Genomic DNA, 71,610 nt, shown 5'->3' on the forward strand with positions numbered 1-71,610 from the left:
TCTGGTTAATTTTATCTATCAAATATAGTTCTGTTTGGTGCGTATGTACGTTTGAATCCTTACTTCCACATCCACAATATCCATATGTACTAGTCTGGTTAATTTTATCCATCAAAAAATGTTCTGTTCGTTGCGTATGTACGCTTAAATCCCTTCTTCCACATCTACAATATCCATATATACTTGTCTGGTTAATTTTATCCATTAAATAAAGTTCTTTTCATTGCGTATGTACGCTTAAATCCCTTCTTCCACATCCACAATATCCATATATACTTGTCTGGTTAATTTTATCCATTAAATAAAGTTCTTTTCATTGCGTATGTACATTTGAATCCTTTCTTCCACATCCACAATATCCATGTATACTTGTCTGGTTAATTTTATCCATCAAATATTGCTGGTCTCCACGACTGAGACCTCCAAGTTCTAACCTTCTGGACTTAAAAACCACATCCGCCTCTTTGCTACATAAAATTCTTTGCTAGTACTTAGTCACAGGTGGCCGCTTAGGTACATTTAGGTGGAGAAGGAACTACCTGTACGCAGTTCAGCGAGGCAGACGTGCATGCTAGCTCTTGTCCTGCAGAAGAGAAACCTAAAGAAACTGGCCAAGGCGCCCTCACGTTCTTGCATCCTTAAAGTCGCACGGTGTACGTGTCCTTTATATATATATATATATATATATATATATATATATATATATATATATATATATATATATATATATATATATATATATATATATATATATATATATATATATATATATATATATATATATATATATATATAAATATATATATATATATATATACATACTGTAATACGTGAGGGCCTCGCGGTGACGCAGACACGTTTAACGCCTTCGAAGGCAACAGCAGCACTCAAAAGTTTTCTGGCAAGACGTTATTCTTTTTGAGTTACATGCGCAGCCGCAACTCAAGCTCGTACGATAAATCGATAAATCGATAAATCGTGGATGTTCAAATGAAATATAGTTTGTATTTATCCACTCACGGTGCCTAAACTTAACTTAGTGTGCTGGTTGTTGCTTGAGGTGGTGATGATGATTGTAGGGTTTAACGCGCCGACGCAACGCAAGCGATGGGGCGCGCCGTAGTGGAGGGCTCCGGATTAATTTTGACCACCTGGGTATCTTAAAGTGCGCCGAAATCTCGTACACACGGGCGTTTTTGCTTTTCGCCTCCATCAGGAAAGCGGCCGCCGCGGCCGGGAATCGAACTGGCGACCTCGTGTTCAGCAGCACAACGACTGAGCCACCGCGGCGGGTAGTTGCTTGAGACAGTGACCGACAAGCATCACTTGTGGTTGTTGGTGTAGAACATAGCCTCCTTGTTTATATATATGTACTCGGTTCCGTAGTTCCCCCACCCCACACACGCACAAAACATTCGCCGCCGGGGCAACTAGCAGGTACAAGAATAAACGCGTTTTTAAGAAAATTTTCTAGGCCGCTTCTTTCGGTGTTCGCCATCCGCAACAATCCTGTCTGTCTGTCCGTGTGCGTGTGTGGGGGATAGAGTAGAGAGAAAGAATGAAAAATCCGAAGTGAAGGGAGAGAAAGGTAGGGTGGACTGAAAATAGTTTGAACTCATCTGAGAGTTTACCAGCACACAACCCCGTCCGGGGTAAGGCGGAGAGGGGAGTGAAAGAAAGAGAAGCAAGGCTAAGCTTCCCGGTCAGCAACGGCCCAAGGCTGGCATGCAGTCAAGTGTCAGGTTACAGCCGCAGTGTCAGGGCATCCTGCGCCGGGTAAATAGCTACCATAAACGCTTTCGAGTGCTTACAGCATTGCGTGCCCACGTCATTCGACTATCTTGCTCAGTTATTAAATTAAGAAACCTTCTGAAATTCGTTTTTCTCCCGTGATGGCCGTGGTTAGCCCGCTCCAAATTCTGCGTTGGAAAATAAATTTGTTCAACAACAATATGAAAAAAGCATTCGTTGTTGAGACTCGTACACGCATTTCACGCGCAGGACATATCAAATGAACACAAGTTTGTACGCACATTCAAACACATAACGGTTCTTAAAGTGCACGATCTGGGGAATGCTCATTTCCATCCGTTGGTGAGGAAATAGCTGACTCGTTGAACGAACTGTGGAGTGTCCGATACTGTGACGTCGCCGCCTCGCTACCAGGTCGCAACTCCAACTCGCCGTCCACGTATCAGCCATGTGGAGCTCTAGGAGTTCCACTAAGTCCTAAACTTGTACAATTCGACGATTCTGCGTTGAATGCGTCAACGCCCCTTCCTTCCGGCTCTTGAGGCGGCGTGCTGGACGCAGCAGCGGCGGGTCGCGTAGACCCAACAAGGGCTGAGGTGTCGGCGTTACTGGTCGTCATCCGCATTGACTTCGGCGACCCCGCCAAAACGACCTCTGCCTGTGTGGTGCAGGGAGTCGCCGCGCGGGTGGTGGTGGTGGTCATCGGCTCAAGCTTCCTGTTTGTCGGCGACTCGGCTAGCCCCATCCTTGCCCGTGGAGCGGGAGCCCCAGTGGTGACGTATTCCGAGAGGTCGTCGTACCAGAGCGGTGTCGTCCTCGTCTGGCGGTTGGTAACGCTGCCAGGATTGCCGGGTTCCTCAGAAGCCGTTGAAGGCTCAAAGCGGCCCCTCGGCGACCGGCTGGACGTTCTCGGTCGGCGGTGGCGTCGCGGTTTCCGACGGGTGGCCAGACGACGAGCGCGCGGGAGAGAGGGTGCCTTGCTTATCGTGGCCGATATGGTGGTAGCGTTGACGGTGGTCGCCTTGACGGTAGCCGCCTTGGTCCCCGGCGTATCTCCAACGTTCAGAACGTACGCTGCGAAAAATGTCGGCGTCACTAACGGGCGCGTTGTCAAAAGTACTGGATTTCGCGTGATGGTCCCAGCACTATCCGCCCTTTGTGGATAAGCGTTCATGGGCGCGTGCGTGCAATTACAAGAAAAGAACTTCTCCCCCGGATGAATTCTAATCCTAGCCGCGCGCTTTGGGCGCATTAGTATAGTGTTGTAGCGTTAGATTTTGGCATCTCTCTCTCTCTCTCTCTCTCTCTCTCTCTCTCTCTCTCTCTCTCTCTCTCTCTCTCTCTCTCTCTCTCTCTCTCTCTCTCTCTCTCTGTCACGCACATACACACGCACGCGCGCGCGAAAGTAGGAATGAGGAGCTCGTTGGATGAATATACAGAAAGGAATGAATACAGAAAGGAACATAAAGCACGCTGTATGTTAGGGAAGAAAGAAGAAAAACGCGCGTCCATGGTGGGACCGACCCCACGACCTTCGGTATACGCGTCCAGTGCCTTGCAAACTTGTCTACCTGGGCGGCTCTATTCTTGACCACTTTCGGGGTATTTATGTTTATGTAACCATCTTACGCACCGAGGTGGTAGCCAACTCGGGGTGAAAGGCACCTTTTAAAGACGATAGTCTTTCTTGGGCTACTTAAACCCAGAAAGTTTGGTCTGTCTGTCTGTCTGTCTTTTTTTTTTGTATTTATTGCCTGTCTGACAATTCACAACAGATTACATCTCAACATTGCAAATATGTACACATACAAGAGGTGGAGTTGCCAGCCACTACAGGGCTGACTTTGTCCATTTAAAATGCCCTCATATTGATTAGTTGCTCTATTTGCGGCAAGCCAATCAGGTAGTTCCTGGTGGAACTTAATAACTTCAACAAATCGCCCAAATGCTCTCTTTGAAATACTCCCTTGCACATCGCGCATCAACATCATTGTACAATCTTGCTGTACGAGAGCGCCAATACTATGGAGACCCAGTGCTATGACTAAATCATAAGGCACTCCATCCTCATTGTCTATTGCAAGGAAACGTATACCGTGAGGATCTAGTGGAAAATCTTTGTGTAATGTCCTCTGTAGCACATCCCAAAAATATACTCCCTCCCAACAATGCAAAAATACATGATCTATTGTCTCGGGGGATTTACAACTAAAACAATCTGTCCCCCATGGTACGAATAACCCCCTTTCTTCCATGAATGTTCGTACTAATAATGTTCCTGTATGTAACCTCTGTCTGTGACTCGATTCAGCCACCCGGCCCAAGCAAAACAAGGCCTGCGGAATAGTCTTATATAGTCACAGCTAAATCTACCCGTCTAAGTCCGGTGAAATGTTCATACTTGTCAACATTGTTGAAGAATAACGAGACATTACGCAAATATAAGACAACAAATTAATACAGAAGTGATATTTGCAGTGTTCCTTTATAAAAAATCATACATGCTTGATTTTTGCGAATATAAATACTTCATCAACTGCAGAAAAAAAATTCACTCCGCCGTCACCTGCTGTCGCCCGCGCCACTATAGCTTCTGGCGCCATTTTAAGAAATCAACCGGCAGCAGTTACGAAAGGTTCCACTAGATAGGTTCCACGTTTTGCTTGGAACGCACGTGGAGTAAGGCAACATGGTTCTTTTAACGCTGAAGTAGGGCGCCTCGATTCACGCGCGTCTCCGCCGTACGGCAGCGTTGGCATCTGGATACCCGGCCTGGAGCAGTGCAACGCGGTAATTTTAAAATGATTTAAGCAAACCTTTGTCGTCTTTATCATGGGAGGAGCGCCACGCAAGAGGAACAACATGAGAGGTGAGCGGGAAAGCGAAGGGAGGCATTTACTTGGTAAAGGTCGATAAAGGCTATCGTCATTCGTCGACATTTGCAACGAAAGGAGTAGATACGCGGGCAATTTTTGAACCCACGTGCTGTAACTCGTGTGTCTAGAGCAGTCAAATGGCAAGAAAATTTTTGGGCTTCCTTCGGCACAGATTCTTTCCTTACATTTCAAAATATGGTCATCATCATTCTAAAAAAACAGACAAACGGCTTCCCCTGCGGTTTCCTTAACATGCTTGACTGCTGGATCTTCATAATCATCATCACCAGCCTATCTACACCCGCTGCAGGGCAAAGGCCTCTCCCATTAATCTCCAACTACCCCGGTCCTGTGCTAACTGCGACCAATTTATCCCCGCAAATTTCTTGATCTCATCTGCCCATCTAACTTTCTGCCGCTCCCTGCCACGCTTGCCTTCTCTAGGGATCCACTCTGTTACCCTTAATGACCAACGGTTATCTTGCCTTCGCATTACATGCCCTGCCCACGTCCATTTCTTCTTCTTAATTTCTACGAATATGTCCTAAACACGCGTTTGTTCCCTGACCCACTCCACTCTCTTCTTGTCCCGTAACGTAACACCTATCATCTTCCGTTCCATTGCGCGCTGAGTTGTCCTCAATTTAAGTTGAACCCTCTTAGTGAGCCCCCAAGTTTCGGTCTGCCCCGTAGGTGAGTACCTGTAAGATGCAGCTGTCATGCACTTTCTTCTCCAGGGACAATGGTAGGCTGCCATTCATTATCTGAGAATATCTACCGTATGCACTCCTCCCCATTTTTATCCTTGTAATTATCTCTGCCTCACGGTTGGGATCCGGGGTCACAACTTCGCCTAAGTAGATATATTCGCTTACCACTTCCACTGCCTCGCCACCACTCTCAAACCTGCGTGCTGTCCCGAGGTTTTTGATCACTACGTTAGTTTTCTGCATATTAATTTTCACGCCTACGGTTCTACTATTTGTCCAGTGCGTAAAGCATGCTTTGCAATTCGTCCCCCGAGTTACTAGCAAGGCAACGTCATCAGCAAATCTGAGGTTACTGAGGTATTCTCCATTAACTTCACTCTTCACTCGGTATTAATTCAACGAGCCCATCATAAATATTTTTTTAAAACTACATTCTTACGATGGCCCTCGTTTCCTTCCGCCTGCAGTCGACTGCTCAGCCGTAGACGCTTGTCACAGCCCGGGGGTTAGAAAGAAGGTCCCCTTCAGGCCGACCTGTACGAGCGGTGCTGGCTACCACCAATCGTGAGATACAGTTACATGAACATGTATTTTCTCAGCAGAATTCCTTGTCAGAGTGTCAACCCTGAAGAATGTGAAGCTGGGCATCGGGGTGGTATATTTTGAGGTAATCATGCATATCCTAATTGTTGCGTACGTAATTAGGATAATTCAAAAAAGCAATTTTTGAATGCAAACACACACCAAGCATCTTCACAAACTTTCGTGTAGACCTTTTGTGGCTTCAGGAAAGAACGCTTTGCCCAAGATAAAGCAGGTACAAATCTTCCTCCTCATTTTCTTTTTGTTTATGCAAACAAATCGCATTTAGGTCCAACGAATCCGGGATGTGGGCTTACTGGGAACTGCAGATTGCATCCTTTGACTAATGTGCGTTCATGTGATTCAGTTATGGCTCAGACGGTTGTCATTACTCGCTTTTGATGACAGCACATTGCGCAAAGATCGAATAGAAATAAAAACGTTTCATCGCCATGGGCACACGAAAAAGAGTAGGCTGCGTGTAATCTCACGGTGGCCGTGAAAATTACCTCCGGCAAATTCTCATGGCAGTTTCCATAAAGGCTGGCTGGTCTAAAATTTGTCCCAACGTAACCTAACAACGTAACCTCACCGAACCTAGCGTAACCTAACCGAACGCGTCATAACCTACCCAAATCCAGCCCAACTGCAAGAAACCTAATCTAACCCAGCCCAATTCACCATGACCGAAATATTCTGAAAGCTACAAAAAAAGAACATCGCAATGTCGGACTCGAACCTGAGCCTTCCCGTTTAAAACCAACTACTATACAGGGGCAGCTGCAAACACGGCTTTTTAGGGAGAATCTGCGGGTAGCGTGCTGAGCCAATGAGATGCGATTGCCGTGAGAAATTGCTGACGGCGATTCTCCCGGTTGCCGGGATAATAAACACTACCCTTACGAAAAGTGTAAAGGACTATCCTCCTGTTCGATAGTGGCTAGTGCACGGAATCAGCGTCAATCGAGGAAGCTTATAGTCACCGTAGAAAAGTGAAATGACGAGTCCCGCGATGATCATGATGGTAAGAAAGACGACGAGCAATAGGCCCGGGATGCTGGGTCGTTCCTCGAGGTAGCCCAACACAGGGCTGTCGGATGGCGACAGCCCGCGTGACTGCTCAGGGCGAAGGTCCTGCTTGCGGCTCGCTTTTGTCGACCGCTTGGCCCGCGGACTGGCTCCCGAAAGCCTGCTCTGGCTGCGCATCGCCGTCTCAGAGATGGAGCACGGTCAGCCAAGCTCCAACGGGTGCTCCCCTTCTTCTTTCTTCTCCTTCTCTTCTGGGCTCGGATGCTGCCTTGAGCCCTTCCGCAGGATCCGTGCTTGTTCAAGTTCGGAAAAAGCGGCTCACGAGCGCAAGAACAGCGAGTTGCAATAAATCTCAGTTGTGAGCGTTCAGACATCTTGTCTGGCTTGTCGCTCCCGGCCTCGACCGTAGCGCTGCGACAGCTGTTCCTCATGGCCGGTAGCCATCATAACCATCGTCATCATCATCGCCGTAGCGGGGGCCCGCTTGCGAGAGGGCCGGTGCCCGTGGAAGCGGCAGTGCCGGTGAGGAGGCCTAGGCGGCGCCATGGAGAACGAGGAGACGACCCTGGTCGGCCTACGCGGCAGCCAGCAGGCGGTCGACCTGGGCGATCCGTTCGTCAACAGTGCCCTGATGCACACGGCCAGCGCCTGCCTCATCTTCGTCGTCGTGTTTATATTCGTACTGCCCGGCATCCTGCTCACCACCATGCGACGCGAAAAGCCGTACCAGGTACATGGCGCTACATATAAGTACACGCGCCCACTGCCGCATGTGCCTTGTCGCTTTGCGGCCCTGCAGCTGGCTCTGCCCAGTGCGCTTCGTGATGTGTGGCCCAGGATTCATTCATGGTTTACTGGTCGCAATGAGGAGGATATTCGTTGAAAAGGGCGTGCTGGTTTGAGCAGTTGATGCCGACTAACTAAGAGACTGTCGACTAACCGGCCTCGATGTGAATACGGTGACTAATTCAGTATTCAATTGTTATCCTGTATCTGAGAAGGAATATTTTTTTACTGGCCCAACCTAGAATTCGGCCAAACGCACAAGTAGCAAGGCGAAGTGATGTAACAGCGTATTCCGGGAATGTTACACGTAGACGACATTGTTCCTTTAACTGATAACCAGATAGATATGCAACGTCTTATAAAAATTAGTGGCCAGGAAGCCACAGACCTGGGGTTAAATTTTAGCACTGAAAAATCGTGAATAATATTTTTCAATGACGTACTGTCAATCCATCATGGCGAATAACCCGAAGTCAAGGAATATAAACATTTGGGCGTGTGGAAATCTACTTAAGAACTCACGAGGAGCAACTTGGGGTAAGGGAAAGCGAAACGCAGCTATAGTGAAGCATAGAGCTCTGTTTGGGTATAACAAACGTAGTAACAGGAATTTGGAAAGGAGTAATGGTTCCGGGCCTAGCCTTATTGCGAATGCAGTACTCTGCTTAAAATAAGACGATCTATCATGCCTTGAAGTGAACCAGAGAACGGTAGGCCGTTGGCCTTAGGAGCGCATGGTAAAACAACTAACGAATCAGTGCAGGGAGATAGGGGATAGGCGTCGCTTGAAGTTCGAGAAGTTCAGATTAAAATATGGTTTGAGCGGAGGTTAAAAGCAATGGATCCACGTAGGTGGACAGCTAATGTTTTTAGGTACGCGTGGACACGCAGTGGCTAAGGAAGACTAGAAGGCTAGCGATGAAATCCGGAAAGAGCAGTGTAGACTCCAAGGCAGCCAAGGTAACCAAAAAAGAAGCAAGGCAGATAAAAACAAATACTAAATGGAGAGAAAAAAATTGACGCTAAAACGTCGTTAGATATGTACAGGACCGAGAAAGTGGACATCAGAAAGGAAAAAGTTTACGATAATTCCAAGGGCAGTGCTTTGCTTTGTGAGGCTTGGGCAGGTTGCTTGAGAACTAAGAGCTTTGTGGGGACGTATGCACAAAATGTTGGGATATGCGTGGTCTGCAGCGCAAATGAAACAGCATATCTGCGGCATAGTGTTGGAATGTGAGTGTATCCATCCAAAACTATATGAAAGAAATATTCGGCTTCCCGAAGCCCTAGGATTTAAGGGTAGCACTGAGGCAGTAAACTGCAAGGCTGTCGAGGTGGCAAAAATATTAGGGTACTGATGGAAGAAGAGCATAGAGGGGAATATTGCCTAGGACAGCTACCACCTGTAACAGAAAAAAAAAAAAAAAAGAGTGCCCTTCCACTCTGTGAAGAAGGATGACCTGCAAAGCTGGACGCAGTCCACGGAGTGCACGAAACAAAACACGTTTATCGTAATTGGCGATGGAGCATATTTCCTAGCCAATCAGCTGAATGAATCTCTGAAGGATCCAAGCTTTGTTCTTGCCGATAAACATGGAACTGCACGTGTCCCTGCCGCATCGTAAGCATCTTACTGTTTGTGGAAGGCCGGGTTCAGACTGTTGCCGCAACTGTCGTAATAACTTTAAAGGGACCCTGCAACACTTTTTCCAAAAATTTTTTTGAAATCTTTAATGCTTGCAGAACGTAGTCACCCAATACGCCCAGTACTTAGGTTAGATGGTCGCAAAGTACCTCAGCCGAAAATTACTGGTATACGCTCATCAGATAACTTGGAAACACGCTCAAAAGATTTTTATCTCTTTCCCGGTCTTGACGTTGTTGACGGCCCGAATTACGTCACTGAGGCCATATCTGTTGGCCGGTTTTCCTTCAGTTACAGCAATAGCAACTTAAAAAAAAAAGCCACATAAACAAAGCAGAAACGGAAGGTGTATCTGGTGCGACGAGCAAATTACGCAGTGTCGCTCCGTGCTGGCGATAACTAGCTTTGTCAGTGCTTCCAGACGCGGAGGAAAGAGTTAAAGCGTTTATCGAAAGTATTGCAGGTTCCGTTTAAAGAATGACGGTATTTCACGTCTCAGCCAACGTAACTGCGTGACATGGCATTTTTTACGTCCATAGATCACGATACGGGTTTTGATTGATTGTAGGGTTTATCGCGCCGACGCAACGCAGGCGATGAGGTGCGCCGTAGTGGAGGGCTCCGGATTAATTTTGGCCACCTGTGGATCTTTAACGTGCCCCGAAATCTCGTACACGCGGGCGTTTTTCTTTTCGCCTCCATCAGAAAAGCGGCCGCCGCGGCCGGGAGTCGAACCCGCGACCTCGTGCTCAGCAGCGCAACGCCTTAGCCACTGAGCCACCGCGGCGGGTCGATACGGGTTTTTCGTCGGTAGTCTAAACATAGCCTAACACACAAACCTAATCTGCTCTACCACTAAGGACTCCGGACAGGTACCATTAGGCCGTCCGCGTTTAAACGTCCGCGTTTAAAGGAGCCACGAAGAAAAAATACAACTTCATTTAATTTGAAAGAACTAGTGTTCAGTATCTCACTCAGCTCCATTAAAGCCACAAAAGATGTTTTTTAACGAAAAAAAAAACAAGAAGTATTTAAAAACTTTCAAATTTTGCGCCACAGTGACGTGTTATGAGCAAGAATGACGTCATACGGGCCAACAATGAAACAATTTTCAGTGCGTTAACTGCACGTTAGCATTCAAGTGATGCGGTCAAATGTAACTAGAGGCCCCATTACAGACGCCCAGTCATGTGTCGTCGCGACAGGTCAGTTAGGCGGCCGCCAATCGCACAAACAAGGTTCCGTGACGTCATAGAAAAGTTGCGGGAAATTGGCTAGGGGGTCGCGACTGCTTCACAGGTTTTCTTTCATATCTCAGTTATTTGTTCGAAGATTGCGATGATATTGGTATCATTGTTATCAGGACTAAGCAGTCTTTCTAGTAAACCCAACTTGTACTTTGTCTTCATGGCTCCTTTAAACCTCGCACCAGCACAGCGGGGAAGCCATCCATCAGTTTGGGCATGAAACATATCGCTGCGCGTGCACGCCTCTCGTCCTCCCTCCCACTATTTTGCACTATAAACCTGCGCGCGCATAAACCGGCCACCGGTCATGAGCGCGTGCTTAGAAGTGACAGACGCCGTCGAAAATATCCCCTGAAAGCCCACTGAAGGAGTAATATTGGCCACGCCGGCGTTCCAAGCGGGCAAGTTGCTGTTCATCCGGGAGGGATTCGCCGCTACTCGCCGAGCTGAACTTGAGGTGGTGACTGCGGCGCCAGCAGCTTTCCGTTGTTTTTGCGCTGATTCGCACTTGTGTTCGGGCCAACGCTTCAATTCTTGCTCTTCTTCCAAACGAACGGCATGCATCCGCCCCCTAACGATTTAAAACCTGGAAGCCCTCGAGCTCTATTCTCGCGTACAAACGTGTGGCTGCCCGTTTTCATTCCCCCTCGTATGCATCTTACTGTGTGTTTAAGATGCCTGTGTAACGCATCAACCCGCACCCGAACCACTCGATTAAGGAGGACAGCCGACTAACCGCATGGAGCCCTGTAATTTCGACATCTAAATCTCCCACCAGTACAACCATCATTTCATCGGTAGCGGCATGAAGCCTAGCTGCGCGTGCACGTCCCCCTATTTCTACCCGCAAACCGTGCACGCATAAACCGGCTACGGGTGATGGCGCATACTTAGGCGTGAAAGACACCGGCGAAAATGTCACTCGGAAGGTCTTCCAAGCTGAAGAAGAAATATGGGCTCAATCCGGCATTCGAACTGGGGAAGTTTCCAACTGGGGAAGGAACTACTTGGCGAAGTTACTTTTAGCGGAAACGGCGACGGCGGGTTTCGGTCATTTTAGGGGGCAGCCCTTTGGCAGCCGTTACCTGGGCATCGAGGGAGCGGCGTCTGTTAATGTCCGCGTAACCGAGTGAACGAACGCAGCAGCGACGAAAGAACGAAAACGGAGAGGAGCGTCTAGCGAAGGGTGAAGTGGAGTACGACACGTGCGGCTACGGCGTCATCTCCCTCACTGCCTTTCCCTCACACATGTCTCATGCGTCGCCACCAAGGAGCGCCCTCCCCCTCACACTTTCCCCAGACGCTGTTCTATTTTCCCCTATTCCAAACTACGTTACGTTCGCGCGGGAGGTTCAAACACAATATGCAACAACATGCTCGCTGCTCCCTAGTGCGGGACTAATTCGAACTACGTGACATTTGCGCGGGAGGTTCAAACACGATTTGGAATAGGCTGGCAGGCGGTGACGGTGCAGTGCGAGGTAGCAGCAGAGTAGTGCACGCTTCCGTACGTTCGCTGATCACGCGAACACTTCCTGAGACGCAGCAAAAATTCGCCGTGACCAAGAAGACTGCAGCTCGCGCTGCGCACAAATTTCATATTAGGGAGTGTAGTAATCGTCAGTGCCTTTTTTTACGCCCATCCGTGCTTCTGTTTATTTTTCGCAATCATCTGATAACCGCACTACCAACTTTAGATGCCGACTGCGCAGCTTGCCAAATGGGCATCGGTGGAGGCGAGGGAGAAAAGAGTTGTGAAAGACGTGTCAGTGGTTGTTAGGAGGAGCCCCGGAGAAATCGCTGACACCTGAATAAAAACTGGGGGGGGGGGGGGGGGGGGGGGGTTAACTTTGCAGTAAAACGTATTTTGAGCCTGCCCTAAGAGCAGCGCTAGAATTAAACCAAGAGGACAACATAGATATATTTGATTCTTTGGTAAGATGGCACGTCATCACCCCGTTACAAAGGGGATACAATGAAGCAACGCAGCGAGCCGGCCTAGTTGGAAGCAATCCATGGCAACGAAGGCGCAAAACAAACAAGGACGAAGAAGAAACAAGGACGAGCGCACGCAACAACGGAAGTTTTATTATTTCAACGAAAGACCTATATGCCTACAAAACTGCGCACCATCAGCACAAAAAGACTTTCCTGCAGCGCACACAGCAAACATGTTATCTACAAGATAGCCTTGAGATGTGAACGCGTGATAGGGCAAACTGAAAGTGCCTTTATATAAGATTAAGGGAACATGCGTCGAGCTTGAAAGGAAGCCCTTTCACGCACTTAGCCACGCACTGTGAAGAGTGTGTGGCTGTACACCTTTTTTGAGAAGACTGTTGTGTTGTTTACGCATCACAATCAAACTTCCAGAGAGATTGTGGAAGCGTTTCATATTTCTTAGAACAAAAACAAATGTGTAAGTCACCCTTCCGTGGCTTTGCTGGACAAAGAAATATCACTGCTGTCTTCTTGCATGTAATGTCAGGAGCCGACACGCGTTTGCTGTGTACGCTGTAGGAAAGTCTTTTTGGGATAATGGTGCGCAGTTTTTTTAGGCATATAGGTCTTTCGTTGAAATAATAAAATTTCAGTTGTTAGAGTGCGCTCATCCTTGTCGTTTCTTCTTCGTCCTTGTTTGTTTTGCGCATTCGTTGCCATAAAGGGGATACCATTAACAATGGTCATCATCGGTGAACTGCCGCGCGTTTTCCGTGCTTATCCGTGAGCACAGACCCAGCGAGTTGTGCACCATTCTTCAGATAACGATATTTCCACAGACTATACAGGCATATATATTTTACAAAGCTGCTTATGCATGCGTGTTATGGTGAATGTCGCGATACGTCTGCGGACAAAGTAGTAGAAATTGGCGGTTGGCCTTTCTCCGCGAAATTCGTCGAGTGTGAAAGTGAACCTCCCAAATGAGCAGTCCGGCGAGAATGGGATCGAGCAAGCAAGTCAGCATCCTAACACGCGGCGCGCCTGTTCACCAGTTGCCCTTTCCCTGCGAGTGGGCAGCGCATTGGTCTATCCATTCACGGCGAATCCCCGCTGTGTATACACGTCAGTTTTCTTTTGTTGGCACCAGACACAGATCTGTCTAGCAACGACTTGCTTACTTGTCGCTGGTGTTTACAGTTAATCAGAGATTAACACCATGGCGGACCACCATTTGTGCTTTTGTATCAAATAACAGCCCAATGAAATTGTAAGACACTGGGGTGATATTTTGCCGCAAAACACGCAGTTTTGGATAAGTGAGTGTAATCTCTCGCCTCGGAAGAAGTGTGGTGTAATTTCGCTCATCAGCAGCGGTGGTGGTTGGGTGGTTGTGGTTTGCAGGAAAGGAAAAGGAAAGGAAGTGCTCTGGGGATATTTTTGAGCTCGGCAGGGAGCTCACCTGCATACAACCCAGTGCGGGGGAAGGGAAGTAGAGGGGAGTGAAAGGTTAAAGTGAAGAGAGAGATAGGCACGTGCATTTTATTTTTCAAATATGTCCAAAGTAGTTCGCTGCGCGTAAGGATGCACAAGAAATAGAAGGTGGGCCGTGTGAAGCTAAATGCACTCAAGGCTTAATATGCCGTCCGCGCTGCAGGTGGACATGCGGCCGAAGAGCCGCTTGAGCAAGGAAGCCTACGACGGACCAGACAAGCCACTGATTATGTGCATGGTCAACTCGTCAAGCTACCAGAGACCGCCGCCAATGACGTACACGTACCATCAGGTACTGTGGCGTTTTCTGTCATGTCGATGGGCTGGACATGCCCACAGTGCAAATTCACGACGAAACGCGAATTAAGTAGTATAGGAAAGAATTGGCACTGTTACGGACTATTGGCGGGGAGATGTTTGAGTGGCGCCCCCTGGCTCTGACGTCGGCTTAGGGACTCGCGCCGCTGTCGTCTGCTACACTCCGCTTCTGAGGGGAAGGAGTGCCTGTGCTAGAAATTGCCCTCTTTGATGCTTTAGTGCATTAAAAAGCGTATCTCTAGCAATTCAGTTATTTTTGCCAGCTTCTGACACACCGGAATCATTTCAGGCTGTATCCCCCACAAGTTTGTAACACACGAGGAGAGAGAGACCAACTTTCTTTAAAGCATCGGTTAGAAGATCGTGTGTAAGTCGTCCTTTCTCACTTATTCGCGAGGTTCAACGCTCAGAGCTCCTCTACAAGTATTCGAAATGCGTGGGCTTCCCTACAGTATTCTTGAGATGCTCTTGTGAAGACTCAACAGTGATAGTCTAATGCTGCGCACCGAGCAGCGGGCATCCCGAGCGCGCGCATTGCACAGCACAACAGGAAATAAAGCGGCTGTCTTCTATTTCTTTCGTTGTTGGTGACCTGTATCAGATAAAATTTTTTCTTCTCTGCGCCCAAAGCATTAATTTATCTGCATCGCCACAAACGTCTTATTAGTAGATTTGGGGATGTTTGGGAGGCTCACAAAGATTGTGTGGATATTTTCTTCAAGCTGTGTGACATACATTCCATTTTCACAATTTGGCTTTCGTAATGGCTGCGTGCAAGAAGGTGCATATCCGCAGCGTGCGTTGTTTATTCACACCCAGATACAATAAGGTTTGTGCTTCGCTACCGCGATCGCGCCCCAGACAACATTTTCCAGAATACTCGAAAGCGGCTTTTGTGCTCCAAATTTCCTATCGTAACCTTCGTTATCATAACGAACTGACTATCAACCCGAACAATTATGACATGATTACGGCGTTGAAGGCTTGATATACTCGCTAACGAACGCAATACATATAATAGGTGCATATATTACAAGACTTGAAACCGATTAATAGAGTATTTCCAAGGAACTTTTTATTATTTTCGAACCCTATACCAGTCGTAAAGAAGAAATCGGGGTCTACTCGGGATGGCTTTCTATGACTTGAAGAAAATGTCTCTTGTCTTGGAGTGAAGACCCGGCCCACTAATCAGCTCGATGTTACTGCTAAATAAAATTTTCTCCTCCTCCTCCTCCTCCTCCTCCTCCTCTTCAGTGCAGTTTTCCTATAACGCATATCTTAATATTGGGAAGATATGGCTGTCGGAAATGTACCGCAATATCCCTCCAGGTCTGAACAAACATAGTTTTACTGTATCTTTACCGTGGACGCGACTCGTTTTGCTCAATAAACCTCAATCCTGATTAGAAGCCTGGTCTGGTTTAAAACCACCACGCGCCTATACACACAGCGGGTTGTTCGGAACTCAACCTACAATTTTTGCAGCCCATAGTACATGTCGGCATACTTTCATGCCATTAAAATGTAAAGTGATGTGATACAATACTTTCGAGCGTTCGGCAGATTGCAAAAACTGTTTCACTTTACATTTTATGATTATTGGGAATGGTAATTCCTTCTGTCAAAGCCGACATCCCCGAAGGCCCGGAATTTTTTTTTCATCTTGTATTTTCGCCGTTGCCGGTTACTACCAGCAGGTTGTTCCCTTTGTTCAAAAGATTGCTTAATACAAAAGCTGACGCCTAGCTCCGACTCCTCGCGCTCCGCGCAGGACCGGCATCGCAACGACTGGGGCGACGCCGGCAATGTTTCTTCCATAGCGGCATCCAAAACTATACTTTAACTTAGGCCTTGAGCTAGTGCATGCGATTTTAAGTCTATTATTATGATAAAAAGTTATGTACACGTAAAATCTGGTGCAGACAAGCATCAAATGTCAACCAAGCGCAACGAAACAGCAGGGAGAGAAAGCCCGAGTGAAGCGAACTACAAATGCGAGAATCCCTAAGCCGACGTCACGGAGGCGCGCTTCGCAGCACCGCCGGTGGTCGCGCTCACCGCCAATAGCGCTTAGTTTGGTTTCGTTCTGAGGATATCTCTGTGGTTTACCAAAGAACACGTATACTTTTGCTTCTGAAGTAACCGCAGGTTGGATTTTCATAGGTGTAGAGAATGAATGAATGAATGAATGAATGAATGAATGAATGAATGAATGAATCAGTAGTGAGTGAGCGAGTGAGAGAGTAAGAGAGGGAAAATACGATTTTAATGGGAGAAAAGCAGAGGTTGGGCTGAAGTTTATAACCCCTCTAGCCTTACGGGGGGAGTGGAGTAGGGGGAGGGAGGAGGAGGAGGAATAAACGTGTCTCCAAAGCAGTCAGCCCTGGGAAAGAGTCCTCCTTCCAGGACCTCTCGAGTCCGTACGGCTTCTTGGGCTCGCTGTACCAGCCAAAGCTAGTCGTCAGGGTCCGAGCTGGACAGTGCTCAGGGAGGGAAAGGGCAAGGGAAAATATAGGGGGAGGGGGGGGTTCTTATCACAGCTCCGCGTGATATGGTAGAGGGTGCCCGAAGCCTCGCAGAAGCGGCATTGCGAGAAGTACAGAGCGGGGCCAGAATGTGGGCTCTAGTGGGGTGGGGAATGTGTTTGGATCGATGCCTCGGACACGGCCGCTCGATGGAAACTGCGGCCGTGCCTCGGAGGTGGCGCTCTTGTTCTTTAGTGAGGCTTTTCTCTCGGGCCAACTTTCGGGCACTCTGGTGGGCAGCTTCGTTGCCAAGCACGGTGGAATGGGCTGTAGAACCAAATAATCCTTACGGGATGTCGAGGAGGATGTTGGAGAAGAGTAGTTCTGACAGTCGTGATATGCAACCGCAGGAGAAGGTTCTACATGCTTGTTGGCTGTCTGTGATGATTATTTCTGCAGAGGCTTGTGCAATATGGCTAGGGAGATAGCCGCTTCGCAGCTGGGAGGTCCGGAGAGTTTGCACCAGCCAAGCGATACCAAAAAAATGTGTGTTTATTTCAGAAAATGCTTCCTTGGATGTCTTTCGCATGGACGTAAATACGGTTGGGGTGGGTACTAGTAGCACAAAACTGGTATTGCACAAGCACAGATACGGGTATATTGTATGAAGCATCCAGTATAAGTTCGATCGAGACGACAGTGTTCACGCGCTAGACATATATATATATATATATATATATATATATATATATATATATATATATATATATATATATATATATATATATATATATATATATATATATATATGTAGCGAATCAGAATAGGAAATGAGGGACTCGTAGAAATAACACAGAAATAAGGATTGGCAGTCAAGAAGACCTCGGAAAGCAAAGGGGAGGTTGTGGTAGGTCATTGAAACAGATCAAGAATTTGGAAAGAAAGAAAGAAAGCGAAGAAAAAATGCCCGCCAGGTGGGATCCGAACCCACGACCTCCAGAATACCGGTCTGGTGCGATAACCACTACGCTACCGGCGGGGCGATTTTCTCCCCCGCTTTCTGGGGTATTTATGTCAATGTAATTTTGTTCCTGTGCTTGGGGGTGGTAGCCAGCGCCACTCTGACTTCTCGGGGTGAAGGGGACCTTCTTTTTAATCCCCGCGCCGTGACTCGAGTGTCTACGACATGTCGAGAGTGGTCAACCAGCGTTGAACCCTCTTAAGCTCCCTATGGCACCAAGACTGCCAGAACAGAGGCCCTCGCTATGCATGTAGCGAATCAGAATAGGAAATGAGGGACTCGTAGAAATAACACAGAAATAAGGATTGGCAGTCAAGAAGACCTCGGAAAGCAAAGGGGAGGTTGTGGTAGGTCATTGAAACAGATCAAGAATTTGGAAAGAAAGAAAGAAAGCGAAGAAAAAATGCCCGCCAGGTGGGATCCGAACCCACGACCTCCAGAATACCGGTCTGGTGCGATAACCACTACGCTACCGGCGGGGCGATTTTCTCCCCCGCTTTCTGGGGTATTTATGTCAATGTAATTTTGTTCCTGTGCTTGGGGGTGGTAGCCAGCGCCACTCTGACTTCTCGGGGTGAAGGGGACCTTCTTTTTAATCCCCGCGCCGTGACTCGAGTGTCTACGACATGTCGAGAGTGGTCAACCAGCGTTGAACCCTCTTAAGCTCCCTATGGCACCAAGACTGCCAGAACAGAGGCCCTCGCTATGCATGTAGCGAATCAGAATAGGAAATGAGGGACTCGTAGAAATAACACAGAAATAAGGATTGGCAGTCAAGAAGACCTCGGAAAGCAAAGGGGAGGTTGTGGTAGGTCATTGAAACAGATCAAGAATTTGGAAAGAAAGAAAGAAAGCGAAGAAAAAATGCCCGCCAGGTGGGATCCGAACCCACGACCTCCAGAATACCGGTCTGGTGCGATAACCACTACGCTACCGGCGGGGCGATTTTCTCCCCCGCTTTCTGGGGTATTTATGTCAATGTAATTTTGTTCCTGTGCTTGGGGGTGGTAGCCAGCGCCACTCTGACTTCTCGGGGTGAAGGGGACCTTCTTTTTAATCCCCGCGCCGTGACTCGAGTGTCTACGACATGTCGAGAGTGGTCAACCAGCGTTGAACCCTCTTAAGCTCCCTATGGCACCAAGACTGCCAGAACAGAGGCCCTCGCTATGCATGTAGCGAATCAGAATAGGAAATGAGGGACTCGTAGAAATAACACAGAAATAAGGATTGGCAGTCAAGAAGACCTCGGAAAGCAAAGGGGAGGTTGTGGTAGGTCATTGAAACAGATCAAGAATTTGGAAAGAAAGAAAGAAAGCGAAGAAAAAATGCCCGCCAGGTGGGATCCGAACCCACGACCTCCAGAATACCGGTCTGGTGCGATAACCACTACGCTACCGGCGGGGCGATTTTCTCCCCCGCTTTCTGGGGTATTTATGTCAATGTAATTTTGTTCCTGTGCTTGGGGGTTCAACGCTGGTTGACCACTCAACGCTGGTTGACCACTCAAGAGGGTTCAACGCTGGTTGACCACTCTCGACATGTCGTAGACACTCGAGTCACGGCGCGGGGATTAAAAAGAAGGTCCCCTTCACCCCGAGAAGTCAGAGTGGCGCTGGCTACCACCCCCAAGCACAGGAACAAAATTACATTGACATAAATACCCCAGAAAGCGGGGGAGAAAATCGCCCCGCCGTTAGCGTAGTGGTTATCGCACCAGACCGGTATTCTGGAGGTCGTGGGTTCGGATCCCACCTGGCGGGCATTTTTTCTTCGCTTTCTTTCTTTCTTTCCAAATTCTTGATCTGTTTCAATGACCTACCACAACCTCCCCTTTGCTTTCCGAGGTCTTCTTGACTGCCAATCCTTATTTCTGTGTTATTTCTACGAGTCCCTCATTTCCTATTCTGATTCGCTACATGCATAGCGAGGGCCTCTGTTCTGGCAGTCTTGGTGCCATAGGGAGCTTAAGAGGGTTCAACGCTGGTTGACCACTCTCGACATGTCGTAGACACTCGAGTCACGGCGCGGGGATTAAAAAGAAGGTCCCCTTCACCCCGAGAAGTCAGAGTGGCGCTGGCTACCACCCCCAAGCACAGGAACAAAATTACATTGACATAAATACCCCAGAAAGCGGGGGAGAAAATCGCCCCGCCGGTAGCGTAGTGGTTATCGCACCAGACCGGTATTCTGGAGGTCGTGGGTTCGGATCCCACCTGGCGGGCATTTTTTCTTCGCTTTCTTTCTTTCTTTCCAAATTCTTGATCTGTTTCAATGACCTACCACAACCTCCCCTTTGCTTTCCGAGGTCTTCTTGACTGCCAATCCTTATTTCTGTGTTATTTCTACGAGTCCCTCATTTCCTATTCTGATTCGCTACATGCATAGCGAGGGCCTCTGTTCTGGCAGTCTTGGTGCCATAGGGAGCTTAAGAGGGTTCAACGCTGGTTGACCACTCTCGACATGTCGTAGACACTCGAGTCACGGCGCGGGGATTAAAAAGAAGGTCCCCTTCACCCCGAGAAGTCAGAGTGGCGCTGGCTACCACCCCCAAGCACAGGAACAAAATTACATTGACATAAATACCCCAGAAAGCGGGGGAGAAAATCGCCCCGCCGGTAGCGTAGTGGTTATCGCACCAGACCGGTATTCTGGAGGTCGTGGGTTCGGATCCCACCTGGCGGGCATTTTTTCTTCGCTTTCTTTCTTTCTTTCCAAATTCTTGATCTGTTTCAATGACCTACCACAACCTCCCCTTTGCTTTCCGAGGTCTTCTTGACTGCCAATCCTTATTTCTGTGTTATTTCTACGAGTCCCTCATTTCCTATTCTGATTCGCTACATGCATAGCGAGGGCCTCTGTTCTGGCAGTCTTGGTGCCATAGGGAGCTTAAGAGGGTTCAACGCTGGTTGACCACTCTCGACATGTCGTAGACACTCGAGTCACGGCGCGGGGATTAAAAAGAAGGTCCCCTTCACCCCGAGAAGTCAGAGTGGCGCTGGCTACCACCCCCAAGCACAGGAACAAAATTACATTGACATAAATACCCCAGAAAGCGGGGGAGAAAATCGCCCCGCCGGTAGCGTAGTGGTTATCGCACCAGACCGGTATTCTGGAGGTCGTGGGTTCGGATCCCACCTGGCGGGCATTTTTTCTTCGCTTTCTTTCTTTCTTTCCAAATTCTTGATCTGTTTCAATGACCTACCACAACCTCCCCTTTGCTTTCCGAGGTCTTCTTGACTGCCAATCCTTATTTCTGTGTTATTTCTACGAGTCCCTCATTTCCTATTCTGATTCGCTACATGCATAGCGAGGGCCTCTGTTCTGGCAGTCTTGGTGACATAGGGAGCTTAAGAGGGTTCAACGCTGGTTGACCACTCTCGACATGTCGTAGACACTCGAGTCACGGCGCGGGGATTAAAAAGAAGGTCCCCTTCACCCCGAGAAGTCAGAGTGGCGCTGGCTACCACCCCCAAGCACAGGAACAAAATTACATTGACATAAATACCCCAGAAAGCGGGGGAGAAAATCGCCCCGCCGGTAGCGTAGTGGTTATCGCACCAGACCGGTATTCTGGAGGTCGTGGGTTCGGATCCCACCTGGCGGGCATTTTTTCTTCGCTTTCTTTCTTTCTTTCCAAATTCTTGATCTGTTTCAATGACCTACCACAACCTCCCCTTTGCTTTCCGAGGTCTTCTTGACTGCCAATCCTTATTTCTATATATATATATATATATATATATATATATATATATATATATATAATAGTCATGAAGACAAGACGAAGAGGACGAAGTTGGTGCGTGGCTTTGCTTCCAACTCCTATGGCCAGTCCATACGTTGCGAATGCGTGGCGCACACTGGTCAATCGTTCCATCTGTTTCGCGTGTCGGACACCAGGACATGTCGCCCGCTACTGTCGCCGTCGTGTACTGCCGCCCTCCAACATTCCCCAAGCACGTTTATACGCTAGCCCCCACGGCCCGTCGTATTATCCGCCGCAAGCTCCATATAATCTGCCCACCGAGCCTACTGAAGAGCCGCCGTTCACCAGCCGCCGTTCGTCCTCCCCACGTCGCCGCTCGCTTTCTCCTATATATATGTGTCGCCGCCCGACCAGTGACGGGGAAAAAAACTAGCAGCCGCAGTTCCTGAGGCAAGAGCTGCGTCACCGTCGAACTGCACAAGCCCTCACTATTCGCCAAAAAATGTTAGTGACGTCATTGTGGAAGGTGCCCCTACCGTTGTACTAATCGATACAGGAGCCGCTGTTTCTGTTATCCATGCCGGTCTCTGCCGTTCTCTACAAGTGGTGATGACGCCACTTTCTGGACTTTCAATTTACGAGCCCGCCAATTCGCAACCCATTAAGCCGCTTGCTGCCTGCATTGCACGGGTCGCCATAAAGAACATCTCGTACATAATTGAGTTCATCGTCCTGCCGCCACGGATGAAGGGGATGAGATCGATGAACCACGACCCACGAACAGTGATGCCCGCCAATGCAGCTGAAATGCCGAAGGCCCTTGGAGATGCGCCGGTGTACTTGGCGAGGAGCGGCGTCGTCGTCAGTTCTGTTCACGGCGGGTTACTTGGCTGGTCGCGGCGGCTCATCGGCTGGGGACACGGGGCTTGGGACGTGGATGTGTCCATGAAGCTCCTGGGCTGGGGAAAGCCGACGCAATCCAGGAACCCCCAGGAAAACGCATCAGGAGCAGAGGCGCGCAATGCTTGAGGGTCGGTATGACCCCGCACCTTCACCAAAATGCTACGTGGCGGCGGGACGAATGACAGGAACAATGGTTGAATGCGAAGCGATATATTTACATGATGACGTTTATCACAGCACCAAGAAAAGCCACGCACAACACAAACAACTTCGTGTTCTTCGTATTCTCTTTGCGACTATATATATATATATATATATATATATATATATATTGATATATACATATTGTAGTGCATAAGATTCGCCCATTTAGAGTATGCTATTAGACACTGCGAAAGACGCACTATGCCCCGTGTGGGTATGCTCTGATATGTGGCCATGGGAAATAATGGGTATGCAGTGAATGGGGACTGCGAAGACGACGAGCAGATAGCACCGGTCTCGCTGAGAACGGGCCACGATCTCGGATAGCTCGCTGCACCGTGACCATTGCTCCGGCGGCTGGTCCTCTCGGTGTCTACCTGAATACCGTCACCTGGAACGCTACCATTACCTGCCAATAAACACCTTTTCAATTCACATATATATATATATATATATATATATATAGTAAGGAAATGAGGGGCTCGTTGGGGGAATACAGAAAGATAGGTCGGCAGTCTACAACGCCAAAGGAGGCATAGGGGTGTGGTTGGGCTCTTTTTTTTACTTGGGGTAATGAAGTTAATATATTTTTTAAATATACAGAAGAAAGAAAGAAAGAAAAACACGCGCCCAGAGTGGGGACCGAACCCACGCCTTTCGATTAGATCTCGAATGCCTTACCAATTCGGCTATCTGGGCGACTGTGCTCTCCTTCACTTTCTGGGCTATTTATATTTACTAGAAGTGTATCTGACGCTTGAGGGTGGTAGCCAGCGCCACTCAGACTACACGGGGAGAAGGGGACTTTCTTTTCAACCCCCGGGGCGTGACTAGAACGTCTACAGCCTGTCATGAGCGGGTAACTAGCGGGAAGCCCTCTTATGCTACCTAGGCATCAAGGCTGCCAGAACCGAGACCCTCGCTAGGCTTTCGCAGAATAATATAGTAAGGAAATGAGGGGCTCGTTGGGGGAATACAGAAAGATAGGTCGGCAGTCTACAACGCCAAAGGAGGCATAGGGGTGTGGTTGGGCTCTTTTTTTTACTTGGGGTAATGAAGTTAATATATTTTTTAAATATACAGAAGAAAGAAAGAAAGAAAAACACGCGCCCAGAGTGGGGACCGAACCCACGCCTTTCGATTAGATCGCGAATGCCTTACCAATTCGGCTATCTGGGCGACTGTGCTCTCCTTCACTTTCTGGGCTATTTATATTTACTAGAAGTGTATCTGACGCTTGAGGGTGGTAGCCAGCGCCACTCAGACTACACGGGGAGAAGGGGACTTTCTTTTCAACCCCCGGGGCGTGACTAGAACGTCTACAGCCTGTCATGAGCGGGTAACTAGCTGGAAGCCCTCTTATGCTACCTAGGCATCAAGGCTGCCAGAACCGAGACCCTCGCTAGGCTTTCGCGGAATAATATAGTAAGGAAATGAGGGGCTCGTTGGGGGAATACAGAAAGATAGGTCGGCAGTCTACAACGCCAAAGGAGGCATAGGGGTGTGGTTGGGCTCTTTTTTTTACTTGGGGTAATGAAGTTAATATATTTTTTAAATATACAGAAGAAAGAAAGAAAGAATATATATATATATATATATATATATATATATATATATATATATATATATATATATATATATATTTAAATCTGATAAGAACACATCTATAAAACAATTTTCGCGCGTTTCGGTTTTCACGTTTGCTAGAAAAAAAAAGTGCAAATCCCCTCTTCCATCCCTTTTCCTCCTCCTATTCAGTCTAGGTGGTACTGCTCACATACCCATCTTTCTTGTCCTCTTCCTCGAAACCCTCTCTCCTTCCCCTCCAACCACCCCTACCGTTCCTCTTCTTTTTTCCACCTCCCACTCCCTTCACCCTTACTAAGCCCGTTTACATTGACCCGACGAGGGCGCGTTGAGTCGAAATAAACAGGTTTTTTGGACTCGACACCCCCATGCATAAGCGGACGGGGTGGGTTAGAGAGCCGTCGCGGCGAGTCCAGTCAACTCGGAGGCAGGGGGTGGGTTAGCTCGCTCGTCGGGCCGAGTCGGAGGGCCGCGGAGAGCAGAATACCGTACTTGCGCGGTTCTAACGCGCCCCCAATCGTAGCGCGCGGATAACTTCGCGCAGGAAAATTCTAAAAAAAAATGTGACACTGACGGTACTGCGCAGATGAAAATACATGACACCACGTACCTGGAAGAGGGAGATTTTATTTGGCATGCAGCTCTAAAAGCCAAAAATGAATTGCGCTTCACAAGGTTGCTTATCCAGCTGCTGCTGGAAATAAAGTTTTAGCGGGGAACACTGAAGTTGCTTGCGATTTCAAGTGCCTTGATCTTCATAATTGTAAGCGTTAGGGGCTAAGCAGAAGCACAAAAAAATGTGCAACAGCTGACCAGGGTAAGCGGCATGCCATTGAGGAATCAGTGCGCCGAAATTCACTCACGTGGTGTTGACGGATTGTTTTTATTGGATTGAGTTGGATTTTGCGGGTACTTCGTGTCCGTTGCGCATGGCAATGCTGCTGGTCGCTTTAAAGCCTATTTCGGTTTTGAGCCCGATTGTAACGCGCACACAAATATTAAGCTACCTTTTAGCAAGAGAGGGCGCGCGTTAGAATTGTGAAAATACGGTAGCCCCTTTTCCGTGAACCCCGCCGCTCCCCTCACCTCGACTCTTTGGACGGGGTTCATATAAACTCGGACGCGTCGAGGTAAGCTGAACCCGCCACTCAACTCACCCCGCCCCCGTCGCGTCCATGTACACGGGGCTACTGTAACTCTTCCACCTCCTCTCTCGCTCTCCCCACATCCTCTTCCACCTCCCCACTCGCAGCTGCCTTCCAACCTTATCCCCACTCCCTTTCCCTTTGCAGCTTCCTCCAACTCCCTACGTAACGTGACTCACCCGTGGGTCACGTCATCTGGGGCCAGCTTTGACCGCTTTGACGTGACTAGTCGTCGACCGGTGGTCACTAGTAATTTGTTAGTCACAGGTTACTACTAACCCACCCTTGGGTCACGTGACACTGACGGCACACGGGTGGGTCACCCCTGGTAGGTAATGAATCTGCCACAAATTGCAAGCGAGCCTGAGCCACCCACTAGTGACCAGACCCGCCAGTAACATTTTTGACTGATTCGGATGACAGGCAGGCAGACCAAGATTGTGGCCTTTGCCTACAGCCAAGGAACGATTATCGTCATTAGCACTGTTATTAGCATCGTTCCCTGGCAAACTGATGTACCCCCTAATGTAATGTCACCTGGTCTATTAAGATAAAGATAAATAACCAAAAGCATCATCAGGGGCAAAACACGTATACCCCCCAACCTCGAAGCTTTGAAAGACCTAGAACCAAGCAAAAAACAAAGCCGAGCTTCTGCAAGTGCAGCTTTTCTTGGGGAAGCAGAGTCAAATAGTCAGTTCTGCCTATGCCTGCCTGTCAGTCGAAACGACTGGGCACGAAGCGGATACTTCTGAGCATGCGCCTGCATTCTCGGCGCTTTCGACCCGAGGGGGGAGGGCGAGAGGAGAGGTCATTGGAGGGGATACGATAAAGGAAAATTAGCATACGCTGTGAGAGGAAGGCGCTATATACCTCCATGCAGTGCTCTGTTACAGCCGTGCCCGGTGCTTGTGCGTAAGCTCATAATTACGGCTGTGCGGTACTAGTATCGACTGCATCGGCAGTCGTTTCGCGATCTTCCGAAATACGGCGGCGAAGACTACACAGAGCACTTCGAGGAGGAATGTTCGAAAGCTACCGCTTTTTGACCTAGCTTACGCTGCGGCAAGCAGAGACAGGCACTTTTTGTTCTTTAGTTTCCGTTGACTATACGCTTTGCATGTCCGCACACGCAGGTGCCGTCTAACCTGTGTTCCCACGTCGTGTTCCCGCTCACGGGCGCTGCGGATTGGTCCGACGACATGCTGCACTACGATTACACGCACAAGATCACCCACCCCAACCTGTACCATGAGATGGTGCGGCTCAAGAAGGAACGGCCCGCGCTGAAGATACTCGTGTCTGTCGGCGAGTTCGAGGTAAACTCCGGCCTGTTCCGCTACGCCGCCGAGTCCATGCACGCCACGGTACAGTTCTGTAGCTCCGTGCTACGCTGGACGCTGGGCAACGGCTTCGACGGGCTCGTTATCCATCGCATGTTTGCGAGGGAATCGCCCGACCAAGACCGACACGGCCTTATAGTGCTTCTGCAGAAGCTATGGGTGCACTTCGAGCGGCACGGCCTCACCCTAATCGTGGTCTTCGAGCCAGACACGGACGTCTTCGACCAGCAGCTGCTGGGTGGCAAGATATGCTCGTACGTCGACTACGCCGTCGTCGTGTCGCACGGCTTCCGCAGCGACGCATACGCCGAGTTCCCAAGCCCGCTTCGGCCCCGGAACAGGACGAACGAGACGTCAGACTTCGAGACGGCCATCGACAGGGCGATGCGGAGTGGCGTTCCCATACACAAGCTCCTCGTGAGCGTGTCGTTCGACGGAGCTTCGTACACTTTGGACGACAAGGCTGACCACAGCCCCGGCTCCGTGCTTCTCGCCGGCCGCTCCGAAGGCATCCCGGGCCTGTTCTCGAGGTGTGCGGGAGCGCTGAGTTACTTCGAGATCTGCAAGAGGCTCTTGTCCGACAACTGGACTCGCGTGTGGGACGCCAACGCCGAGTGCCCGTACGCGTACTCGGACGACCAGTGGGTCGGTTACGACGACGCGCAGAGCCTCATGGTCAAGACCGAGTTTGTGCGAAACCGGTCGCTGGCAGGCGTGATGGTGTGGGACGTGTCAAGTGACGATTACCGGGGGGACTGCGGGCCGCCTAACATTTTGGTACAAACTCTCTACCAGCAGTTCCAGCTTGTGCTAAAGGTCGACTGAAGTGATTCCTGCACTCACTCGCTATCGCCGTGCCCCGCACCTTCGTTGAAGACGGGCGGGAGAGGAGCCCTGGAGTCCTTTAAGCGTGTAACTTCCCGGGTACAAAAAACCACGCCATTTAGAAACATGCATGCTTGTTCACAGACATACATTTGCGCCGGTGGGTCTCCAAACAGTGTCACACAGTGCGTTAGTCGTAACTTCATTACTGCATCTACTGCGGCGCATGCACTGTGCTTCGAATAAACGATGTACGCCATGCTCAGGAAACACGATACAGCAAGTCTCCTTGCGCGAAGGAGACATATGCTAACGTGTTTCAGTAGCGTGGAATAGTGCTTACACTTGCCACGCATTTCCATCTTGTCAGTGAAGAAGAATCACGGAAAATATAAACGGTCATGCCGCGTGCATAGACACTTCGCAAATTCGAGGACACTGTAGACAATTGAGTACAGTACTTGGGTTCAAGGAATGGTACCGTCCAAAATGTATTTTGGCAAAACAAAAGGAATTGGCGGTATTGCAGGATTCCCTGTTTTATCTGGCGCGTCGCAAGACATCATTTTAAGGACAACCGCATACGGGAAAGAAAGCTCTGCATGGTCGCTGATTGGTGTGCTGTATAATTATTGCCGTAACAATAATTTTATCCAAATATGAAGGGGGTCTTGCTGCCTCGAAAGGATATACATCGGTGGACTTGAACATGTTCCACAATTGGTGAGGTGGGAGTGTTTAAAACTAGGTATAGGCCCCAATAATCATCGCTGCAAGCAACCAACAAACACCCTTTCCAAACCCTTTCAACACGACAGAAAACCGAGGGTGTTGCCATTGGTCAACACACTTTTTGTCACGCAATAATGGTATAAAGCCACAAATTATCGTGTGGAACCGAAGAAAAAAAGGGCGGAAAAGTCCTCCAGACACCCTCTTTTGCACTTATTACACCCCTTTCGGCCAAAGTTTAGAGTGCACCACACACATCAGTCGCCTGCGTTGATGCGCGAAGATGCCAAAGAGCAATATATGACCAACCATATCCGATGTCGTCTGTCAACGTAGGCAACGCCAGCAAAGTATCGACACTGCCAGAGGTTCACAGTTAAAACTTGTTGAGCCCCTTTCATTTCATTTCATTTATTAATCCTTTCATTTATTAATCCTTTCATTTATTAAGCCATGGTGAAAACTGAATAATGAAACATTTCTTGAAGTTTCATTGTCACCGCTAAAAAATTTTGGGCAATTATTCCGAATGATGTTGCGCCATTCCAGCGGTGTCACAGGTTTGTGTTAATTGAACTCATTTAATTCCCCTCCGTGCACATCAAGACCTTGCCAACACCAACAAAAGCTAATCTCCTGAATTCCCCCTCCTCAGAAACATCCGACTTGCTACAACTGTACAGGTTATCCAAACGGGATTCATGTGCAGCCATTAAGCCAGATTTCCAACTGGCCCCCTTAGGCTACCTTACCAGATCAGGTTTCTTTAGTGGCTCACATCCAGCGGGCATTGGAAGTTGGAACTGGGCCACATCCGCAAAAGTGTCCTGGAATAACCATGCTCAGTCCTCCGGGAGAATGGTGTTGCAATCAATCTTTTCTCCTGCCCACTTTTGTAGAGGCTACACAGACTCTGCAGGTTTTTCCGCAAAATGACTGCTAGCACAGTAAAACATCCATTTGGCAACACCATTGTCTGAAAGTCCCCTGCCCAGCCGTGCCGGCTTAAGGCATTTATTTTCACAGCTAAATCTTTTTCTTCTTTCCCTGAAGTCAGAACATAGTGCGACTGCACTATTGATTCTGCGATGCCTCGTATGATCAGAATTAAATTGATGTGCAGTCTTGTAGCTGGCATGTGCGACTGAAATACCATGACAATACCTAAAATGCATCCTCCACGTGACAAGTCCATTCTGGCAATAGTGACAAGCCCAAGGGACAGCGAAATATTTATTTGGAGGGGAAGCATCATAAGGAACAATAATCAAATTAAATAATCTGCAGTAGTTTTATGTACAAATAAAAAAGCTTCAATTTATAGCAAAAATATATTTCAGTACAATCCTTAATACCCCCCTTTGTACAAGAAGGTACAATAACGGTAAAACTCAGAAAGAGCAAGATTTATTAAATCATCTTTACTGCTTCACAGCTTCCGTGCAGTAATGCGCCATACACAGGAAAACTTGGTCACATGGTCTTGTCACCAAAAGTTGAAAATCGTGCTTGCAGTCATTTGAACATAGCATCCTACAAAGCAAGCTCCAAAGAGGTCGACACCTTCTCTGCTTGTCTTTTTCCTACAATGCAGGCAGATTTCTATGCACCTACCTTCAACACAAGGGGAAGTTGTTTAAGAGAAGTACATGCAAAAGATACGTGGAGAACGCAAAAGCACTTCACAGAGTTTGTTTCAAGCTATTGTGACTCAAGTAAACACAACTATGGCTGGTTCTCAAGCAAGCAGCACACATGTCCATGCAAGGCATCTTCGACGTTTGCTACACCTCGGGAAGTGGATGTAGAATTTGTAAATTTGAAACAATGGCATAAAATTTTTTAAAGAAACACCCAAAATAAGCATGAAATCCGGTATCCCACGAGTCCCATTCCTCAAATGTGTTACAGCCTATGCTAGATAAATAAACTAGGAGGTTTCTAATGATGCCGCAGCATCTTTCAGCACTTCTTGGGCAGCCAGGTACTCTTCCCTCTCCGAAAGGAACTGCGCAGCATCCTGGAGTGAAGAAAATGCAGAATAAACAAAATATCAGTAGCTGCTGCCATAAGGTCTGCATCAAGGTTTAACAGGAAGTTTTGAAGCCAGCTCCACTGTTAAGGTATTTGAGAGTGCAAGAATCACCTTGCCTAGAAGCTGCAGGATGAACATGAATCAGGCATGCAAAAGCAACAGTGCCGACAATCAGTGGGTGCACAACCTTTAGGCATCTTTAAAGGGACCCTAAAGGCTGAAAGAAATTTATACGTTTCCTAGCACTCTCAACTTTTGTTCATAGAGCAACGGTGCATTAACTCCGGAAAAATCTGTGAAGAAAGCTGGCATCTCTCTCTCCCACTTCCCTTTCATTTTTAAGTGCGAATGCACTTCTTAAGCGAGCCTGAAGCGTCCGCCGCCGCCCGCATAGCAACAGCTGCGGGTGCACGCGCTCCTCGTCTTCCTTGGCAACGGGGGGAGATGGGCGCGCGCTGCCTGGCCGCTGACATGGCACATACCCACGTGGGGGATTGGCCAGGAATCTCGTCGTCTTCCTTGGCAACGGGGGGAGATGGGCGCGCGCTGCCTGGCCGCTGACATGGCACATACCCACATGGGGGATTGGCCAGGAATCGGGCGTGAGAAGGGCTAATGCACCCGCTTAAAGGAGTACTGACACGAAATTTCAAAGCTGAGATCCGCTCTAGCAATCAAGTACAACGACAACACAAATAGGTGTCTGTGAATAAATGCATCTTTCTTTCTTTGTAGTTGTGTGTGTGTGTGTGATCTCTCTTTCGCGAACATTACCGAACCGCGCAAATTCAACTCGTGCATTCGCACTTTCACATTCTTCCCCTCGGGGAAATGCGGGGAATTTTTTTTCGTGAGGTAGTAGACATCACGTCACAAGTAAAAGTGAGGCACCGGTGCAGTCTAGAGCGTAAACGGTTGGTGCCTATCGGTGGTGCTAGGCGTTCTCAGCCTGACAATGGTAGCTTTTACGTCACCAAGCCATGGCAGAGCCCCGAGAACGTTGCTTTGACCGAGGGGGCTGGCTTGTACTTTTATTATTTCTCACCGACGGAACAAGAAATGCTTTTCACCGCTCGAACGGCTTGGTGTGCCCATCTACACCGGACACCCAGACCCCAGCACGCCGGCCGCGAGCGAAGCAGCGACAAGCGCTGCTTCAAATATCTCGCAAGTGTGGCTGGCCGGCAAGGCGTGGCTCAAGTGGGAGCCTTCACCTCACCTCGTTGGGCGATCACGTCCATCTCATTTTCTCTTCTCTCACGCAACGCGCCAACCTGGCGTGAAACACACACTCGCTTCCCGCACCCACCTCGAGTAGTCCTTGCGGCCGAGGCTCCGACCAGCCCAAACATAACAAGGGTAAAGGTATGCATGCAAGGTTTACGGATTTATCAACAGCGGCTGGCAGCTGACTCTGAAGCACAAGAGAAGCAGCCTGTCTTGCAATGTATGAGAACTTTAGTCTGTATTTGACTGCGAAGCAGTGTATGTCTAACGCCCCCCCAGTTTTCATTTCGGTGAAGCCAATTTACTCAGAATCGCTGCGGTGCTTCTCCTCGCCACTACCGACACTGCTTTCACAACTGTTAATCCCCTCACTGCCACTGATGCCTCCTTCACAAGCTGCGCAATCAGCACGAAAGGGTTTCCATGCAACATTTTCGCCTGTTCATTTCACGCCTAAGCATGCGCACATCACCGGTTTTCAGTTTGTGTGTGTGCTGGTTGGGGGTGGAAGCAGGGGGGCGTGCATGCACGGCTAGGCTTCATGCCGCTACTGATGACACGCGTGTTGTGCTGGCGGGAAATTTCAATGTGGAAGTCTCACGGCTCAATGCGACCTCTAAGCTGTCCTCAATGGTCGGGTGGCTGGGGTTTGGGTTTGTGTGTTACACAGTGAGATGCCTACTAGGGAAATGGACGGACACATCCTTGTCCACCATAATAAAGCTCGAGTGCTTCCAGGTTTTAACTTCTTATGGACAGACTTCTGTCGTTCGCTCGGAGAAAGAACAGCGGGAATTGAAGGAGCACCTAACGGAACAGAAGTGCGAATGGGTGCGAAAACAACAAAGTCGCTGCCGCCGCCATTTCCACTGCAAGATGATCCAGCTGGCTGGATGAACAGCAACGTCAATGTGAGCCAATATTTCTTGTTCAGCTTGAAGGGCTTTCAGAGTGACAATTTTGGCGGTGCCTTTCACTTCTAGGCACGTGCACATAACTGGTTGCCGGTTTATCAGGCACGAGTTGGGAGCGGAGGGAAAGGAGGGGGAGGGGGGGGGGGGGGGGGGGTTTCATGCCCGCACTGATGACATGTCTGTTGTGCTGGCAGGAGGTTTAAACGTGTACGTCCACTGCCCTAATCTGAACTTTCCGGTGCCCTCAGTGGTCAAGCAGATTCGATTGGTGTGTTACGCAGACAGCAATACCTACAACGCAGGAGGGAAACAGACAGCTTGACAAGTAAAAGGGCACTATTTTAAATGCAGAGCATTTAAGTAACTCACGATGTCACCCGCGTTGGCGTCCGTAGTCCGCATCGCTCCCCGTCGGTCTGGCATTGGATTGGATTCGATTGGATTGGATTGGCTTGGATTGGATTGGTTTGGATTGGATTAAAGTGGATTGTGTTGGATTGTGTTGCGTCATAGCCGCGCCACGTTGCGTCATAGCCGCTCCACGTTGCGTCATAGCCGCGGCAGGGGGTTCACGGCACGTTTCACGTTTCACCATCGACTTCATCGACAATGTCTACGCGGGAAGAGAAGGCGGCGTGCTGCGGATGCTGAGCGCAAGCGCCGCAAGCGAGCCGCCGACGCCGAACTTCGCCAGCGAGAAGCCGCAGCCATTCGTGAACGTCGGGCGGCGATGCGGGAGGGAAAACAAGCACAAAAAGAACAGAACTCCTGCTGGCGCAGTTTCCGGCAGGGGGCGCGCGAGCACTGCGAAGGCGGGAAATTTGAAATGCGTCGGGTGGTAGCAGTGAGCGGATAACGGCGCTACAGCCCATTATGGCGAATCAGTGCTCTGCATTTCCAACAGTTTTCACGTAGAGTGGAACGGCTGTAACTTTTAACTTGCGATTTCAGCTGAAGGTTTGCAAATCACGCGAGAACGCTCTAAATGCTGTAGTTTAAATAAGTTCATAGTTCACCTGTCGCGTTAGACCGTCTACTGGGCCCGCACTTACCCGCACCCCGAATAGGCGACACCCGGTCATACGACGCTTTCTCTCGGTTTCTTGAAAGTCGCATTATCTGGGTTCCACTGTATCTTTTTTTAAAGTTAGATCAGCTCAGGAAACGTTTTCATTTACATTTATTTCACATGCTTAACCACTTCGCAACAGTTTATTTAAGAAAAACATTTATAGATGCTTCTCCTATGAGCTCTCGCCGTTCACAACTTTTGCGACGTCACAAAACGCAGCACCCAAAAGCGTACGGGACGCCAACACCCATTTTCATGTTTCTGGCATTTTCTGCCTAATTAATCAACTGCTGGTTGCGAGAATGGTGTAGTTAGATTCTCGGAACCTGTAATCCATTGATACAGGCTAGCTTGTTTCCACCATTTAGTGGCCCTTCAAAAGCGGCGAGAGAATAAAGTTCGGGTATTCCCAGCTCCCTGCAATCCCATGATGGCCACTGTAAAAATCCGAAATAGTGTTCGTGTTGGTTCTATTATCCCCTTCATTATGAACACTGAAAATTTGCAAAGTTTATCTACAAACGAAGGGGTCGTAAAATTTTTTGCCTCAGTGGTACCTAATTAACATAACACGTATTAGCGAGTGAAGTTTGGTTCATTGGCGACGTTGGTGGTGCCGCCATAGTAGGCATAGAAAAAAAAAAGTATATTTACAAGTATTCACAGGAATACACATTGAAGACGACACAAAACAAGGGGGTTAAATAAAATATGCCACCGTGTGCAAGGGTACCACCGCACGATCCCTGATTGGGGCCCACAGGCCAGAAAGGTGCCGAACCGCCGCACAATTGCTGAAGAAAAATGCGTGGGGATCTGGCACCCCGAAGCCACCATTCAAGCGATTACTGCTAGTGAATGTTCACAGCCACAACTCTAGACAGACTGGCTGGCCGAAGTTCTCGCCTGCAGTCGCTGGCCCGGCACCTTCAACCAGGCCGCCACATCAAACCAGCACGCTATCTACATAAAGACTGACTTCTGCACACCCCCCCCCCCCCCCCACTCCATCCTTAGCAGCCAGGAACGGAGAGGAGACAAGGGGAGGGGAGACAGGCCCATCAGGGATCATTTCTGTGGCTGTGAAAGAGGACATACAAGCAATGCTTAAGTCCAAGATAGCTGGTGTAACATTACTAATGAGTTATTGCGGTGGTCAAGCCACACAAGACTGGCAATGCAACCAAAAAAATAAAGCACCGGAAATGAACTGTGTTTATGTTTCCATCCCATTGTGACTTCCCAGTCCCAATTCTTGTGCAGATAAGCAACATTACAAGCTACCGGTAATCTACAAGTCAACACGTCATAAACATCTGCCTAGCGCACATGCACCCGCAGTGTTTATGCAATAAGGCAGCCTCATTTTGTGCTACTGCCTACTAGACCAGGCTTGGTGCGTAATGTATGTTACAGATCAAGGATTCAATACAAACATTACGCATGGCAGCTGACACTTAATGACCTGTACTGCTCACAAAGCACTGGTGCTGCTTCTTCCACAGCACTGCATGCTAAGCAGGCTTCACTACACTACACTTGTGCAGGTGTTCAACCCAAAGAGGTAAAAACGTTCCCTGCATTGAAAATACATTGCATGGATACCCAATCCCCAACGTTCGCTTCTTTGGCCCATAATCACCCGGCAGTGAGGCCACTACTCACCAGGGCTTCTTTGAGGTCACTGTAGGCCGTTAACAGTTTTTTGTGCGCGTGCGGAATCATGGAGAGGCTCTCGGCAATTACTTCCTCCTGAAATTGAATGGGAAACAATGAAATATGCGAGAATAAGACCAGTGCTCGCTTGAATACCAGCATATGCTCTCTAACAGTAACTTTTGATTCATTCAGACTTTTATTATCACAATTTAAGATCAAATTGATATTCAGCGGGAGAAAACGAGTTTCTAAACCTGTTGACGTCAGGACAAAATCTGAATGCTGGGGATAATACAAGAACTGCAGTACAGTAACTCTGCTTACACTAACATTCCAGTCAGTAAAATAACTTTTCAGTTACAAATGATATGGCCATAAATACATCTGATGCAGTGACGAAGGACGAGCAGAGACACGCTCGGTGCTGAATGGCCTCTGTGCCACCAGAGCTGCTCAACTGGGAGGCATTTCTCTCACAACTATGGAGCTCGACTGTCTACTCTAGAGAACCCAACGGGCCATAAAAGGGCACAAGGCCGACCGTCGGCCAATAGAAATAACTGGCTGAATTTGGACAATATCGGATCCAACCGCCATACAAGCGATATATCTACCACGGCCCCTAACGAAAAGTGCGATTTACAAGGAAGAACATTATTTACTTCCTCAGATGTGCTTTGCTATCTCTACGGGTGCGTTAATGCTGACTGCTTGATTGTCTGGCATTAACATGGTTGCTCTTGCCACCGGTTTTGTGTTTCAGCGAGATTTTGTAAAGAAAAATCTGTGTATAGGCCTCGTGCGCTCGTTTGGAGGCGCCACTGAATTGGAACCGGTGGCGCCCCCTCCGGCGCCGCGCCGCATTTTTTGCTTGTCCGCCGTTCCGTGCAACGCAGCTCCGCAAGGCTTTCTCTATGGCTCGGCCGCGTCCGCGCGAGGCCAGCATGACGGCGCCAAGCGGATCGTGCGTGCTGTATTGCGGTTTTAGTAAAATAGGCCTCGTGCGCTGGTATGGTGGCGCCACTGAATTCGAACCAGCGGCGCCCCCCGTCGACACGCGCCGCATCTTTTGCGCGTACCGCGCTTCGCCTGCCCGCGTATCCCGTGCGCAGGGCCAGCGTGACTACGCGAAGCGAGCCGTGCGTGAACTGTTCTGCGGCTTAGAATAAATAGGGGGCCCTGAGAAATACGTAAAAAATAAAGGCTACTTGACCTGCGGAAAAAAAAAGACTAGACGGCAGCAACCATGTCTTCGGCCTCAACGCAGAAATTCAGACCTAAATAGGGCCCTTTATATAGCCCCGGAACATGGTGTGATTCAAATGAATAGTTTAAAATGCAAGTGCGGCTGGGAGTAAGGAAAAAATATGGAATGTAAATTTTAATCCATCAGCATTTTTTGCTAATACCCCAGAGCCAAATCTCTGTAATGCCTGGCATTTGCACAATAACGCACAATGGGAGATCGAAGTTAACGCGTCGTAATAGTGTAACTGTAGGCCATTTGTCGAGTGAAGTTAAAAATACAGGAAAAAAGAATAAAAATGAACTTGCTATAGCGAGAAGTCTACCTAATCACAACATTCACACGATTAATAAAACAAAATTATAAAAAACCCGGAAATGCAAAAATTTTGTTGATAGTTCACGTACATAATCCCTTGCTTCGTTTCTGTGCTCGTCGGCAAACCCAAAACGCTTTTTTTTTCTCTCTCTTTTTTTTGTTTTTTTTTGTTTCGAGGAAGCTGCTGGAAGGCTGTATGCCGCGGCTGGGGCTAACACACGGCGACGGCGATTTTACATTAGTAGCCACGACAGCCGGGAAGAAATTGTCCAAGAAGCTGCCGCGTGCGTGGGATAAGGCATCTGTGCGTCCAACGCAGGACACACAGCAGCAAATAAAACGCTTATTTATATGTTAGCACGACGAGCGCTATTGAAACTGTCCAACATCGAAATTAGTGTACACGTCACCCGAAAAAGGTGCCCGCACAAATTCGTGATGTAAAATGTGGTTTTGCTGACGTTCCTGCGTACGAGGGCAGCCACAAAAATGTAGAGCCAACATATGCTCCGACAGACGCTGTTGACGAAGAAATGCTGGAACCAAGCGTTGAGGTGATCAGATGGCTGCTCGGAGCTCAGCCTGCGCTTTCCTTAATAACACTCGCATAAAAACCAACCTAATTTATTCTTTGGCGATGTTCCATACTTGTTTTTGTAACTGTTGAGCCATCGGCAAACATAAAAGTAGGGAGAATTGCTTATTTTTCGCCCGTAAAGGCGCCGTTCTGTGATACCTCCGCCGCTGGGGGCGGCTGACCACGCCGGCCCCGTACGCGCAAAATATGCCGCCGCGGCTGCCAGGAGGCGCTGCCTGTGCCGCTCAAGTAGCAGCGCACTAGCCCTATAGCAAAATGATGCATAAATTATAGCAGAACCGGAAAAAGTAGGAGCCAGAAATACACAAGCAGCATGTGCTGTGATCACAGTAACGTTTATATTTGGAAGTAACAACACACGCACGCAAGTACCAAGAAAATAAAAAGCACGAATTGACTCTAACCATTACAACACATGGGGACCTTTGTGCACAGTGGTCTCTTTGCCGTGTCCGCTTCCAGAGCAACAGAAATTGCCCACGGCATGTTTTACCGCTAAGACCGCGACCAACGGAAATCGTCAACGGCATGTTTTACCGCTAAGACCACGCCACCCCAAGAGCACAGTCGCAAGGAAACAGAAAATACAGTAGCAAGTGCGCACAAGTCGCATTCAAAAGCATCCCCACGGAGAGGTTCATGCGAGGACAGTCAGTAACGCGTGTTCGCTTTATCGCTTACCTGCCGCTTCACTTGGTATTCATCCTTGCCCGCGTCTTTCATCTTGACAAGCCTTTCCTTCTCAATTTCGACCTCCTTTATGTAGGCAGCCTTTTCCTTTGTCATTCTGCAAGGGTTGGTCGGGCCATTTGAGAAAAACGGCCGAGGAGCGTGGGCGTTGTTCACAAAAGGGTGAAAGCACTTCCGCGTACAGTCGCAAAACGTGCGTTTTTAACGACGCGGCAATAAGAAAGCACGACTGTCTGTTACAACTGGCGAATATTGGTTTCATGCATGAATGAAAATAAACTCAAATGCCACATAACTCGGAACTACTGAGTCGGACATACCGCTTCACTATGCCCGTTTTGATCTTCAGCTCCCGAATGCTGCTAGACGCGTCCATGTTCCGGGTAACAGATGCTCACGTTGTCTGATGGGCCACAAATGTGTAATGCACTGAAACTACGAATATTGCAGCGATTCAAAAGAATTGCGAGTTACGCCACAACACAACAACGCTTGTATACAGTCCCTTAGACAGCCACCTATAATATAAATGGCTTGTTTGTTTGGCCACATTTCTACCGTTAGATTATAGGTGGCGCCACAACATTTACCAACTGTTCTACTTTATTCCTTCGCTTAGTGCTTAGTAATACGGTGTTAGTTTCAAAAAAAATGTTGACAGATGTTTCAAGAATAATTGAAGTGTTGTTGTTGCTACTTGATACTTGTTCAGTCATAACTAACAACGTTTGCACATAATTTATAAAATGCAGCGTCTGGAACCCCGCGCGGGGCACAAGATTTAGCCCCCTCGCAACGGCTCCTGCCCCGCATGACGTCATATATACGTCATAGTGACGTCATATTAACAGCAATTGTTATTAGTTTGCGTAGTAGAATACAAAAAGCACATTTTTTTACATTTTAATAAAAAATTAGGAACCACTCATTTGCTAGAAGTTTTATAAAAGAATTTTTTTGTTCGTTCTTGCGGAAGCCGCCGATGCTGCCGCTGTTGGCGGTATGGCGTATCCGAAAGTGCCGAAAGCCCTGAATGCCTGAATTTCTTGGGTCGACAACGTAGATGAAGCAGAGTTGATAGAGTTAGAAGCACTATCAGAATGTGCGAGAACGTTGCCGTATGCGGGCACCAAGCCAGCCTTTCCACACGGTAGCGAAATCCTCTCGAGTAATGCTGACCTGTGACCGCCTGCTGTATGCCGATGGTACCTGCTTTAGATCTACGACATCGCGCAGCCGAGTGGCCCCGTTCGAACAACCCACGTCCCACGCAAGAAAAGACACCGTCCGAGCGTGATTATGTGAGCCTGCTGCGGCATGTCCGCGCGGCGGCATCTGCTATCAACAGTTTGCACCACGGCGCAACAGTTTGCACCACGGCAAGTTCAGAATACTTAAATGGGTGGCCTAAAATCGCGGTGTGTTTTCAAAATGACAGCAGCGCGGAACTTACAGTGCTCAGGACGTAGGCTGTACGCGGCCACTGATATTTTACTGGTCGCATGTGCGCATTAGAAGTGCAAACCACGGATAGCTAGAAAAGGTAATCATTGGTGTTCCCACACATGTACCGCGTACAACCCAGCACAGTAGTTTCCCCTTTAAGGAGATTAGCAAAGAAGACCCGAAAATCTGCAGTTTGTCGCGTTTTTTGTATGTATTTTCGAGTGGACTGAATTGTGGCTTAGAATTGTTCACCCGAAATAAGTTTTGTGCGCGGAAAAGTCTGGTGATCATGGGCTTCTTGCATCATAAATGCATGGTATTCAGCGCTTGAAAAGATTTTTCAGAAGAAATTATTGCAGCTGTAGTGGTGAGCCATTTCACTACAGTAAAATGTGGCAGAAATACATCTGCGATACAAAGTATGTGAAAGAGTAAGAACATTGGCAGTCTCGTATCCCGTGGCCCAGATTGTGGCTGGGTAGTTTCCATCATGCATTCAGCTCCTCACATTGGCACACACATGATGCTACGACAAATTAGGAACTGGGTCCTCCAAAAGGTACACTAGCTAGGCGCTTCATGCCATAGCTGCTGCATTGGCATAACCTTCACGTCTCTGTATATGTGTCAGTATATGCTATGTTGGCCATATTTTACCGAGTCCCCTCATGCAAAGGACTTAATTCAGGACACCCAGCCGATAGGGTCAGAGAAGAAGCTGTACAGACGGTAACAGGAAGGGTATACACTTGGCCAACCATCATGTCTCCATCATACGAAAACCCATGGGTTCTATGCAGGCTCAATAGTCTACGTCAAAGAGAATCTTAAGATGTGCCTGGAACGTGAAAGCCTCAGCGGATTGTTTGTGTCCATGGGTATATGCAGCGAACACACTGCAAATGTAATTGATAGGCAAAGGTCAAGGCTGTAATGGTGAAAAACATCCCAATTTCAAACTGCATTGATGTAATATGGGCACGAGTGACATCATATGGACGTGCACTGTAAATGCAGTTATCTGTGTTAACTGTACGTTAGCACTCAAGTGATACGATCAAACGGAATGGAGGCCCCACTGCAATTGCCCAGTTATGCTTTTTTTACGGTGGGTTCGGCTGGTGGCTGTCAATTGCACAAACAAGATTCTGTGATGTCATAGAGAAATAGCTGGAAAATGTGTATGGAACTTCCACTGCTCTACACATTTTCTGTACTATCTTATTTGTTTGAAGTTTACAATAAAATTGATGTCATTTGTTTTTTGGGCAAAGAAGTCTTTTTAATGAACGAACCTTGTATTTTTTTCTTCGTAGCCTCTGCAACAGCCTGCCTACTGTGCCCCTAAGCAGTGGTCACTAAACAAATGCCCACTTGCCAGCCAGATACTGGCCAGCTAGACTGGTGTCAACAAAAAAGGAATCTTTCTTGGCTTCTCTGCAGAGCTTTGCACTAAAGCAAAAAGATCACTTGGTTGTTTGGCTTTCCTGCAGGACTGTAGTGTAGTGCTAGAAGGCATCACTTGCTTATTTGGCACTTTTTCTGTGTATTGTGCCAAGAAACCTTTGCGTTTTATTTGGAAAAGGAACTTGACACCACAGACCGTGCAGAGAAAGTAGAGCTACTGACTTTTTTCACAGCCACGGAAGTTTGGTAGAATCACTTGTCATTGACAAACACCATGTTTGCTTTCTGTCTGAAGGTGTGAATCTGGGAGAGTTGATTTATATTTTGGGGAAAAATACAGTGACAATAACAGTACTGAAGTACAAGGAAAGGTGCTGTGATGAGCAGTGTCCATGTGTTCGCAGCTTCTTTGTCCAGTTCTTTCCCGTGTTTTTTCATGGACTTGCTACAGTGCCTGATCAAGCCTGTTTTTGTGTAACAAAAGTGTCAACAGCGAAGCACTTATCAATGCTCACATGCTGCCCGTTGACACCAAAGCAGAAGTACGTTCATTGGAGTCATTTTATTGTTGAAGCCTTCCAGGATACTTACAGCTTTCAGCTGTACTGCAATATTCACAAACAACAATAAAGCCATTCACGTCCACATAGGTGTCCTTGGCTCCAGTTCCTGCACAAGGTATTAAGTACTCTCGGGAGAGGGTAATGTCAAGCTGTACAAGAGCCATTCCCTCGTAGATGTGTTCCATAAATTGTTTTTTAGGCTTGTTAGCTTAAAAAATAGTTTCAGTGCCCCCTTTTTTTTTCAAGCTAATTACCACCACCAGAGAATGTGCTTTCTAGCAGTTGGGCTCTGCTGGGTATGCATCGTTGCAAACAAAATATGGGCCACTGTATTATGGCCCTTACGACTAAGCATAGTCACTTAAGCAATTAGCCGAAACAGTTTTTTACACAGCACAGAGTCAAAAAGCAAAAGAACATGAAATATCTCCTTGCAATTAGAAACTTTTACTGTTCACCCCCTCCCCGAAACAGAGCAGACAATTACCAGCTGTGAACACAAGTATTTACGTCAAGTTGAATTCCACAGGGTGCTCCGGATGGGTACATTGATGTCACAGTCAATCAGAATTCGTGAATCCACTGTAAGCCTTCGAGAGACGCTCTCACCATTACTGGCCATCCAACTGAGTGGGCATGAAAGTATTGTTGTTGGTTATGTTGACTTCCAAGCCAAACACGAGTAAACAAAAAACTAGCGTACCAAAATACATAATCAGAACAGATGCAGGATGACGTTTTGTTGGCTAACCGGGTTGAAGAAGGCACTGGGGCAAAGGTTAGGGAAATAAAATCCATGCGGTAATTGTGAACGAAGTTATGAGACGCGGCCAGACGATCAGCTGGTAAGGAGGGAGGGCTATCCTATCTATACCTTGCTACCTCTTTACTATAATTGCGCAGATAAAAACCTTTCATTAAACTTGCTAGCTGGCAGTTCCACGTACCCCATGTAGAAAATTTCAAGGTAGACAAAACATTGTTTCCTGTGCATTCAATAATAGCTGCCTAGAGATTGCTTAGAATTCGCAGCTCATTTGAAGTCTTGCATATCATGAAAGCACAATAGTATTATTCGAAGGAACAAATTCGAAAAACATAGATGAACAACAAGTCACTTGTTTACCTTGAGCACACCAAACTTGAAAGCACTATTTAACACAAGTGTCAAGCTTGGCACAAACGGCGATCTTATCGGCTTGACTTCTCCCGAACTTGCACATTTGGAGCTTGAGCCTCCTTGCACAAGAAGCCAGCCAGTGGGCGGTTGGTTTCAGCGATAGCTGAGTACCTATGCTGCCCATGGACGGGCGGCTGCTGGGCTCTCCCATTCACCAGGCCACCCACGAAAGTGGAGCTGCGCTCCCTGCATGCAGCGTGCACGGATCGTTTCCGCGGGGTAGTAAGGTTTCTCGCAGTACCCCGCGAGAAAAATTGCAGAACAGGCTACATGCCAGGACGGATTGCGTTCGACGATGCCCTGCGTTACCTGACGATACTTGATTCGTGCACACTGACGCCGCTGACACTGCGTCGCTCGCGCTATCACGTCATCAAAGTCAGCTACCTCGTTAGCCACGGCGCAAAGCGCTGGAAAACTGATCCGCACGTTTTACGCCAGAATCAAAATACAAGGCTTGGAATGTAAGTAGCGATCGGAACAAGTAGACAACGAATGAAGGAGCATAAAGCCGATGGCACGCGAACTCCAAGACAATATGAAGCTAGCAACATATATAACGGCAACAAAAGGAGCACGGAAAAAAGCAGGGCGAAGCAGCTTGCCAAAATAGGATGCGTTAGGCTTACCAAGACTAGCAGCAGCAAGTTCACGAAAAATACTCAATAAATCATTTCAAACAACCCTCCGAACAAGAAAAAAGCGCCGCGAGGCAGCCGCTGTGCAAGGCGATAACACAGAACAGGGAGGATAAGGACGTAACGTTGCGCAGGCTTGCGGTTGGAGCCAAGGCTGGAATCCCACATGGCGCACACCACACACGCCGTCAAAAACATCTTCAAATGTGCAAAAAAAAAAAAAGTGACGTCACAGGAAGTCACGTGACTAGTTTAGTTTGACGTCACTTTTGCGGGGCAGGAGCCACCGCGAGGGGGCTAGATCTCGTACCCCGCGCGGGGCACGAGACTTACCCTTTATAAAAATGTTATTGCACCATTTTGCCTGTATTTTTATTTCAAAAAAATTGCATTAAGAATTTATTAGATGTGTATTTATTGTTACTATTGAAAAGCTTTTGTAAACTTGTTAACGTGTAAGTGGCGTCCTCTGCCGTGCAGGCCACTCCTGTCGAAACCATCATGTCTTAGACATATGAGTTGGTTTGACTGTAGCGCCCACTGGCGAACAATGCAGAAACCCGTGTGAATGCGAAAGATGCAACAGGTGTGGAAGTCGAACGCTTTCAAAACCGGGCCGCAGATGCCATAAACAACAGTGAACTCGGAGCCCGGAGCTCGAAGTTTGTCGCTGCCAATTCCGAATCGGGTTTGCACTGGACCGCACCACATTTGAGGTAAGTCACGGGCCCCCAAATCTGTGCGTTGGCACGATCGCCATCCTCTGGGAATGTGGTTACGGGCAAAGGACATCCCCCTCGGGGAGAGCTGCGTGAAATCCACGTCCTCAGGCTTTCTTTCGATAAGTTTGCCGCTCGGGGTTCTCGCCGGAGTTGCGTGCGGTGTTTTGTGGTTGCTGTTTTTGCAACTGCCAGACGTTTGCGGTTCCCAGCGTGTCGGAGGGTCAGCGCCGACCACGTTCATTCTTTTTATGCTCGCCGTGGCGTGAAGGCAAAAACAGAATAAAAAGGCCTTCTGCCGAGGGGCACAGGGGTTTTTGGGTTATGCGATGGTCGCTCGATAGCCAGTCCATTCCTGCCCGCCGCAGCGTTCGACGCCGCCAGGCTTGCACCACCGGGCGCCGCAAGGTTAGCGAAGTGGCATTGAACTTCTCTGCGTTAGCTTTCGTAACTTGGAGCGAAGTATACAACTATCCCTCCTCGAAACGGAGGGAGCCTGGCACCGCGCGCGGAGCCACGTCCGGGTTGTGCGGCGCTCACGCCGTCTGCTGCTCCTCTCAAGCGGCCTTTCTCTTTATTCGGTTGTTTTTTTACTAAGTGCGGGGTTCGATTGCGGTCTGCGTATGAATCGCGATTTCCTGGCGCACGGCGCGAGCGGGCCGTCGCGAACAGTCGAGCCAGGCGTTCTCGATGTCGTGTTTCCGCCGGTTATTGCCGGCTGCCGCGTACTGGGCGATTGGCTCTGATTATAGGCGCAGGGACAGACACGTCCTTTCTATTTCGGTGCCGTTCCCTGCTCCCGTAACCTTGTGCCGAATGCTGTGCTACGTGCTGTCATTTGCATAGTCGGAGTGCGCAAGCGCGCGCCCCTGTTCGCGCGTCCGATTTTTGCTCGGATGCATATGCACGCGTTCTGTGTGATCCGAAGGCAGTGGAACGGAAATGATTACCGATCCAGGGTGCGTCAGGTCGCAAAGGAAGGAGGTGGACGTGCTAACACAAGGCGACGGCGGACAGAGATCGCTAGTTGCAGTTTCTGTGCCGGCCGACGGCATTGATGCGCTCGACGATGTAATCGGCACAGTCTCGGGTTATCTCCAAACGCGCTTGTGATAACTTCGTACTGTCACGTACGCCGTCTGCGCGATTTGCACGTTGCGAGCGTCGTGAAGGTGCTAGGTAGTACTCAGGTCCGCCGCCATCCGGATGCAAATGACCGGGCATCCTTTGCCCCCTCAAAGCACCTGCACGCGCTTCTCCAAGGACATTGGCCGGCATAACCGGCGGCTCTCGGTGCCGAACGGAAAGCAGGCGTGAAGTGTTCAAAATCTCGCAGACGTGACGCGCCGCCTGTTTCGTCCGCGACTTTTAATGCCGCTGTTTGCGCACAGCCTTGGCCGAGAGAAAAAGATAAGAAAATGTGCCTTGTTGCATTTTAGGCGTCATGTCAAAACGTTTTGCGCGCAGATTTAATCGCGCTTCCTGCCGCCAGCGACGTAGTGCGACCGTACATGCGTGTCGGAATTTGGTTTTGCCTTCTTGGATGCTCGCGAAAACACGGACGGCGATGCTGGCGGCTACATTTCCGCAACGCGCCCTCGGGCGCATACGAAATCCCGTGTTTTCTGCTCTTTTTTTCTCTCGCGTTTCGAGCTCACTCTGGTGTAGCCTCTTCTTTCATTCCATCTCGTGCGTGTACGCGCAGCTGCGTGGGAACGCACCTAAAGCGTGTGGGCTTTCGGCTTCGGCACACATGGAAACTCGTTGATGGTTTCGTTTAGAGCAGAAAATGCGGGAACGTTGGATATGCTTCCTCCTAGAATGGGTTTTCTATTTTTGTCGCTTTGAGCGTCCATGCTAGTGCGTACTTTTTGTTTAGCGCTGCCGTTGTGATTGGTGCTTCAGATGGTTGTGTGGGCCTTTATTTAGTGACAGTAGTGCCAACGACATTAGCAGGCGTGCTTCGAGGCCGTATCGTATTGTTCAGGAATTAAAAAAAAAAAAAAGGGATACGGCGTGAAAGTGTTTTTGCATGCATGTTTCAGGAATAGCAAATATTTTGTGTGCTTGTTTCGTTTCCCTGATATGTGTAGATTTTCCACAGACGTGGCTAGTTTCTAACCTGCCACAGGAGAATATCTTTTCAAATCGTTCTCAATATTCCGCTCATAAAATTCCCGGAAGGCTTCTAGAAATTGCATTCTGCGCTTTTGGAAGGCTTTCCCACGAGAGACCGTGGTTGCCCAGCTCACGTGGTTTGGCGGGTTGCCTCCATTTGGCTGTCTTCCCTTTCGAGACAGGGATCTTGACTTGCGTCTGTGATTCTGGCGGCCAGGGATACTGGGGCTCAGGTGTCGCAGGTGTTATCGCGGTGACTTCAAACTTTTAAAAGGAACTTTAGAACTGCTATTTTTTGCATTTCTATAAGTTATCATGGCAAGCGCGTCATTACAATGTATGAGAAAAAACAAGAGGCGCCAACTGGCAAAACGTAATACTTCTAACGAGCGGCTGTGTCAGTGCACTACTGCTATTTACCATTTCTAAATTTCATGCGTGTCCGTTTTGCCGTTCTGTTGCGAAATGCGGACCTAGCGCTTGACGTTGCTTTCGTATCTGCCACTCGGACTGATTCAGTTCTGTTGTCTTCTCACACGATACAGCGATCGTGAACCTCTATACGCCCGAGAGCAGTGAACGATGGAAGTTTACCGCGCTTTCGTTTCTCCTGATAATAGTCTCGACAAACAAACAAACAAAAAAATGTTGCATGCAAGTACCACAATTGCAAGTTAAAATATTTTTTTTTCCCCACGCAAGCGGACACAGCTACTCAAGAGCTCGAGCTTATGGTCGACGCAGTAAGGGACAGGGTAAAAGCAGTTGGTCCCTTTTTTTTGCCTGCTCAAAGCAGCTCTGAGCAGCTCCAAGCAGCTCCGTATTTTATTTGCCCATAGAACATCTATGGCGGGAGCAGTTTTGGGCTGCCTGGAACTGCTCAGAGCTGCTCTGAGCAGGCAAAAAAAGAGACCTAGTAGCTTGTACAGTCCGGCCTGGACGGTAGAGGCGGGAAAATTTAAGGTGTTAAGGCGCTGTATGCATACGAAACGGTCACCCTGGAGGAGGAGCACGCAACATAGAAATAATGTCAGTTGTAATGAGGAAGGAGAAAGCGGGTTTTGGAACGACCGCATCCGGGAGTGTGAAGCTCGAGATAAATAGAACCTAATGTTTGAGGAGGGTACGGAGACGGTTCGATGATGCAGTGGGGGAAAGAGAGGACGACCTGTCAAGACGCTGGTTGAGCTTGATATTTGGGGCAGACGAAGTGTGGAAGGAGGACTGACCCAAGAACTTTGGACGCCATGGGGGAGGGCGTATACCGCAGGGACAGAAGCCTCCACGGGGGGGGGGGGGGGGAGACTGTGAGAACGAGCTACGCTAGTAGCAGCCACTAGACACAGTTGACATTGTCTGAAGAACTGATATAATGCTCCAAGAAGAATGAAAGGATTGACTGTTTTATCTTGACACTTCAAAGCTGTTGACCAGGAAAGCTTCCAAAGCGTGAGCAAGAGGTGTGCGTTTTTGCGTTTCGGAATTGCAGACAGAGCGCTCGCGGCACTGTTGTATTGCGGGCCATACTTTTTTTTTTTTCTCGCGGGTGCTTTATTGGCGCCATCTTAGCCAGCCCGCGATTACAAAGATCTCCCCCGCTTTCCAGACGATAAAATGTTAACGTTTGAAGGTTGGGGTGTCTCCAGTCTATGTGATGTCTGCGCTGATCATGGTTGGACAGAGTAAAATCTTTCATGGCCTCAGAACTGATAATTACACACCAAAAAGGTGAACGAAGAAAATTCAGGGAAGCTTGCACGCACGCGCAAGACTGGAATGGCGGAGCTGTTGTGGGTGAGCATTGCCGGATACATAGTTTCAGTGTCGTTGTTTGCTTGCATAGGTGCGGTGCTAGTAATCGTCGTCATATGCATCGAAGAGGTCTTCGTCGTTTCGCGGCGACTGGTGGATGCAAAGTCATCCTCGGCATTGTAGACTTCCGCCGCCGGCTCTTCGTCATCGACTCGAAGCAGTGGTGGCAGGATCTGCAAGTCGTGGGCACCTAGGATTTATACCCCCCCCCCCCCCCCCAACATTCTTCCCAGAAGAATTTCGACACCCCCTCCCCCTCTCCTTCCCCCCCAAAAATCCACAAGCATGAGCACCCTGCCCGGAATTTATATACCCCCCTCAACATCCCCCCAACACCCCCCCTAGAAGGACATCGACGCCCCGCAAAATAAAAATTCTGGATAAGCCCCTGACGGCACACTCGTAGCCATGTCTTCAATTATCCATGATTGCTTCTAGAGAATGCCGCGGCCGCAGTGAACTCTCCCAAGTGCCGTGTCGTTACATCTTTTGCATTAGCGCTCGATTTTTTTTTTTATTTTACGTGTGCGGTAGCGCTTGATATATATATATATATATATATATATATATATATATATATATATATATATATATATATATATATATATATATATATATATATATATATGTATTACTAAAGGCACTGCGCGAGCCGGGGACTCGGCGGTCGCCGCGAGGCACGCGCTTACTAGCGCTCGCCGTTATCTCGGTATTTTTTCCTGCAAAGGCGAACTTACGGCCGGTTGCAGCAGCTCCGCTGTTATAACAGACAATCGGACGCGGGTTCGTTTCCCTTCCTCGGCGGCCGCTTTTCTGATAGAGGCGAAAAGCGAAAATGCCCGTGTTCGAGATTTCGGCGCACGTTAAATATCGTCAGGTGGTCAAAATTAATCCGGAGCTCTCCACTGCGGCGCGCCTCATCGCCTGGCTAGCGTCGGCGCGTCAAACCTCAAGAAAGAGAGAGAGAGAGAGAGAGAGAGAGAGAGAGAGAGAGAGAGAGAGAGAGAGAGAGAGAGAGAGTTTGTTTTTCACTTCCGTCTCTCGTTTTAGTATCTTTGCCTCAAGTAGTCTCTTTTTCTTTCCCATCGTATACGCGTCGTGTTCAACTAGCCGTACTGCGACATTTTACCCGAAAGCGAATGGCGGGCATCGCCAACTCTCCTGCATTCCGTTTGCGGAATCCGATATCTGCACAAGGCTGACGCATCAGAATGCTCGCAGACATTTCACAACTGTGCGCGCTCAGGGCTCAGCACGTGCTCTGTGGGGGCCGGGTCGAACGGACACCGCTACCGTCTGGATCACTCGCAGACGAGGGGCGGATGGAACAAAAAAAACAAAAACATAGCGCGTTTCCGGCACGTCGTCAGGCGCGCAGACGATACATACGCCGCGCACTAAACCGACCCGGGCCGCCGTTACCACCTGCGCTAGCAGGGCGCGCCCCTTTACTGGTGGTGGCGGCTGCTCTGACCGTCAAAGGGGACCGTCTACTAAACAAAGCGTGTCGTACTTTTACGCCGGAGCTGACCCCGTCGTCGTGCCGTCAGTCGTTTACACCGGATGAACCGTCTTCCTCGTGGCATTCTCAGCCCATTGTCAGGCCCACACGCTCCCACGGCGTATGGCGGCAGTGGAGCGGGAGGAATTAGTGTGAGGACTGATTGCGTCGGGCGGCTGCCTTCACCCGGAGGGAGAAACTAGTGTGAGGACCGATTTCCCCCCTCAAGTGAGCGTTTCTCTATACAGCACTTGTAAATCCACATCATCGTGCAGTGGCGTTAGGCAGCTTCATTTGTACGTTATCATCATCATTGTGTGATCTGGGGGTTCTGCTGGCCGAACGCTCGAATAAAAGGCTGCCCAGAACTTTTGCCTTTCAGTTTTCCTAACCTAAGTTTTTGCTGTTGCTGTTGTAACGACGCGAAGCCGGACATGTAATTCGTTGATGGCACATATGGCGTTGGACATAGCTTTCTTTTTCCCCCGAAAAAAGGCGGATACTTTTGATACTTAGGAACGTGTTCCAAAACAAGTAGTATATATCGGTTTGCCCCAGTGCCTCATTTTGTGAAGCGTTATTGTTATTGTAGCAGACGACTTACTGCTTGCTCAGAGCAGCACGGGCTGGTGACTCGGTGTTACGGAGAGATAAACGCGTACCGCGTGTCGCGAGTTTTGCCGGTAATGTGATGGCTTAGTGTTGTACCACTTTTCGTCGTGTTTCTGGACTCAAGCACCGCGCGTGTACGCGTTGAAGCGGATACGCCGGAACCGATATCTAAAGCGCAGTGTTTTTAAACGGGATACCCTTTTCGTTTCTACTCGTCACCCCCCTCCCTCCCCTTCGCGTTGAGGGCGTCCGGTGAGTGTAACGGGGGGAAGCCGAGGCAGATATGAGGAAATCAGAAGGAACTGCTTCCGATAAGGGCGTGCTGGTTCGTTTCTTATTAGTCGGGCCAGCTTGAACATGATGCTAAGGCGTCGAGGATAGCACACCCTATCAATGCGAGAACCTAAACAGCGGAGGAAAGAACGCCCTTAACGGAAACCACATTACGCCCCACTGCTCGTTGTCTTGACGCTGGAACGAAAGGGGTCTTGAGAATTATGACCTTCACGTTTTGCTTCTCTGCGAACCCCTCGCCTCACTCTCCGTCACTATTCGCACGTCAAACTTCTCGCCAGACTTCTTCTTGGCCCAACACCTCGTCAGTCGTCGTCGAGCTGCGGTGAGACTGACCACAGATTCGGACACGTTGAGCGGACATAACTTCTTTGCCCCTGTGGCTGTTACTGTGAGGCGGAAGTCGGCGACGACAAAGGTCGGCGCGGACATAAAGACGAAACACGGAGCGTGACGTGCCTCGCAACCGCTCGTCTCGGCCGGACGTCTTGACCTTCTTTTTGCTACCTTGCGACAGTGCCTGTTGGCCCTAACGAGGGACCCACTTCTGGTTAGACCTACTCTCCATTTCTATGCTGGCCTTCAGTTTGTTCAGTGCGTGTGCATGGTGTTTGTTGCCTTTATTTTCCCCTCGCCTTAAAGGGGTCCTGAAATGCCTTCCGCCGATGCATGGATGTACATGTAACCAAATAAAGCAATGTATTAGCAATCTCCTCCTGCAAGAATTTTGTTAAAGCGATGAGTATTAGCTGAGAAATCGTAAATCAAAAACCGCGAATTATCGTCGCGCCGTATTTCCTCCTCCTTTCAACTGTTTCTTCGCTGTTGGCCTCCCCTCCCATGATGCTCCGCTCCTCAGCGGTGACGTACTTCCGCTATTGCGCTCCCACAGACTGCCGTCTGCTACGGGCCAGCTCTTTCGGCTTTTTCATCTCTGTAGACACCATGGACACAGGCTGGAAAAGCGAACGAATGACCTGGCCGCATGTGTGCGGCCTGGCCTTGCCCTTTCGCGGTGTACGTAGCTGCACTTGGTATCGGCGGCGAACTCGCAGCCGCGTGGGGATAATCGTGCGCTCGTTCCCTTTGGTGCACCGCGCACTGTTTATCCAAAAAGCGCGGTCTCAGATGTGGCCCCGCTGGAGCCGGGTGTTATTTTGCGGTGGTTGTAATTCCTACTACCGGCGGCATGTGAAAAAAGACATTTTCAACCGACACAGAACCCGTGCACAAAACGCGCCGGATCGGATCGCTTATCAGCGGCGATGAACGTGAAGGCGAAGAGCAAACCAACGCTGCACTCGATCAGCGAGAACCCGTGTTCTGACAAGCTGCACCCATGTGTTGCATTCAACACTGACGGGAAAGCGTTTGTTTGCACTTGTTTGGATAGTCGTAAAATGTCCAAACACTCCGGCACTCCGCTAGCAGATCAGCCGGCGAGACATTTCGGAAAACATTTGACAGATGGCGCCGTATGCATTAGTGTGTCGCTACGCAAAACTGATGAGACGCTCTACTAAAACTCCCATCGCGGTGTCACGTAGCGGGACGCAAAAATTTAGCGTTTAGCGTATGCAAAGGCCACAAACGCTGTACTAAAACTCTATGAGCAGCAAAATAGCGTGCGTATGTGAAACCGCTTGCGTTTACAAAGCTGCACGCCGAGCGCGTACGTTTCAAACCTAGTGACATCGCTTAAATACACTGGCAAGCACAGTGTAACGTAGTCAGATACATATCAACCGTATGCTCAGGCGACAAGCAAGAGCTTGTTTTATGTGGGGCGGAGATTGCGCATAAAGGCCCGTTCGCACTTGCGACGAAAGCGAGTGAGAGCGGCAGGAATTCCGTCGCTTCGTCGCGCGACGATCGTTTTTGTTGAATGGTCGGGACAAATTTTGGTTGCGCGACAGAATTCCCGTCGCTTTCGCTCGCTTTCGTCGCAAGCGGGAATGGAAAGTTCTGCCGCTGCCGTCTGCTACGCAGCTCGGAGGTAACCGCGCGATCTGCTCGGGCCGGATGAACGCGCACACTCCCGCACGGCAGCGCCCCAAGCGGCAGACGGCCGCGTACATCGCTCCCGGCGCCCGCCTGGAGCCCGTCCTCGGCACACTAGCCAGTATATTTCAGGCACTATAATGGAGTAAAGATTTTTTGCTTCCGATGAACCTAGTTCTTTGCCCCTGTGTTTTTAAATACGTGAAGTGGTTAGCACGTCGTCCTCACGCAGCTCTGTATCGTCGTAGCATCGCTGATTGTCCGAACGAAGCTTGCAGCTAAGCCAATGCAGCGACCGAAGCTGTGTGTGTGTGTGTGCATCGCCTCCTGTGTGTTGTGGACGCGTTCGTTTCGCGATGAAATGCGACATTGTATTTCTGCGGGTGGATAGTGCTTCCCATGGTCTGGATTATCTTTCTCGAACGACGTACCACTCAACCTCGCATGGGGTATGTGCAGTGTGCCTGGCTAAAAGCCTTCTCGCTTGCACGCCAGAGTTGTGACTTGCTGCTCGTCCCCGCAAACCGGGTGTGAGGTGAGTGCCGAATTTACGACGGGCAGGAGGAGGCAACTCATCGTCTGTCAATCGCGGTTCAGACTTGCAACGCATGTTGTGACGTTGCGTTCGTTCGAAACGCATCTCTGGATTGTTTTGAAGTTGAATAAAATGTACGCGTCAAACCCGGGCATTCGGCTCAGGGCGTTCTCTGCGATTGCACCAAAGAAGTGTCACGGGACTTTCTTTATGGTACGTACTCACGCAAGATAAAATCCACGTCGTGTTATGGCCGTGTTGCATTCAATACAAACGGTTAAGCGTTTGTTTACACTTGTTTCGTTTGTCGTAAAATGTCAAAGCACTCCGGCACTCCGCTGGCAGATCAGTCGGCGAGCCGACGCTGAGCAGACGACTCATCTCTTTGCCGGAAGTGCGTGAAAAAGCCGCCCAATAGCAGGATGTCTAGCTCATGACGAACATCTGGGAATCGATGATGTAGACATGTGAAGATGGCGGCGTCCAAAAACACGAAGGAAAGGGTGAGAAAAAAGCGACAAACTTTGCAACAAAAGTGTGAGCTTTCCGCTGCGCGTAAAAGAGTAATACTTGGCACAGGTGACGTTGGCGACCCAATCTAGCGATTGCGCTAGTTCATTTAGTGTGCTCAAAATGCCTTTCAGGGCCCCTTTAAATTCCGTGCCGACACTGGGAGCTGTTACTTCAACTCCGGGATTATTCGCCATATTTTCTACCGTTTTCGCCATTGTCGCGCGTTTTTTTTAAAATGCAAGCTTCTCATTCGTATATTTTTTTCAACAGCACTGTAAACTTTTTTCTGCCTTAGTAAAACAAACGTGAAGTGTATACACGGCTTCAAATGCGCCAGACAACGCCAAGATAAAACAAAGGAAAAGAAAGAACTGCGGAAAAACAAAAATGGCAGCATCGCCACTCCGTGGATGATGGCGAGGGTGCGGAGTACGGGGACTTGAAATGACATCCAAGTTGCGCCCCGAGTGACATCCGATTTGCGCCCCTACCGCCATTCGATTTGAGCCGTGAGTTGCACCTTGATTATTCCCTAAATGAAACTGCTACTCACGGCTCAAATCTGATTTCGTTTGATGTTCGCTTGATGGTGGTGTGCGCACGGATGGACGCGGACGGACATTGGGAGGTCCTAAGGTACTCCGCACCGTTACAGGCGAGGGAGTAAGCCGCGTTTGACTCTCGGTTACTGAATCACGTGTCGTAGTCCAATGGGTATGACGAGTGACACTAACTCTGTCTGGTCTACCGGACACAGGCTCGAATCCTGCCGGTGCCTGTGTGATTATTTGCGATTGTAAATGCTATGCGCACGGACGCGGACGGACATTGTGCGGTCCTAAGGTACTCCGCACCTAATATATATAGAGCCAGATCTGCCTATTGTGTCATCGCATAATTTTCCGTGAGAGATTTTATTTGTAATGCGGCCTTCAGCGCCAAATTCAAATACATTTTCGGACAGGTTAGATTTGAGCGTTTTCTTTTTTTTTTGTCTTGCATTCCTTGTATAGAAAAAAAAACCAAAGTCGCGTCGGCGTTCTCTTCTTTTCGTTCAGAGTGTACCGTAATGCGCTGGGTGTTGTTCCTGCACGGGCTCTTTAGCGGGGCTGTATCCTTCCCGCCTGACACACCTCGTAATAGCCGAGTGGCCGCTAGGCAGCAGTCGCAATGGGAGCTCAATTAAGCCCCCGCTCTCGTTAACTCCCGATTGTTGTGCCTGCAGCATGCGCGCACTTTTTTTTTTTTTGTTTCTGTATCGCATGGCCTCGCTCTACTACTACGTTCAAGTTTACGTTCTCACGGCCTCCGCACTTTTCTTAGGAAGTTCTCGTTCGCCCGCTTGTGAAGGTCGTTGGGTCCAGGGCGTTGTCTGCTGGCTACGCGTAGATCTGGAACTACCGCTAACGCGGTAACACCGAGAGATTCATTCACCGTTACTTATAGTAATCGGCTGTTTATCGTCTTGTTTTTATCGCACAGTATGACGTATGCCTGAAACCAAAAAACGCCGTCCAGGTTTGATTGATTGATTGATCAATTGATTGTAGTGTTTAACGCGCCGACGCAGCGCAGGCGGTGAGGCGTGGAGGGCTCCGGATTAATTTTGACCACCTGGGGATCTTTAACGTGCGCCGAAATCTCGCACACACGGGCGTTTTTGCTTTTCGCCTCCATCAGGAAAGCGGCCGCCGCGGCCGGGAATCGAACCCGCGACCTCGTGCTCAGCAGCGCAACGCCTTGGCCACTGTACCACCGCGGTGGGTCCGTCCCGGCTTAACACCCACTCCGTGCCTCCCCCTTCCTCCTATTTTTCACGAGGAAGTTTCGCCTGAACAGAAGAGGGGTTGCACGTCTAAAATCGTCAGGAAATCGTTTGCTTCCACCTTCACATTCCATGTTGCACATTAAAGGGAACGTCGGCATTTTTTTCTTCCTGCGCATTCCACGGTCCTTTATTGCATCATGCAGTTCGTCTGGCATCGTGGAACGGGCTGGTCGTACGAGGCTTCCGTGCTTTTAAATGTTGCTGTGGTAATTTCATTAGTACCAGTGTTTCAAACTGCAAAATGGAAGCGCGCCGATTCTCTTGGAGGAAATGAAACATCGTTAGGGCGCGATATAGCTCTCCGGGGCCTGATCATCTACATTAGGCGAGTCGAATAGCTTTTTCTCTCTGTTCCTTTCATCTTTGCACGTCAGGAGAGTGACAGCCCAATTTAGAGCGAAGGTCTCGTCCCGCGGTTGCCAGATGTGCTGCGTGGAGCGCGAGGCTGTTTTGAAGGTTGTCGCGCTCCCAGCGATGAAAAACGCGGCGTATCTCCTTGGTGTACTGCATGCCACTGTTAATGAACTTTACCGGCGGATTCACACCGGCGGAGGGTCGACTCTCCTCTGACAGGGCTGTCAACTGCGACCAGCTGACCTCTGGGGGGATGGCGGATTAATTGCATAAAAGTGAGTCACCCGGTGTTTTTTCCTGCGGGACAAACAGCAAAGAACCGTTTTCCTTGAAGACGAGCCATCATGAGCAGGGACGGGGACTCAAGTACAGGTCCTAACGAATGGGGCATTACGAAACTTAGTTTTCTTTTAAAAAAGTGATCTGCAGCTTGGTTTAGGGGGACACGTAACAAAGCGGCACTAATGTCTTGCAGAATTCTGCAGTTTAGCACGTGCATTTCAATAATTAACTGTTCACCGCAAGTCTAGAGCTTTAGTTTAGCTTCAACGGGTCGTAGCAGAGGAAACATTGGGCACCGTTTGCGGCCGCCCTGCCGGCTGCCGTACTGGCTTCACATTATTTTGCAGTTATCTTGCAATCTAAGTATTCAAAAAAATTGTCTTCACCTATTTTATGGTTAATACTATATATATCAACTTATTTCTGTCTGTTCAAGCACATTGTAGAAGTTATACATGTTAGCAACCCCGCAAATTTAACGACACTTTCGAATGCACTTTTCTCGCTACATGTGCGAGTAAATCGACCAAAAAGCTCAAAAGATGCTCTATGCAGTCTCCACTTCAATTCGATAAGGTAATTCGACAATGTTTACAACTGGTTCCAGTGTCCCGTTGAGAACCCAGTTTTACTTCAGTTGCTGTCGGATTTAAGCTGTGCTTGCTGTATTGAAGAAGTCGTACTTGCCCCTCCCCCCCCCCCCCCCCTCTTCCCCAAATGTTTTAGTAATCCTCGAAGGGGAAATTTCTTTAATGTTTGCCTCATATTAAAAGGATTGCGAAGTAAACGTTGAACGGTTGTATCGACATAGCTACTGATGAAATTCAGTTTTTGGCCGGCTAAGGAAAAGTAACGCCCCTGCTTCACTTGCGTCCGAATGTCATTCGAGCAGAATCTCATTTGGCTCAAATGAGGGGCTTCGAATGCGATTCGCAATCCACCGTGCTCCACTGCAATTTCGATGACATAGAAAGCTTTAGCAATCGCTCGCCGTGCTGCATGGCGCTGCTGCTGTCGAGTTCTGTCGAGTTCACAATAATGCAACAACCAAATATAGCGGCAGTCTTTGGCATTAAAAAGATATCACATTATAAATAACGCAAACTTTCACGCGGTTTTTGCTTGATTCTGATTCGCAATCGAGGTTTTTTGTGCTGTCTGACCATACTGGTTTGTCGCTTGCTCGCACTGGTGCTGAGAGTATGAAATCATTACATCTTGATATCATGATTTAAGGGAATGAGAAGTTAACGAAGTTCCACAATTAAGAATATTTTGTTTGTTTTAAGTACGCCAGCAATGTATTTGTTTGTGCTGACTTGGAATGCTGTGCGCGAGAGTGCTAGAAATGGCATTTGAGAGGCCCAAATGTCTCTCTGGGTGCTCATTTGGCTCGAATGTCATTTGAGCCGAATGGCATTTCAAAACCCAGTGGAGCAGCACAACTTCGCATTTGAGTCAACTGACATTTGGTTCAAATGACGTTCGGACGCTAGTGCAGCGGGGAGGGGGGGGGGGGTGCAAAAGACACCACAATTTGATATGGCATTTGGGGGGAACAGGAGGTTGGTATTATAACGGGTAATTGTCAGTGCATGTGCACAAATTTTCATTAGCGGGGATTTCGTTATTTCCTTCCTTTTTATTTCTCTCTATTTTTTTTTTTCTCCGAAGACGACGTGTTTATTGCAAAAATAATTGACAGGGCCGTGCGTTTCTACCGACGTCACCCTGGTGTCAGTGAACGGGGCTGACTTGTGTACAGCAGCTCTACTTAGCTGTTTTCTTGCGTACTTTTCCCGCGCCTGATTCGTTTCGCGCGCTGCCGCCACCAGCTTCGAAAAACGTTTTCCGATCGGTCGACGAGCGATGGAGGCGCTGCTCGCTGGCGGAATGAGGAAATTCCGCTGTCCCAACTGTCCTTCGCTTCGACCTTGTCGTTGGTGTTTCGTGTCACAGATGGCGGCACTGCCCCACCTTCAGCAGCTGCGATTCCGACGTAGTGGTCATCCAAAAACAGTGGAACAGTGTCAAAAAGCCGTTTGGATCGCTCGTCGAGCAGCGCTCGCTACGTCGCTACCTGCCGCTCGCTCGGCTGCTCGAAAATTATTTGTCTGTGCGCGCGTGTGTGTGTATAAGGCGTTTGCTCACAAAAAAAGGCGATGCCAAAGGGCAAGGTTTTATCATCCAATCAGCCGTTTATCTGGCATGTGTAGCATACTTAATTGAGTGACTTAAAAACCGAATAACTGAAGTTGGATTTTTGCCAGCTTCGGGAGCACGTTGTATTTAAAAACGGCAACTCTCTTGCCTCGACAGTCGATCTTGTTCATCTCAGTAGCCGCACAGTTGAAAAATACGGAAATGTAGCGTGGAGGATAACAGTTTGTAGTTCACCGTAACGGCGTACCTGTTTTCTCGCGAGACGGCGCGTCGCGCAGGGATGGAAACCATGGGGGTCGAACAGCAGCACCATGGAGGAACACACTCACCTGGAGTTTTTTTTTTTTTTTTTTCCTGCGTTAAGCGCGTGTGCTGTTTCGGCTTTCCTTCATTTTATTTCTTTAAACTGCCGAGTTTAATGTGCTTTAAGTGCTGAGTTTAATGCCTATTATGTCGTTTCATTGTTTTCTCGCCGTTTGTGTTTCAATGCGTTCTTCGAGTAATTTTATATGTGTAGCAGGTAGCTTTGTCTTGGTCAAAGTACCTTGTAAAACGTCTGTAAAACGAGTACACGGGGCGTCGCTGTGTGGTCGTGATTTTGAACTCTTTAAAATGTGTTTTTGAACAACTTGAATTACTCAAAAGCAGCGTTTACTCGATGAATGGGTGAACATTTCTCAATCGCTTTTTTTTTCCTTAGCGTGCCATTGATACTAGCTCAGTGGTCGCGCTCTGCAGTAGTTTTGGTGCATAGGACGAGAAACACGCGACACGGCGTGAGTCGCTTGCCTAGAAGTCGCGTGTAACCACCACTGTCGAGAAATAGTGGTGGTTCAACACGTTGCGGATTACGTTGGATGGCATTATCCCTTTAAATTCTTTCGGCGAAGACATTGAAAACACAAGAACTGGAGAAACGATTGAAGCCTTCCCAAGGGACAGTTTGACTGTGAGCGTTAGGCAGCAAGACAGCAAAGGAAACTTTGAACAACCGAAATGGTGCTGGAAGGGACGACTGTCTAAAAATAGACAGGATAGGGGCAACAAAAAGCACTCCGGCAGAGCATTGAATGCCGTACATTTGAGAGAAATTGGGAAAATAATAAATCCCAATTAATGTTTGTTTTTTTTTTTAACCGGAAAGATTCATCCGTCTCATCCGGTGGTCACGTGTGGGCAAAAACTATACTGCAATAGTTGTGATCTTGTCAACGTTGATGCCTGAGCAAGTTGGCGATCAATTTTATGGAAGTTCGCGGCGCAAAAGACGAGCTGAGTGGAAAGAGCGAGACGTAAGCTCTGTGCACGTCCGAGTCGCCTTCAACACTCGCCTGCCCTCCGCGAGCGCCCGCGCCTCGGGTAGCCTCGATAGCGCAGTCGCTCCTCACTAAACAAGAAAGTTTGATAATAAATTCAAGATCATTGCGCCAAAAACGTTTCCCTGCAAGTTGTTTTTGCATGCAAAATAATCTAAACGAAGTCAAACACCACCTTCGCAAATATCCGCCATGTTCGCTGCTACCATGGAAGAAATGGTTACTACCGAGAGAAGGATTGGTAGCTTACTTGTTTCGGCTGGCTAGGACTACTTGTGTGACCTAAAGCAGTGATTCACCTAAATTTTGTTTTTAAGAGAAAGGTTATTTATTTTATTTTCAAAGGTGTAAAAATTACATCGTACATTATGGGCGGATTTACATGGTTTTCTTGCAGTTCTGCGACTTTGATAATCGTCACTGCTATCATTACTAAATGACGTTTCTTTCGCCATGTAAAACCGAATGGTATTAACAGCGAATGCCGTTTGCCCTGAATGTCGTTAGACTTGCCAGGATTATTTATCCGTAGTGGTCATTTGATTCGGTAGGCGGAGTCAGTGACTTCCCTTTCTTCACTCCTCGCGTACGCTATAGAGCCACTAATTAAACGCGTTTGTTTAGTGACACCACGGCGTGCACCACTGACATGCGGAGCGCACCCGCGTGTCGTGCTCGCAGATGTTGGCGGTGTTCTATTTAGGGGCGAAGCCCCGTTGCGGCTCGGGCTGTCGGCGTCTCATGTCGTCGTAGCATCATGTAGTCACGGTACTACATGACACCCGGACACTCGTCATGTAGCACGCGGACACTCGTTTTCCAACGCCTCGCGCTATACGTAACGCGTATAAAAGAACACACCGGGACACCCTTTCTCCAACGCCTCGCGCTAGAACGCTGCGGGCTTCAGACACGAGACTTTTACAGCCAAGCTGTATCCTCTACCCCCCAACGGTTTCATCTCCGTGGGCAAAAACGCCAAGGCACCAAAGCGTCACCCCTCCCCAAGTTTCACGTTAGTGGAGATGGCCCGGGATTTTTTATCTGTCGTTTACAAAGCTTTTTGTGGACCTTAACATTAGTTGACCTTTTTCCTTTGATTTCAAATGTACTCACAATCTGTAGCTAAGTTAGCGTACACATGGTATTATGTTTCTAAAAATTTCCTTCAATTTGATCCTCTTTGGAAACATCTCTTGCTGACCCTAACATTTTTCTGATTTTTATTTTCGTTTGTGTTTTTACTTTTAGAAAATACGGCAAGCTGTGGTTGTCGCAGATCCCCAGAGAAGTTATTTTGGTCTTGCGCCATTTTCGAGTAGTTGACCTTGATGTATGCTGTACTGGCGCAGCAAAACTGCCGCGGGCTTGAAGTATTTCTTCACCCGTGGGCCAGGTGCCTCGACGTGCAGGCTCCGTTGGTGGGACATCGATGAGCGACTAGGGCGCTGCGTCTTGAGCCCTCGGATGCTTAAAATTGTTCGCCGTAGGTCATAATACAGTTGAACATCGTTATAACGAACACTGATGTAGCGAATTACTGGTTATAACGAACTAAATACGAACTTTGGTTGGTCACGCTTCGTTCCAATGACACCTTTCTATAACGAAACTGAAACCGTGAGAGCCGCGTGCGTTATCGGATATAACGAAGTAATATTGGTCCATAGGCCGACAAGCTAATTGGAAAAACTCCCGGCGTCCGAAACTGCAGGAGTAGAAAGCGCCCTTTTGTTCGTGGACACTGTGAAAAATTTCATCCTGCTTAGTGCTGTAAATAGCCACCAGACGAAGATCACATCCTTAAAAAAAAAAAAAAAAACGCAGACCGGTTTTGTCAAATGAACTTTGTACTGTTGTAGTTTAGAGTTTCATGTTCTTGTTCATTGAGCTTTAAATAAGAATTGTCTTGTTCGAAGGTTGAAATATTTCGTGTTCGTATCAACGATTTTTGTGGGAGGCAGATTGCCCATTGTTATGAGCCTATTTCTAACTCTACTGTCACAACGAATATCGTACATAACGAACTAAATTAGTGTCCCGATACTACTTCGTTATAACGAGGTTCGACTGTTAGTTGGGAAAAGTGCAACGGCAGACATACAGGGCCGACAAATATGGCCTCCAAAATTTGCGCGGGGCTGAGTGAAATAAGCCAGCGGACTTCCGCAGTATTTAACGAAGAACTTTCCATAGGCGCTGTCGTTGGCGTCAGGTTTCCGTCGGCGCCCTGCCGAGTTGACTGAGGCGTGCACGTGAGGCGCCTCACTTTCGACACACCGAAGGGCGCGTGCTTCGTGCTTGCAGTCTGTTGTCCTTTCGGACAATGGAACGGCTCCCTATCGGCCGAGCTGCAGTGTGGTTCGTTTTGCGATATGGGCTGCACCGAGGGGGAAGGCGAATTGCGAGTGCGTGGGCTAGCTGCGGCGGCGTCGTCGGGACACTTGTGCACGCGGCGGGTGTACACCGCCGTGCCGCTCCTGGAACAATGGTCGCGGAGCCGGGGGTCACGTTCCCGCAGCCCTTCGCTCAGTCCTGCTTTGACTCGGTCTGACGCAAGCCTGCGTCAGGTGCCTGAACGAGAAAGCGCGTTGACTGACACACGTGCCCGTGCTGAGGATGCTGCAGTTAATGCACGCTTTGGGTTCCTTTCTCTTCTCCCAAATGCCGGAGACGCTGTCTTTGTGAACTTTTCAGTTACATGCATGTAGGACTGACTACAGTGGACGTGCTGCCGGGCAGTCCACCAGTGCATAGGCTGACGTTGTTCTCACACCGCCACCTCCTCCCCCGCTACGCCCTGACAGAACTGTCTGAGGGATAAAAGGGAATAGGGAAAGTATTTTTCCTTTCTTTCTCTCTTTCTCTTTGTTTTTATTGTTTTTTGGGAAAATTCACTCTTTTTTTTAGAAGAATTGACATCCGTTGCAGGATCACCAGGGGCGTGTGAGAGCAGGACCTCGTTATAACGAAGAGTATCCAGACAGTAATATAGTTCGTAATATCCGATTTTCGTTGTAACAGTGGAGTTAAAAATCGTTTAAAACCAATCGGCAAAATCCAGTCTCCGCAAAATCGTTGATACAAACACGGAATATTTTATGCTTCGAATTCACTTTAAACGAGGTAACCCTATATTTTAAGCTCAATGAACCAGAAAATGAAACGCGAAATTACAACAGAACAAAGTTCATTTGACAAAACCGGCCTGCGTTCTTATTTTTTTGAGGAAGGATGTGGACTTAGTCTGGTGGCTATTCGCAGCACAGAGCAGCATGAAATTTTTCAGTGTCCACGAACAAAAGGGCCCTTTCTACTTCTGCAGTTTCAGACGCCGGGAGTTTTTCCAAGTAGCTTCTCAGCCTACTGGCCAATATTTCTTTGTTATATCCGATATCGCGCGCGGCTCTCGCGGTTTCAGTTTCGTTATAAGATAATATATGTCATTGAAATGACGCGTGGCCAATCAAAGTTCGTATTTAGTTCGCTATAACCGGTAATTCGCTGTATTAGTATTCGTTATAACGAGGTTCAATACCCCGAATGGGTATTATATACCCATTCGGGAGAACTGGCAAAGGTGGTTTTAAATTACGCGCGTCATCTCTTCCTGCTTTGCGGAGCGTAATTACTGGGAATGCGACACGAATGATTGCGAAGCCGTTTTCATTTTCTATTTCTCAACTGTCGCAAAAGCGCATTCCCCCCGTCCCCCCTTGCCAACTTAACTGCGTGGTTCACCGTCTGATTCGCGTGCACCCTTGTTACGTTAATGGGTTGGCAGTCTTAACTTCCTGGGAAGGCCAGTGCGGGGCCACGCCGTGTGGTGGCCGCGATTAGCGCTCTAACGGCGTGCGTGTGCACCGTCAGGCTTTTGTGGGTGCCCCGCTTGTCGTCGCCTCGCTAAAATGCGTGGCTACTACTGGTCGTATAGGCATCGCGCTGTTTTCATCTGGAAGGCATGATGTGGAAAGATAGCGTGTCAAACGCTACTACGCTGTGTTGCATCCGGTACCTGTCGCGTGAGGGCACGCACGCCAATTTCCTGAGCTGATTCGAAGCGGTGGTGTCTTTTTAATGCGAAGCTGTCTTGGTCTCACTGATGGCGGTGTCGTAACCGAAGCACACTGCAGGAAAGCGAACTTTACTTAATGGGAGGGCACATGATAACGTTGAAACAACAACAACAAAAAAAGCTCTCTCTTTCTCGCTCTCTCCCGGGGTCGGAATCTAACCTGGTTCCCTCGCGTTATGAAGCCGACGTCTATCCGGTGTCGCCATTCCGACACGGTCTAAGTTGTTTGGATTTCGAACGTTGACTTTCGTACTGCTACTCGAACTTCTTAATAAATCTCATTCAAACAAATCAAGCGCAAATGCGGACCTAATTTTGTGCGAAGATTTGCTTTTCAACCTTCTTTCTCGTTGATTAAAGGGGTTTGATTTTGAAGACCGACGCGACAATTTCTGTTGGTATACGTCGGTCGGGTATTAGATGGGTCGTTCGGGAGTAGGGTAGGTTGGGCGAGTATTCGGTAAATCGGCCCGGTATTCGGTAAGTTGGTATTGAGTGGGTCGGTGGGGTATTCGGTCGGTTGGGTATTCAGTGGGGTCCATCCATCATCCATCACCAGCCTATCTACGCCCACTGCAGAGCAAAGGCCTCTCCCAATAATCTCCAACTACGCCGGTCCTGCGCTGACTGCGACCAATTTATCCCTGCAAACTTCTTGATCTCATCTGCCCATCTAACTTTCTGCCGCCTCCTGCCACGCTTGCCTTCTCTAGGGATCCACTCTGTTACCCTTAATGACCAACGGTTATCTTGCCTTCGCATTACATGCCCTGCCCACGTCCATTTCTTCTTATTCTTAATTTCTACGAATATGTCCTAAACACGCGTTTGTTCCCTGACCCACTCCACTCTCTTCTTGTCCCGTAACGTAACGTAACACCTATCATCTTCCGTTCCATTGCGCGCTGAGTCGTCCTCAATTTAAGTTCAACCCTCTTAGTGAGCCCTTAAGTTTCTGCCCCGTAGGTGAGTACCGGTAAGATGCAGCTGTCATGCACTTTCTTCTCCAGGGACAATGGTAGGCTGCCCTTCATTATCTGAGAATATCTGCCGTATGCACTCCTCCCCATTTTTATCCTTGTAATTATCTCTGCCTCACGGTTGGGATCCGGGGTCACAACTTGGCCTAAGTAGATATATTCGCTTATCACGTCCAGTGCCTCGCCACCTATCCAAACCGCTGTGCTGTCCCGAGGTTATTGATTATTACTTTGGTTTTCTGCATATTAATTTTCAGGTCCACGGCTCTACTCTGTTTGTCCAGTGCGGAAAGCATGCTTTGCAACTCGTCCCCCGACGTCATCAGCAAATCTGAGGTTACTGAGGTATTCTCCATATACTACTTCGCAGTAAAAGAACAGAACTCCCGCTCGTGCTGTTTCAGGCGGAACAAGAAATAAAAGATGAAGCAAAGAATGCGAGCTGTCCCTTGGAGAAGGCGCGCGAGCACTGCGAAGGCGGGAAAATTGAATTGCGTTGAACAAACCGCTGTCAGTTCACCAAGAGAGAAGTGAGACATGGAGGGGAAGAGCGTGATGGGTGGCAGCAAGAGGGGAGAGCGGCGCCACAGCCCCTGTGGCGAATCAGTGATCCGCACTTGACAGCTTTCACGTTGACCTTAACTGCATGCTTTAACTTTTTGAAGACCCTGTATTCATATAAGCGTAGTTGTTTTCGCAAAGCGGCACACTTGATGGACGTATTACAGAAATAAGATTTCAGGCAGCGAAAGACGCGGACGGTGACCGGCCGCGGTGGCTCAGTGGCTAAGGCGTTGTGCTGCTGAGAACGAGGACGCGGGTTCGATTCCCGGCCGCTTTTCTGATGGAGGCGACAAGCAAAAACACCCGTGTGTACGAGATTTTGGCGCACGTTAAAGATCCCCAGGTGGTCAAAATTAATCCGGAGCCCTCCACTACGGCGCGCCTCATCGCCTGCATTGCGTCGGCGCGTCAAACGTCAATCAAGACACGGATGGTGAAAAGCGCCAGTCCCGTCCTTTTCACCGTCCGTGTCTTTCGCTGCGCTAAATCTTATTTCCGTAATATGAACCATCTCGCCCAACAGCACGTCTTATTGATGGACGGAAGCGGCGTTTATTCCAAATATTGCCAACTACTTCGAGTTGTCTCGAAGGCATGTCCTCCCTCGTCAACGTGCACAAGTGCGTACAGATGCTCATTTTGCGCCAGATAAACAAGTCCGCATCTGGCATATCCGTGGATGTTGCCCCATGCTTTTCCGTGCCGACAGCTGCGTTTTCTGGAATGCCACGACGACTGAGGAATCTCCGGGAGTTTCGATGACCACGCATTGTGTTTGTTCTCTCTAGTGCACGTGCTTCTTTATGGGTGGCTGCGATAACGTACACACGGCTGAGATTACTTATCTTATGCCACCTACGATTGCAGACTCGCGAAACAGGACGTGGCCAGCGGGTTTGGCTGTTTACATGTCATGGTCGCGTGGGGTTTTAAAGTTTTTTCGACATTTCTCGAAGCGCAGACGTATTTGAAAGTCTTCATTTCAATGCATTCTGTAAAAAGGTAGCGCGATAATTGAGTTGGGTGCTGGGAGCGGTTGGCGCGGAAAGCTCAATTTGGCAGCTAAATTCGAATCTGCAAAGAGCGCTATCGTTTTACATTTCCTTGGCGTACGTCACGATGTAAACATGTAAGCACATTGTCAAAACAAAGCTAAAGACGGGCACCAAAAAACAATTTGCGGCACAAAAGGGAAACATCGGCACGCCACGTAGAGCAGGAGACGATTGTCCTGAGCATTTCGTTCCTTCCTTGCTATTTGATAACCTCTCGAATTAGCTGATTCATGTGCGTTTACAAAACGATGGCCTTATTGAGCACCGGCGTGCACCGACATCTCTGCACGGCGAGATGTGTGCTAAGCTGCGCCCCTCTTGTTAGAGTGAACTAGAATATTTGGGTAGTGGAAAAAGCGGCGGCTGCTCCCCACGGCGCGCTTGAAGCCAAACGTGTTAACCGCCGCGCGTGGCGCTGGTGTGCACCGCCCGAGGAGATCCCGAAGCAGCGCGCGTTGATCGGCGTGCCGCTATGCTGCTGTTCGGTGATTCACGCTGTGTTTTGACGTTTTTTAACCGCTGCACATGGTCTTTTTTGTGTGTAATTACAAGAGGAGCCTTGCAGACACTGCACTGATCCTTGAGTGTTCTTGATTTTGTCTTTTATTGGTAATACGGACAGGGTGTTATGCGTGCGAAGGTCTCTAATTGCAGAAGGGCATGCAGTTTGAAAGGATTGTGCGGTATTGTGGGGTGGGACTGCACCCCGAATAAATTTATGTGATTGCTAGAAATATTTTATATTTGCGATTTGTTTTACCCTGCTTTTATTTGTTGAGTTCCTAACTGTTGATAATTATCTTACGTCTGCAAGACGTGGGCAGCACATTTCATGAACTCGTGCATTTCTAAAGCGGTAATTATTTTATGTTAATGGTAACCAGCGTTCCAATGAACTGTGCACTTTTAAAATGATCGCGCGATAAAGTGTGCCATGTGGCGCTTTTCCTAGAACTACGGACGGTTGCGAATGTTGATGCTTTTGGCTGACTTGAGTGAAGTTTTTAAAACGTATCGTGTGTGTTGCGTGAATTAGTGCACTGCAAGGGCCCAGGCCAGGTAGCACGCATTTGCTCGGGCAGGTGGTGTTGGCCAGGCTCGGGCTTCAACAAAAAATATTTTGGGACGTGCTTGCCCGAGCGCATGCATGCAGTGTCTTCGTGATGGTTGATGCTAAAATGTTTCCGCATTGATCATTTAGCTTAAATGAAAAACAAAAAAGATCAAAGTGCGAGGTCACTGCGGCGCCGTTAAAAATATCTCTCGCTGATACTATACTCACAAAATATTTTCTATGTTAGGATATATATATATATAAATGTGTGTGTGTGTTGTACAAAGCTCGGTCCAAGTTTAAGAAAATTAAATGCGATATATCTGTGTATATATTCGCTCTAGATTGAAAAGGCCGATTTTTTTCGGGCTCATACTCTGTCGGACGCGGGCTGATATTTAGAAACAGTCTGGCGGGCTCAGGCTTATTTAAATGTGTGTGTGTGTGTGTGTGTGTGTGTGTGTGTGTGTGTGTGTGTGTGTGTGTGTGTGTGTGTGTGTGTGTGTGCGTGCGCGCTTGCACACATGCACACACACACACACGCAGGCACGCACGCACGCACGCACGTGCGAACACACACACACACGCGCGCGCGCACATACACACGCGCACGGACGCACACAACGCGCGCGCACACGCACGCACGCACGCGCACGCACACGCACTTGTCTGTGGCGGAACTTCACATTCAGCAGCAGCCCGATATAAGTTCAGACCACGCTGCATGCATCATTGCAAAAAGCGACAAGAGGTATAATCTTCTATGACTGCGGGTACGTTGCCAAGAAAACTGTCCTCAAGACAGAGTGTGAGGAATGCTGTGCACTGTTACTCACAGGAAAAGACACCGTTTTGAGGCTAGGTGCAGCTGAGTACACAAGGCTTCGGGATAATGGAGGTTTGCTTTACCCCCATGGTCGCCTTTACAGATTCATCGAGCAGTTGGAGAATATTTTCACAAGCTGCTTCAGCACTCACGAGCTGCACCACGATAGTGTCATAGATGTGTTGGCGATCATCAAACAAAAACAGCGGTGTGCTGTTGGGTGTGATCAGCACTCCAAATCACTTGCAGCCTAGGTGACAGCCTTTTATGTAACCACCCGTTTGCACTTTTTTGTAAAGGCGATCAACCGCTCAAGAGCTAAAAAGAGGGCGGGTGCACGCTACTTTGTAAAACTGCAGGAGAAGCCTAGTAGGCACCACATTTCTTTAAATACTCTTCGTTCTTTTTGTTTGTAATGTAGATGTAAATAATTAAATGTAAATAATGTATTATGTTATGTTTGTAGGTGTTCACTGCGCTGAAAAGTGCGCAGTTAAAATGATCGCGCAATAAAATTATGCCGTGTGACTTGGTGCTTTTCTGAAAATTGCGGTTGCGAATCCTGTATTTGCGCGCTTTTCGTTGACTTGACTGAAGTTTTAAGACATCTGTCAGGTGTGCTGCATGGGTCAAATTTGAAAAAAGAAAACGGGAAACATTTGCGCACGCACGACGCAGTTTGCTCGGTATGCAGATCTTGATCGAAAAATCAGCAAGAAAAAAAAAAAAAGCAGAAGTGACGTATGCTGGCCAGCCTAAAGCACGCCACTCTTTACTCAGTTGACACGATACGATACGAAAATCATCAAACAACGAAGAAAAAAATATCGGCATGATAGCGAGCTCGATCGCTAAAGCACAGCGCGGTCTGCTCGGTTGGCCAAATGGGATGAAGAAATGAGCAAACGGTAAACACACGACGTAGCTACCTTTCCCATAAAAACCCTGGTACATTAATAGCATTATCAACGGTTTTTACAAGAAAAAATAACTGTAGCCCCTCGGAGACTGCCCCAACGCACGCCTACCCGCCGCAACCCGAGGCGAAAAAGCCAGAAAAAGCGCTCGGGCGGGGCACGCGAGCGCCACCGCTCGGGGTTGACACGAAGTGCCTCACTCGGCGGCGGCCGCTTTTTCCACTACCCAAGTATTCTAGTTCACTCTACTCTTGTCTTGCGTCGGCAGCGCCAAGTCGTGTATACGAAAACATGGCCGCGAGCGAGGATCGCGTATTCCGCTTTCCGTGCCGCCCTGAGTGTGTGTCCCCTCCCCGGCTCATGTCTGAAAGAAAAGACAAACTAAACCCCGTAACAGGGCGTCCTTGTGTATGCGAGTACCGCTAGCTAGCCCCTTTCTATGCCTCAACATTTTTTTAGCCACATCGTGCCTGTTTCGTCCACCTTATGCTTAGAAAAAATTGCGCCCACCTCCCCGCGAGGGGAACCCTGTGTAGATGCGACGCATCGTGGGGTTCACTTGGTGTTTCCGTTGGATTGATTCTGAAATCGCGGGAAACGTGTCGGGAACGCGTATGATTATTATGTTTTATGATTATTATTATGTTTTATTGGCCAATCTTGGTCAATATCTTAAGTGGTATGCTTAAGGCTTCGCTGTCGCAACGACCTTTACTCCATCATTGTTGCTGTAAGTGGGATCTTCTTTTCTTTTATTGGAAGTGTTAATCATTGCTCCATCATGCGTTGTATCAGTAGCATCTTGACGTAGTCTGAATGAGTCAAGGATATAAGGCGCGTTCGTAGCATACGCTTCTCTTTCGGTTTTGTGGCGCAGTGGGAAGAGCACCATGTACCTCGCGTTCCGCCCACAGGATCGTGGGATCGAAACCGGGCGCCGCTAACTATTATTTTTTTTAATAAAAAATAATAGTTTTCTCTCGCACTTTGTGGCGAGAGAAAAAAATATTGTTTGAGTTGTTGCTCCTGAGCAACGTTGGACATCAAAGGGTTAAGTTTCCACAGTGACAGGGGAGAGACAGCTGCGCATATTGCGCAGTTTTGATACAAATCAGTTTTCCTGCACCCAGATGCTCCAGAAGCTTGAAAATTGCAAAAATTGCGCCAAACTGCTCCAAAACATTCTGAAAAACAATTTTGACGGGCACGTCGGTTTAAGTGGGGAAAAATTCCAACTCGCCAGCATAATTCTCTAGCACACCCAACGTGACGCTGTTTTTAGCGGTTTGATTGATTGATCAATCAGTCAAAAAAAAAAAAAAAACGCGCATAAAAAAATTGTCCCAGTGATAGTTTTTTTTTCCCCCGGCCTCACTTGGCGAGTTGCACATGTTATATTCTGTGTGTTTTCTGAGGTTTTCTAATCGAAAACCATTCCGAAGTGTGGCAGAAAAATTCTTACGTCAGCTGAGGTGACAAACTATTTGTGAAAGTTGATGAAAAAACGGCAATTTTCAGAGTGCCGTATCTGCGCAACTGTAGTGCCTAGAATATACGAAGCACTAGCCAGTATATTCTAGGCCAGTATATTCCAGGCCAGTATACTAGCCAGTATATTCTAGACGCTATAGCGGAACGGCACCGCTGGGCACCGCCGTCTTGGTATGGAGAATGGAAAACATGGCGTTGGGTGAAGCGGCCGCTCGTTGTTCAGGCACTCAGTTCGTTTCACCGATATCTACTCTGGTTTAGATTGAGCGGGTGGCTGGGTTTTCATTTATTCGGATGATTTGTTTCGGGAAGTTGCGCGTCTCGAAAGACGGAGTTCATCGAAAACAAAGTGGCGCCCGCGCTTCGCCGTAGTTATTGCTGCGTTTGACAGCGCGCTCGCCAGCCGCGGCAATGGTACGATCGACACGACAGAAGTTGCGGCACATGCTACATCGCCGCGAAATGTTCAAGCAGCGTCCGATAGCGGGACTAGTTAATATTGGACGCTAGTAATAATTATCTCTCTCAAGTGAAATTTATTGTCAAAAGCGAGGTGGCTAAGCATAGCAACGTTACTCGAATTGATTGATTGATTATGAGGTTTAGCGCGCCGACGCTACACAGGCGATGAGGCGCGCCGTAGAGGAGGTCTTTGGATTAATTTTGACCACATGGGAATTTTTAACGTGCGCACTTACTCGAATTACGATCGTGGTGAACGTGCCCCTCGGGGATTGAGATGGAAGGGGGCTGTTAGTAGCACGACCGTCACTTAGCTTTTCACGAGCCTGTGGCTCTTCACTTGTGCATAGAGCGCCGCCTGGGATTACAAAAATAATAATTCCAGCATTCAGATGATAATAAAAACGCCTTACGGTTGCTGAGTTTTTCAGTTTAATATTTTCAGCGGAACTCCGTGCTGTCTATAATTAAAGCCTCAGAATTTAAAAAAAGTTTGTAATAAGGTAGTGCAATTCATACCTTGTGATACTCTGCTAAAAAAAAAAAAAACTTTCTCCGAATGCTGTTGCAGTGTTATAGGCCTTCAAAATCTAATTAAAAGTGAACTTGTCATCCAGCCAAAAACACGGAATGAAGGAACAGGACATGCTGAATATTGTTCAAGCTTTTGTAATATCACGAATTACGTACGTCGCCCCCTACGCCACCCTCCTGGCCGCAGAAAGGCGGAAGATCGATACCATTATACGAAATGCCTTTAAACAAGCCCTCGGACTTCCGGCAAGCACGATCTATCTGTTCAATAAAGTTTTCTCCTCCTCCTCCTCCATCCCG

General features: G+C 48.5%; 2 protein-coding genes across 2 annotated transcripts; one reads left to right on the top strand and one right to left on the bottom strand.

Annotated features, from left to right (window-relative positions):
• The first annotated feature begins 6,389 nt into the window (after positions 1–6,389).
• On the top strand, positions 6,390–28,513 carry LOC144167682 (endochitinase-like). The gene is made up of 3 exons (XM_077696865.1): positions 6,390–7,679; positions 14,226–14,354; positions 26,548–28,513. The coding sequence occupies exons 1-3, from the start codon at positions 7,494–7,496 to the stop codon at positions 27,577–27,579; spliced, it is 1,347 nt and encodes a 448-aa protein (XP_077552991.1). The 5' UTR covers positions 6,390–7,493; the 3' UTR covers positions 27,580–28,513.
• Positions 28,514–29,883: 1,370 nt separating this feature from the next.
• Positions 29,884–38,595, bottom strand: LOC144170123 (tubulin-specific chaperone A-like). The gene is made up of 4 exons (XM_077699697.1): positions 38,391–38,595; positions 38,062–38,167; positions 35,225–35,311; positions 29,884–30,331 (listed from the first exon to the last, which is right to left on the bottom strand). Exons 1-4 carry the CDS (start codon positions 38,444–38,446, stop codon positions 30,242–30,244), a joined length of 339 nt encoding a protein of 112 aa, XP_077555823.1. The 5' UTR covers positions 38,447–38,595; the 3' UTR covers positions 29,884–30,241.
• Between the last annotated feature and the right edge of the window lie 33,015 nt (positions 38,596–71,610).

The sequence above is a fragment of the Haemaphysalis longicornis genome, unplaced genomic scaffold, assembly GCF_048455015.1.
Source record: "Haemaphysalis longicornis isolate Haplotype H1 unplaced genomic scaffold, Haemaphysalis longicornis Haplotype H1 scaffold_2, whole genome shotgun sequence".
Taxonomy (NCBI): Eukaryota; Metazoa; Arthropoda; class Arachnida; order Ixodida; family Ixodidae; genus Haemaphysalis; species Haemaphysalis longicornis.

Excerpts from the sequence above, each read along its gene's own strand:
- LOC144167682 (XM_077696865.1), top strand. The coding sequence starts at position 7,494 with ATGGAGAACGAGGAGACGACCCTGGTCGGCCTACGCGGCAGCCAGCAG. Across the intron at positions 7,680-14,225 it reads GACGCGAAAAGCCGTACCAG|GTGGACATGCGGCCGAAGAG; the intron begins GTACATGGCGCT and ends TCCGCGCTGCAG. Across the intron at positions 14,355-26,547 it reads TGACGTACACGTACCATCAG|GTGCCGTCTAACCTGTGTTC; the intron begins GTACTGTGGCGT and ends CCGCACACGCAG.
- LOC144170123 (XM_077699697.1), bottom strand. The coding sequence starts at position 38,446 with ATGGACGCGTCTAGCAGCATTCGGGAGCTGAAGATCAAAACGGGCATA. Across the intron at positions 38,168-38,390 it reads AAAACGGGCATAGTGAAGCG|AATGACAAAGGAAAAGGCTG; the intron begins GTATGTCCGACT and ends CAACCCTTGCAG. Across the intron at positions 30,332-35,224 it reads GTGACCTCAAAGAAGCCCTG|GATGCTGCGCAGTTCCTTTC; the intron begins GTGAGTAGTGGC and ends TCTTCACTCCAG.